This window comes from Morchella importuna, assembly GCF_003444635.1.
Source record: "Morchella importuna strain M04M26 chromosome Unknown Morimp01GS008, whole genome shotgun sequence".
Lineage (NCBI taxonomy): Eukaryota > Fungi > Ascomycota > Pezizomycetes > Pezizales > Morchellaceae > Morchella > Morchella importuna.
In genome coordinates this window covers 35,863-102,688 of record NW_025763405.1, presented here as the reverse complement: position 1 = coordinate 102,688, position 66,826 = coordinate 35,863, and the positions used below count along the sequence as shown (strand labels likewise).

The 66,826-nt window shown below is 47.0% G+C and overlaps 6 protein-coding genes across 6 annotated transcripts; 2 read left to right on the top strand and 4 right to left on the bottom strand.

Moving 5' to 3' along the window:
* Positions 1-10,204: 10,204 nt before the first annotated feature.
* LAJ45_03555 (uncharacterized protein) lies at positions 10,205-10,929 on the bottom strand (the record flags this gene model as incomplete). The annotated part of the gene is made up of 6 exons (XM_046113140.1): positions 10,205-10,272; positions 10,343-10,346; positions 10,396-10,558; positions 10,620-10,663; positions 10,730-10,749; positions 10,854-10,929. The coding sequence occupies 6 exons, from the start codon at positions 10,927-10,929 to the stop codon at positions 10,205-10,207; spliced, it is 375 nt and encodes a 124-aa protein (XP_045973433.1).
* A 10,771-nt stretch (positions 10,930-21,700) lies between these two features.
* LAJ45_03554 (uncharacterized protein) lies at positions 21,701-22,026 on the bottom strand (the record flags this gene model as incomplete). The annotated part of the gene is made up of 2 exons (XM_046113139.1): positions 21,701-21,852; positions 21,909-22,026. The coding sequence occupies 2 exons, from the start codon at positions 22,024-22,026 to the stop codon at positions 21,701-21,703; spliced, it is 270 nt and encodes an 89-aa protein (XP_045973432.1).
* Positions 22,027-22,490: 464 nt separating this feature from the next.
* Positions 22,491-23,319, top strand: LAJ45_03553 (uncharacterized protein; the record flags this gene model as incomplete). The annotated part of the gene is made up of 8 exons (XM_046113138.1): positions 22,491-22,513; positions 22,568-22,686; positions 22,740-22,760; positions 22,875-22,881; positions 22,941-22,952; positions 23,038-23,056; positions 23,119-23,178; positions 23,278-23,319. The coding sequence occupies 8 exons, from the start codon at positions 22,491-22,493 to the stop codon at positions 23,317-23,319; spliced, it is 303 nt and encodes a 100-aa protein (XP_045973431.1).
* Positions 23,320-27,180: 3,861 nt separating this feature from the next.
* On the top strand, positions 27,181-28,236 carry LAJ45_03552 (uncharacterized protein; the record flags this gene model as incomplete). The annotated part of the gene is made up of 2 exons (XM_046113137.1): positions 27,181-28,055; positions 28,119-28,236. 2 exons carry the CDS (start codon positions 27,181-27,183, stop codon positions 28,234-28,236), a joined length of 993 nt encoding a protein of 330 aa, XP_045973430.1.
* Positions 28,237-40,227: 11,991 nt separating this feature from the next.
* Positions 40,228-43,551, bottom strand: LAJ45_03551 (uncharacterized protein; the record flags this gene model as incomplete). Its single annotated transcript, XM_046113136.1, has 4 exons — positions 40,228-41,261; positions 41,427-43,367; positions 43,431-43,473; positions 43,531-43,551. 4 exons carry the CDS (start codon positions 43,549-43,551, stop codon positions 40,228-40,230), a joined length of 3,039 nt encoding a protein of 1,012 aa, XP_045973429.1.
* Positions 43,552-64,770: 21,219 nt separating this feature from the next.
* On the bottom strand, positions 64,771-65,925 carry LAJ45_03550 (uncharacterized protein; the record flags this gene model as incomplete). The annotated part of the gene is made up of 2 exons (XM_046113135.1): positions 65,160-65,189; positions 65,245-65,925. 2 exons carry the CDS (start codon positions 65,923-65,925, stop codon positions 65,160-65,162), a joined length of 711 nt encoding a protein of 236 aa, XP_045973428.1.
* Positions 65,926-66,826: the final 901 nt, after the last annotated feature.

Here is a 66,826-nt window from a genome sequence, read left to right as displayed (position 1 = left end):
CACCAATAAGGATCCCTAGCAAGAGTCTTGCTCAGCAGCAACTATGCATCAAGTAGGCTGATAATTAGTAGTATTGCCTATTCCAGCATGGTGTCGTTAGATACACAAACCTCAACCCTTTACATACAATGTATTCTGGTTCCTTGTCTAGGACGGGCAGAGCTCCATCACACATTGCTAGCTGTATTGGCCGGAGGAGTGAGTGACTAGTTGGGTCTGAAAACGAAGTCAGATAGTGACAGGCATCTATATTCAAGCTACATGGCTTGTATTGTCAGGGCGAAAATATCTATCTTGTATCTTCTCAACCCAGTCTCGTGTTCGACAATGGGCACTTCTTATCAATCCCCTGGCCAGTAGCTCTACTGCGGTATGATTCAACGTATAGACGTTGGAGCCCTGCGAATATGACTTTGTTCACGGCGACAATGGAACCAGTAACATACTGGCAGTTATACTACGGAGAGAAAGGTTTCATGGACACCCCATCTCCCCCTCCCGTCTATATCTTGTATTTGGCAATGGTACGATTCAACATATGCCCGAGCTACTTGGCATGAAACCTCTGGTAGTTCGATAAAGTCTTGTTTGGACTTCTTCTACTCTTTTCTTTTCGATGGGGGGCGATCGCGGGATCTCCAACTACGAAATATTCATGGAGACAAATATGATCAGGACTCAGCGAGCTATAGGTCACGGCGATGAGGAATTTGCAGCGGGTAGAGCTAGCTCACTGCTGAAGTCAAGAGGAGGTCACTGGGTCTTTCGGTTATCGATCATGGGATTTATTAATGAGAATACAACAAGGGAAGATTGTTATCGCAGGTTTCCTAAAGTGAGGAGGTTAGTGCTTTTTATATACCCGATAGCAGTTATGAAACAAGTCACCTACGGGGATGGCTTTCACAAGAACCGACTGAGTATTGCCAGGAATATGTATATGGAAGGCGACAAGCCTCAGAAAAAACAACGACAAATGAAAGTATCTGAGAAAACGTATCATACATTTAAGGTTGAACCCTGTATGAACGGTACGAGATCAATAGTAGGAGGAAATACTTGGAGCGAGGAAAGAAGCAATTGAACTTGGGGAAATCGAGGTGGAGGGGTGACGGACACCTTCTACAAGAAATGAAAGTGGGAAAATGGAAAAAGAAAAATATCGGAGTGAAGGGGCATCATATATGTAGGTAGGAGAGGTGGGTGGAGAGAGAGCTATCAAGGTAAAAATACGAACGCAAAAAAACAAATATTCCGCCCTTATCATGCAAGGTAGTAACGGGCTATATAGAACTACGCACATTAGAAAAGTTTTTGCTGAATCTATTGTGTTAGATTATATTGATTTGATCGAAATACGATGTGGTGATTTTAAAGAAACCAACTCGCCGATAATTGGGTACTCTTCTTTAGTTTCATGAACCAACGTTTTCAGTCGTGCTATGTATACCTCGACATGGAACATTGAGAGTAGGAAACACACTGTATGGAAAGCGATTGGGGACGAGTCGTCTTTAAATAGTAAAATCTTCATCTCTAGCTACGTTAGCTCTCAGTACGCTACACCCCTTCTAGTAAATAATATTGATTCCATAGAGATAGAGTAAGGAGATCTTGGAAAGAACAACTCATCGAAATTGTACCTTCATTTCTGTGTATCAAGATTCGGAGTTTATGGTTGTACTATCTACACTATAACAGGCAACGTCAGAAGAGGAAGACAATTGTACATAGAGGATATGGAGTCGACTCATCTTTTAAAAGCGGGGATCGTATCTCCTGCGTATATCACCTATTGGTTATCTATACCTATCCTGTTGGATGATAATAATTACAACGAAATTAGGTATGGAGATACTGGAAGGATACCTCAACAATAATGGAGCTTTCAGCTCTGTGAAGACGAAGTTTTTATAGGTGACTATAGGAGATAAGAGAAAGCAAAACACATAGCAATGCTGAGCGGCAGTGGTTGCTTGATCTGGAAGGAGTGTAATAGAAAATATTTTTCCAAATTAGTGGAGTGATAAATTTCAGTTCTGATTGGAAGTTTATGCCTGCTGGTGGTAAGTGAGTAAATTTTATACTCAGATAACCAGGGATTGAGGGATTAAATTCTCAGAAACTCAAATATTGATGAAAAAAAGTTTCACCTATGATTGAGAGAAAAACTTAATTGGCCAAATTTCCGAGATTTTTAATCGACAATATTGAAGCATTATGTAACTTGGCATCTTGGCATTTCTTCCCTTGTTTACCAAAATAGATTATATGCATGTTTAACCTACTTGCACAGGATTGAAGATTCTTTTAAACGATATGGGGTACATATATTTTGGCAAACTGTGTCTATGGGTGAAAACACCTTTAAGTAACTAGTCACCACTGATTTTTAAACTGCCCTCATACGTTATGATACCTCTATGATTACACAAACCCAGTGCTATGGCAACGTTGTAGAAGCTCAGACGGCCGATCAAAATAGTATTGATTTCGTTCATTTCTGATCTCATTTCCAACCAATTTGGGTATTGTAACAAAACAAATTCTAGGCTTTATTTTAAACTATCTTCATAGCCTTCTAAGAGGTACACAGCTAGCGTCACAGTAGGGCAGGACACAGCCGAGATTCCAATCAGATAAATACCCCTTACCTGCTGTGGAATCTATGACCGCAATGAAGCACGTGGCGCTCAAGTGGTTCCATTCTCCATTCTCTAGCCACGTATTTATATTTCCTACCTGAAATAAACGTAATGATATCTAATCTGGCCAGTGGTATTAAAGATTGTTAGAGTTTTCCACAATTACAACTACAACGATTTGACTCGATAAACCTCAACAGGCATGAGCATTGAAAGAGTGACCCGAGTTTATTTCTAAGTTTTGTCGGTGGACAGAGGTACTCAACCTCCTAGTACCTAATGTCTCCAAACAGCATTCAGGGTCCTTGCCCAGTAGCTAATTCAGTTGCAACTATTCTTTGTATAACTAACATAAGATAAAGCTAGTATTCATAACCTTGACCAAAAAGTCCAGGAATAAATTGTGCAGGTAATATGGGCCTCATTAGTTCATGATATTATTACAGCAGAAACCAATCTCCCCAAGCTGTTTCTGAGACTAGTTAAACTCACCTGCTCTGCTGGTACTCTCTTCAGGTTTAATACCTAACACAATCCAGTCGAAAAAAATCATTTATCACTAGTTTAAATTTCACATCACTTCTGGTTGACACAGTTCAAGTCTATGGAGTCCACGTGTATTCTTAAAATTGCTCGTTTAGTTAGACTAGTCTATGGACCATGTGTTCTCAGTACATCCATTTGTTCGGTGCTTTAGCTGTCTTTCATGCAGCACTCTGGCGACATGCCGCAGTCTATGCGCACCAGAAAAGAACTATGGTATTTAACGGTGAAGACCTCGAATACCAGCCGCCACTTCGGAAGAGTCATATCGACCACAACTACAGGTTCCATTTCACCATTCTGTTACCTTTTCTTTCTCTCACGTTCTCCTAGCTTCCTGCGAGTCACGTCATAGGACTACTAATTTTTACCTCACCAATTCTCACCACGTAATACTGTATATGGGTTACATGCGTTCTATCCTCACATTCACGACTAAGACCAACAACTCCACTCGTTTTCCTTCGGTTTCGAAAGCTCTAGATCAGACTTTCCTCCACAGACGTAAAGCCCGGTATGCTATAGGAGGACAGACACTACTGAGCTGAAGATTTCATTCTTACACACAACTCGAATAAAGTAAGGAAGGTGACTCTCGGTCTCGTTGATCCTGACGTCAAGTAACGAAGGTCGATTGTTGACGAACTAGCGCCACAGGAAGACAAGACCTGCCAAGGCACAAGCCATATGAAAACATTTCGCACACCAAGAGCTGTATTGAGGCTCTGCCTGATAATCCCCCCTCTCTCATATATTGTCAGCTTTAAAGTCACGATTTCGTTTGTCTCCTTGGATCAAACTTACCATCCATCTGAATGTTACTTTAATCCCAAACCTTAACATTTTTAAGGAAATTAGAATAATGATAGCCTATGAAAAGGGTAGAGAATGTTAGTCTATAATTGAGATGCCTCCTATTTTGCACCTTACTAAACGTGTTTTGCGCTCTCTGTGCTCAGCCTTTGGCGTACCCGATGAGCACGGCAAAACCAGATGAAATTGCCCTCAATGTCGTCTCACCTCTCAACTTAGAACTTGAAAGAGGAGGCATTGGAAAAGATTGAATAAATCTTTGGAGCAGTCACCGCGGGGTATCGCAAGGAGAGACCCGGCCAACTTATACGTTCAATGCACTGTCAATTCTCATACGCATATATGTGTTGAACATTTTGGATACACCACCTGGAAATATCTCGTCCCCCGGTATCTCCGCAAGATGGCTTGATAGATCTTTAGTACAATCTTCTCACCCATTTTTCTATTCGGAGGTGAGAATAAGTACTGTCTGTTAGGTTAATCGCCGACGGAGGTCTTGACGTGGAGATAAATATCCGATATGTAATCTGAAAACACAATTTACCGCCAACCCCTACGGTAAAGTTTTTTCAGTGTGGAGGGGTCATTTCATCCTCGTGGAAGGGATGATAAACGTGCCATTGGGGTAAGGTTATACTTCTTTGCTCTTTTGAGGTAGTTTACCGGAAATATAAAATATACAGGGTGCCTTTTCGCTCCTTCGTCGTGGTTTAGTGGAAATATAGGATGTAAAGGGTGTTCTAAGCTTTTTCCCTACTGGAGGGTAAATAAGATTCAGCCTGCTGCTTTGGGACTTAGTAAATTCTTTTGTCAAAGTCTCCGGAATATGTTGGAGGGGGGGTTATCGAGAGGAAAGGGTGAACTACCCTTTCCCCGCCACTACCCTACATGATATATTGATAGAACAAAGAGCTGGTATCGTCCCCTATGCGTAGGCGGTATAGCTTCTGCTGTGTATCCTCGGTGATGTAGCGTATGTTCAAACCTGGCTCATGCCTTCTGTATTTTTTTTAGATCAACTATCGGTAGGTTAATACCTGATGCCATAGGGCAATTAATCGCCCTAGCACTATTCTTAATCCAATTAGAATTACTATTGTTTCGGATTCCATCCTTAAATGCTGCTAAAAAAGGACTGTGAACAGATATCCTCGTCCCCCGTATAACAGGTAGTTTACTAATTCGAAATTGTAACCTAGGGCAACGGGATAGATTTTATATTTCCTGTGCTTTTTCTTTTCTTCCCTCCTTTGTTTGATTCACGTATTTCCCATGTTTTTTCTTTCACCGCCTACGAAAGACCAAACCTCGGTCCCTTCTCGAAATCTCTCTTGCCATCACTATCGTTGCCCCCGGTTGGCTGGCCCACCCCAGCCGCAAAACAGGGGACTGAAAATATGGTAAGGAAGACCGGTAGACTGTCCCAGAGAGAGCGCTAATTCGAGGGCACAACTATTTCCTAAATACTCTCAGAAACAAACAACGACACCCAAAAAATAGTCATTTTTAGAGCGATTATAGCTATGGGATTCTCTCTCGAGCCCCTCCCCCCATTTTCTCTATTTCTTTATTAATTTTCACGTGCCACCCCTGGCCCTCTTTCTTTTTTCGAATATTTTTCCTCCCATGGCTACATCTCTTCAATGCCGGCCTCATGCGGTTATGGTAGATAGTCACCTGTCAACATATACGCAGTTCAGGGCAGTTTTTTCTTGCTCGACGCAACCCAGGACCATTTACCTGCGGTACACACATTCTTCGACTACGAAAATTCTGAGCTCAAATGCAGCCCAGAGGTGTAGGTTAGATACCATAGAATGTAGACAAAGACATCGAAAACAATGCGGAAAGGAATGAGCTTGCACCTCCAATGAACGGACGAGCAGTAAAGGCGCTGGAAATGTCTGAACCCCTCACGCTGGATGACTCACAAGCACTATTCTCTGATCTAACACCCATATTTCTGCGCACTAATCTGGTTATATGTAGAGCAAATGGCGGGAGTGAATGGCTGGAGGGAGCACAATGAAATCAGCAGGCCACTTCACAAAGTGCCCAACACCTCGCCCAGGTAAAGACAGTTACAGGTTACGCGTACGCCACTCGGTCTTTTACTCCATTTCTCTGATTTTCACCGCCGCGGTCTTTGAATTGGACACTTCCCAATTTTAACATGATCAGCCGATCTGTTGGTTTACTGTCGGACGAAGATCAATTTGGACAACTTGACGAGGCGGCCCATCGAACACCTGTATATGCTGCGGGTCCTGTCCTGGCCACCAGCCAACTGAGAATAGCATCAGCGAAGGTTTGTGAAGGCCTTCGCTTCATGTTGTATTTGCTAGCCAGCACCCGCAAAATTAGTTACGATATCAATCACCACTAAATTCCAGAGGTACAGTTATACTCTAACATCTATAGTCCTCCTCTTTATCTTCTTTTCCCCTCACCTTTGGAACCAACGATATCTTTGCTTAGGCGGATAATCTCCATGTATGTTTCCCTTTCCCCTCTTCTTTGCCTCACATCCAGTAGCTGTCAAAGACACAAGTTGCATGAAGCAGAGGTAATTCGTCCAAGACAGATTTTCACTATGTAAGGCAGAGTTCACGCTGTTGGCTGCTGGTTTTTAATCACAGATTTATCATTCTCGGCAGACAAATGAAGTCATGATTCCTGGAACCAACAAATCGACTCGATTATGAGGATGATGGAGGAGGGGCAAAAGCATAGCAAAGACTAGGGTAAGCATTTTCCTATCGGGACACCAATGCCCATCAACCCTCAACCTACGCGCCAGCCTGCTCCAGGCATCCCAATGCATTGGGTCCACCTGGGTCGAAAATGTGCATGGACCTGGCCCGACCCGCTGAAGCAAAGTGAGGACCCGACCCAAGACCTTTTACCCGGGCTTTACCCGGGTGTGTTATGGAGGACCCAGGTGCACAGAATACTATCATATAGGACGAATGTATAGAATTCGTTGAGAAATGGCGGGTCAAGCTCATATAATATCAATTAAACACCAAACTACAGCCACACATGATGCAAAAAAAACATTCGAACTTGGTGGAAATTACCCGGGTCCAATATTTCATCGGACCCGGCCCAAGCAATTTTCAAATTTCAAGGACCCGGCCCAGTAGACCCGTATCACGACCCGGGACGGCCCAAGTATAGGAGGACACATTGCGAACCTGGCCTGCTCCCCGCCTTCCGCCACTACTTGCACATATCTGCTCTCTACAGCTGAACAGTAAATTGCAACCTGCGTGCGCCACAATACTGACGAGAAACATAGTTACCCCGAGATCGGAACAGGCACGTCACTGCATTGGGGAGATCGGGATTCGAAAACAAATACCGAGGAAAATAGACAGCTCACCACAAGTTCTACTCTTGATCACCGATCCCACGGAAGTTCGGAATAACAGGGTCATATCTAAATGATCTTTTGATTACTCAACCGTTCTCAGGCTCTTGGTATTCCCGGTCTCTCTAACGGAGCTTTGTCACAGCTGCAGGAGGAAAGGGATGGGGATAGATGAAGTGAGTACCGTGGTGTAGGTTTATAGCCTCTACGAAGCTAAATCATATACTTAGTAGAGTAGGTAACGTAACCTATGGTACAAAGTTTCTATACAAATATTTACTCGAAATCTAGTACGTACTCAGGTTAATCAAAGTGGGGGTTATGCTAACCCTAGGGTACAAGATTTGTGCGATAGTGATTAATCAAAACTCGGAACCTGCTCAACTTGATCAAAAAGGGGGTGAGATAAACCTCGTCAGCCTTTTAAACTTAGAGTTCTTTATCAAATTTGACAGCCTTTTAACATAAACCTCAATCCCAAAGCTATTTTTAAATTAAACTAGATACATACTGTTTAAATTATAATAAACTGTACATGGGTTAGCTTAAACAGATCTAAGTTGGTATATTTGGTAATAAACCTCTAAAGGTTTGATCTATATTAAACAAATCGAACTTAAATACTTCGATTCCAAACACCCGAATATTTGGTTTACCATAAACTGTTATCTTTGACAATTTACGTATATCTAAGTTGGCAGCTTGTTTTATGTTAAACGAGTTTATATTAATTAACCTATATAGTACAAACCTACTTGGACACCTAATTGTAGTGATGGGCACGAGCCGGCCCGAGACGAGCCCGGGATAGGGCCCGAGCTGGCTTGGATTGTGAAGACAAAGGCTCGAGGTGTTTACGCCCTAAAGCTAAGCTCGAGCTCAGGCTCGAGCTCTTATGTTTATACCTAAAATAGACCTTACAGTAAGTCGGCATATAGAGTTTGTATGCAGGATGAATAATGGGGATATATTCTCATATAAACTTCCAAGCTCTGGGCTTTTTCAATTATTAATAATGTTTTGCTAGGCTCGAGCCTAGGCTCGAGTTTTTTGGATATCGGCTCGGCTTGCTCGGGCTCCTCACTAAGCGAGCTGGACCTGTTCGAGCCAGCTTGGCTTGTGCCCATCACTAGCCAAAACAAAACCCCCCGCAAAGTCAACTCCCGGGAATTCCGATGAGTGCGAGTGAACATCGGTGACTTCAAAATATCGATGACAAGCCCGATAGTGAGCTTCGCCCAACTTGGTCCGAGCGCAGAAGGAGCAAATAGCTGCCCACCATTCGCAATTAGCGTGCTTGGAGGGGCGGGGGAGCCCGGGAGTAATGTTTTTTATTTTGTTGTGCATACTGTGATGTGTTGCTGGAAGTCCCAGTCTTTGGGAAATACGTCCATGCGCACGGCGTCTGTAGGGTGATGGGCACGAGACGAAAGAATGGCAGGTCTTACCTCAACATACGAAAAAAAATAACAACGACTTTGGCCCGCCAGAACGAGTTAACCGACACAAAAAAACAGAAAAGCCGACTCTCGAGACTTCTTGGCAAAGACGAGTGATCACCTATGACTCAGCTATCGACCAAACGCCAACTAGCGAGACCTTGTCTTCAGATACAAGAATAGTCAGTACCTAGCTAGCTCAATATAGAACGAGACAAGTCAAAACCAAAAACCTCAAAAAGCCAACTCGAGAGTATTTTCGTGACTGCGAGTGATCTCTGGTGAGTCCAGCATAAGTGAAGAGCCTCACACCCAGCTTAAGCCTACGCGATCCTAGTGCAGAGAACTCCAGACTTCTCTTAAGAATTACCGTCCTTGGTAGATCAGACAATGGGGGGCAGTTAATTTACTTGGGTTTTCATAGGTCTCGAGACTTTGTCTGAAGCGTAGCCCCGAGTTGGCGCTGCCGGGCCGTTTCTCTGTGATTGACGGGAAAGACGAAATAGCCTCCAGTATCATGCTTCTTTGTATAATAACCATCGCTAGTGTCTTCGTCAATTGCAAGTCACTTCAAGACGCCCTCACGATCACCATCGTCCGTTCTTTCATACCAATGCAGGAAGCGAGGCCCGATGTTGACTATGAAGGAACCTGACAGGAAACACGGCTTGTCTTAGCAAGTAGGAAAAGCGACGTTGCAAGGCAGAGTTCCGGGGTGATGGTAGAGAGGGTATCTATCGATAAAAAAATATTCAGGCATGAGCCTCGCCCAGTGCAGAGGAACGCTAATCATGTAAGGTCTTGTTGTGCGTTCTTGGCGATGAGGCTGAAGATCCCTGCTTGTATTCCTTGGCAGTGTTGGGTGAGGTGGGAATCATTGTGAATCACTCGTTTGGCTTGGCCGTGCTAGCGCGGGGAATAACAATAAAAATGGCAACCGACCCGACTCCGCGCGAATAGTACTACACAGTGTAGATTTTTTCGCAGAGAAATACTATTTAGAGCACTAATATTTGTAGAGTATAGGCGCTGGAAACGAAGAACAGTGCAGAAGAAATTGTGTTAATTAATCTGCTACTGGAGTCTTTTCTAACATTGCTCTTCGACGAACCCGGTATTATTAAAACCAAGGAAAACTGAAAAACGCACCCACCCATACGAGGAACCGGAAATTGAATCTAGAGAGCACTGTGACTGTAAGTAACGTTTACGAGAAAAAAGCGCACGGGGGGTTGGTTACCAGAAACAGGGATGAAAGAAGATGTTGGGGAATATGTGCTATAGTTGAGAAGTGAAGGACCACGAGCTAGAATGATTGATAGAAACGAGTATCAGGACAGGAATGAACCTGAGCACTCAATAATAATCACCCCGACCGTACCCTAGATTCAGACATTCGCGCCTCCGGTTGAAGCAAACCTCTCGTACATCTTGAGGATCAAAACTGACAGCGGAACTACACAAAGCCCCATATTAGCGACTCCCACCACCCTTTCATAAACTACGTTACCAAGGAGTCGACATACCAAGCTATAATCATCAGCACACGCTCACAAATCTCAGGGAGCCAAATACTTACAAGAGCACCCATCCATAAAATATCCATCCACTCCCACGTCCCAAACCACACGAGACAATAATAGCGCGCGCCATACCATGGGAAACCCTCCTCCCTCAGCGCCTTATATTTTAGCTCTCTCGCGCGCCTAAACATGATCTTCGTAACCTCCATCAGCGCCTTCCTATCTCCCAGTCAGCGCATGATCCAGCCCCCAAGGCGTGGAGTGTGGATGTCGCATTTACTTATTTGCCGGAGTAGGGTCAAGCTGGTAAGCCGCCCCCGCAATCTGCGCATTGAGGACAGCGCAAATCAGCAGCGGATCACCCAAGGATAGGAAACGATGGGGGAATACTGAGAAAGATCGGTTATAGACTGGGGAAGAAGATGGAGATTATGGACACGGAAATGGTGGGGATTAAGAAAGCTATCGAAGTCGGACTGAAAGAGGCGGCAAAGGAAAGAAAGAAAACGATCACGATCAGATGTGACGGTCAGGAAGCGATGAGACGAGTAAAACGCAGACATCAGGCATCCGGAGAAATGATGGCCCATAAGATACGCTATTGGTACGATGCCGGCAAGACACAAAAAATCCGAGTAAGATTTGAATGGGTTAAGGGACACAGCAGGATAAAAGGAAACTCGGAAGCAGATAAAGCAGCCAAAGAGGCTATCAACAAAGGGAGAATCGACAACGAATGGTTCGTTTCGTTTGCATTCCTAGAGAGAGAGTCCCGAGAGGAAACAATAAGAGAATGTAACGGCAATATTATCTGTTAGCTAGGATGATCGATTGGATTGTGGAGGGAAGGTATTGCGCAGTTGTATTAGGATTTGTAATGGGGTTTCTGTTATGTTCTTTGGGTTTCCGTTACGCGAGGTATGAGTCATCAATGGACTAGAGCCTGGATATATAAAGGGGTGTTGTCTCGTGCCTTTTCATGTTTTCCTTCCCTTTCCTTTTCTCTTCACGGAACTTCTTGTACTTATTCCACGAATACTACTTTGTTCTACACCTCGTTATAGGGCTTAACTAGTTAGTCATACTAGGCAAAGCCACTCCATAGTCCACAGTCTCGAATACCTATTACTACGTCCTCCCCTCGGTTGTATTCCTTGGCATCATAGTCCCTACGTCCATAGACCCCCGTTACACCAAGTTCCGTCCTCTATTGCCAACCAATACAACACCATAGTCTACCATGGCGGCACATCTCCCTATTGATTATCAACAGCTAAGCGATGCCCTTCAGACTTTCTTTCAACAACATCCAGAGGTGGATGGCAATGTCGGAATAGAAGCCTATGCACTTCTTCAACGAGCACAACATGGCCTTGCTCAGTATGCAACGGACTTACAGGGGGTGGAGAGGGAGGCTGGAAATGCAAGGGAGATGTTCGAACGAGATCTAGCCGCTGCCAGGTCCCACCGAGTCGCTGTTGAGGTGGTTGCCCCTGATGAAGAACCAATCGGAGAAGATAATGCCCCACCGGTACCTCCAGTTCCACCTGTTCCAGTGGTCACCCAACGGTCGGAAAAACTCCCAGACCCTGAAGTATTTAAGGGAGATCGCGATCGAGAAAGACTACACCTATTCAAGCAACAGATGAAAATCAAGTTATTGGGAAATGCCGACCGCTTTCCCACACTACAGTCCAAATTATCCTATGCATTCAGCCGATTGGAGGGTGTCGCCCCCAATCAGTTCTTACAATACGTTGGGGAAGAAGGCATCGCTTTGCCTTCCATGTTACGGTTTTATGAAATCTTAGATACTGCTTTTGGGGATCCTGATCGAATGCGTACAGCTAGGAGGAACCTTAGGAACATCCGTCAACGAAACAGAACCTTTGCTGATTACTTTGCCGAATTCCAACGGTATGCTGCCGAGTCAGGGATGGATGAAGTCTCTCGGATTGAGGCTTTAATGGAGGGTATTAATGCGGAACTCGATGAATCGATGATACACCATGAAACTCCTACGACAGTAGATGCCTGCGCGACACTTTTGCAACGGTTAGATAATCGACGACGAGCGGCAGAGGCTAAGCGAGGAAATAAAAAGCCTTGGAATGCTACTGCTGCTCCGACCCCTCGCCCCCCACCAGGGAATTCTGCCCCTATTCCTCGCGCTGCCGCCCCAGCTATCAATGCACTTGCCTCTGAGAACCATCCCTCATTCCGCCCGGGAGGTGATGTACCGATGGATCTGTCCGGGGGACGTCGTCGCCCCACCCCCGCCGAAAGAAATGCCCGCTTAGCTGAGGGCCGATGTTTCTATTGCGGAGGAGTCGGACATATGGTTAGGGATTGTCCCCAAGCAAGGACAATTGGAAATCAACCAAGGAGACCGGTAATGAGGGGAGCGGCGTTGAGGGTGGAGGAAATTGACGGAAGCGATAACGAGTCGGCAAAAGATTTGTCCCTGCACTAAGTGGCTTAGCCCAGGGACCATTTAAGGATTTTTCTAGGATGCATATTTCTGGGTTTTGGGTATCTGAGGAGGAAATGGATGGGAACCAATTTGTAGTAACTTGTTCAATTTCACAGAATAAAAATACTTTCGTACCCACCTACGCCCTTATTGATACCGGAGCATCAGGATATGCTTTCATCGATGAATCTTTTGCACGCCACAACAATCTTACCATGACCTCACTCAAAATCCCACGACATGTAGACGTTATAGACGGCAGACCTATCAAGTCAGGGAAGATTACTCATATTGTTGATGTCTCGTTAGACATTCATGGCCATCGAGAGACTGCGTCATGTTTTGTGACAAAGTTGGGACACTATCCGATTGTGATGGGGATACCTTGGATGCAACGCCATGATGTTACGATTCGACCAAAAGAAAATTTGCTTATCTTCGACTCTCAAAGCTGCCGTCAATATTGCTCGCTTAGTGGAACTACAATTACGGTTCATGCTATATCAATCCCCCTACCGGAAACTCATACCGTCACCGTCGCAGCGACCGAGAAACCTACTATCGATATTAACAAACTAATACCGAAGGAGTTCCACCGCTATATCCATATGTTTGAAGAATATGATGCTTTAGCGCTTCCACCACATCGACCGTTCCATGATATGAAGATAGTATTAGAAGAAGGCAAACAACCACCATGGGGACCAATATATGCTTTATCCCAAACGGAGTTGAGGGCACTTTGGGACTATCTTCAAGAGAACCTACCTAAGGGGATTATCCGTCATAGTGAATCACCAGCGGGGGCACCTATCCTATTCGTCAAGAAAGCCGATGGAACTCTTCGTTTATGTGTCGACTATCGGGGCCTCAATGCAATTACGATTAAGAATCGTTATCCATTACCGTTATTGAAGGAAACTTTGGCCAAATTGTCAAGAGCAAAATACTACACCAAGTTAGATTTACGTTGGGGGTACAATCAAATCAGAATAGCGGAAGGAGACGAATGGAAAACGGCATTCCGGACTCGGTACGGACATTTTGAATATACGGTGATGCCCTTTGGATTAGCGAATGCTCCTGCTACGTTCCAACATTGGATCAATGATATCCTACGTCCCTATTTGGATCAATTCGTGACAGCTTATTTGGATGATATCCTTATCTATTCCGAGTCTCTTATAGAACATAAGGATCATATTCGAAAAGTTCTAAAAGTACTTGATGAAAATCATGTTCATCTCAAACCCGAAAAATGCGAATTCATGGTTCAAGAAACAAAATACCTGGGCCTGATCCTCACTCCGAATGGTAATCGAATGGATCCGAAGAAAGTTATTGATGTTTTAGAATGGTCCACACCGATGAATCTCCATGATGTGCAAGTATTTTTGGGATTTGCAAACTTTTATCGACGGTTCATCTTAGGATATTCAAAGATTGTTGCCCCACTTACAGCCCTAACAAAGAAAAATGTTAAATTCGAATGGACGGATGAAAGGGAGGAAGCATTTCAAACCTTAAAGAAGATGTTCACAACAGCACCTATACTAGTTCATTTCGACCTGGATCGAAAGATTGTGGTGGAAACCGATGCATCTGATTATGTCTCAGCAGGAATCCTTTCACAACGCGATGATGAAGGAGTTTTACATCCAGTCGCTTTCTTTTCCAAGAAACATTCCCCTGCGGAATGTAACTATGAAATCTATGATAAAGAACTTCTAGCGATTGTTCGATGCTTCGAAGAATGGCGACATCATCTAGAAGGAGCACAATTCCCCATTGAAGTTTTCAGCGATCATCGAAACCTGGAATATTTCATGACGACAAAATTATTAAATCGTCGACAAGCCCGTTGGTCTGAATTTCTTTCACGTTTTGATTTCATTATACAATTTCGACCGGGAAAACAAGGAGCAAAACCCGATGCATTAACTAGAAGGTCAGGTGACCTACCTAAAGAGGGGGATGAAAGGTTGACGCATCAGAGCCAAGTGGTTCTGAAGCGAAAAAATTTGGATACAAAGCTAAGTTTGTTCGCGGGTTCTTTATCAAATGAATCCGCTGAAGGAATGTCTACTGTGGAGGAGTTATTTTCAAAAGCTTACCAAGTTGATAGTTTCCCAAACGAGATTCTTGTTATGCTCCGGAGCGACGTTCGACATTCAAACAAAATTTCACTTGCCGAATGTATGGAAGACAACAACGGTCGGCTACTTTATCGAGGTGCACTCTACGTACCAAATGACAGTGACCTCCGACTGAGACTACTAAAAGAACATCACGATAAACCATCAGCAGGCCACCCGGGTAGAGCAAAGACATTGGAACTCTTAAATCGGGAGTATTATTGGCCACAAATGCGAAAGTATGTCGATCGATATGTCAGAAATTGTAATGTGTGCGCCCGTAGCAAGGCACCACGCAATGCACCCTATGGAGTACTTCGCCCCATGCCAATACCCGATGGACCATGGACGGATGTCTCGATGGATTTTGTTACCGACCTTCCGGAGAGTGAGGGTTACAATGCGATTCTAGTTGTTGTTGATAGACTAACCAAAATGCGACACCTAATACCAACAACTAAAGAGGTGGATTCGAAGGAAGTAGCAAGACTATATATCGATAATGTTTGGAAATTACATGGACTACCTGATACGGTTGTGTCCGATAGAGGAACGCAATTTGTCGCGGAATTTTGGAAGTCACTTTGCAAACGTCTGGAAATATCTCCACGATTCTCCACCGCATTTCACCCTCAAACCGATGGACAAACTGAAAGGACCAATGCCGTAATGGAACAGTATCTTCGAAGTTATGTTTCTTATCAACAAGATGATTGGACCCGATTATTGGCAATAGCGGAGTTTGCAGCAAACAATCATGTGTCGGAAACAACCAAGGTTTCTCCTTTCTATGCCAATTCGGGAAGGAATCCACGGATGACTTTTGGCCCCTTGGAACATGGCAAAACGACAGCGGAAGATCAGGCCAATAGCATCGCAAAAGAAATGAAGGATATGGTGGAATTTCAGAAAAGCGAAATGTTTCGGTCACAAAGGATACAAGAGGAATCAGCTAATCTCAATCGTTCTCCTGCTCCTCGCTATTGTATAGGAGATAAAGTTTTCTTATCGACACGCAATGTTCTAACAAAGCGACCCTCCAAGAAGTTTGATTGGAAACGGATTGGTCCTTATAGCATCAAACGAATCGTCAATCCCTATGCTTATGAACTAGAACTTCCCCGTTCTATGAAGATCCATCCAGTATTCCATGTTTCATTATTGTCACCCGAAGCAGGCAATCCATTACCAGGACAACAACTATCACCACCACCCCCAGTCGAGATCGAAGGGGAGGAAGAATGGGAAGTCGAAGACATTTTGGATTCTAGGAAACGCAAGGGGAAGTTTGAGTACCTGGTACGGTACACAGGATATGACGATGCCTCGTGGCAGCCGTTATCGGACCTTAAACATTCGCCCGACATCATTCGACAATTCCATGAACGTTATCCACGGAAACCTAAGCCTACCAGGAGATAGGCCTTAGAGGGGGGCGTAATCTGTAACGGCAATATTATCTGTTAGCTAGGATGATCGATTGGATTGTGGAGGGAAGGTATTGCGCAGTTGTATTAGGATTTGTAATGGGGTTTCTGTTATGTTCTTTGGGTTTCCGTTACGCGAGGTATGAGTCATCAATGGACTAGAGCCTGGATATATAAAGGGGTGTTGTCTCGTGCCTTTTCATGTTTTCCTTCCCTTTCCTTTTCTCTTCACGGAACTTCTTGTACTTATTCCACGAATACTACTTTGTTCTACACCTCGTTATAGGGCTTAACTAGTTAGTCATACTAGGCAAAGCCACTCCATAGTCCACAGTCTCGAATACCTATTACTACGTCCTCCCCTCGGTTGTATTCCTTGGCATCATAGTCCCTACGTCCATAGACCCCCGTTACAGAGAATGGGAGGCGGAGTGGGAGCCAAGAGCGAACAAGGAGAAGGCAGTATTCAAACCGTCGCAGTGAAACACCATCAAATTTGATGATACGGACCGGGCGGACAGAGTTATTATCAGCCGGCTCAGGACAGGCCATATAGCCATCAACAGATACCTAAAAAGAATAGGAAAGATCGAAAGTGCCGAATGCGAATGCGGCAAAGAGGAGCAAAGTGTAACCCACATACTCACCGAATGCGATGAAACGGCCGAAACCCGCAAATCCTTTAAAGAACATAATACGGTTGTCAAACTCCTTTGGAAGGCAAGCGGTATTGAAGCAGCTACAAAAATTGGGATACAATTTGCCAAATGGAGACATGAAAGGAACGGACAAGACGAGAATGGAGAAGAGGAGAGAAGGGAACTAGGGTACGGGTGGGGGACGCTGAAAGATGCGGGAAACGAGGAATAGAATGAGAAAAGAGAGTTTGGGGGTGTTTTCCTATGTCAGAAATATGTGAGAGGAGGCGGAGGAGAAGGGATAGTTCAGGGGTATTGCCATCACTGTAAAGTTGCATGCAATTAATGAATTAAACAAAAAAAAAAAAAAAAAAAAGCAGCGGATCACCCGTGATCGGGTCCATGTTGAGCGAGATCAGCACCCCGCCGACGGTATAGTCGAGCGCCGTAAGGGGGATGATAGGCACAACAGGTGGCTCGCCGGGAGCTTTCTGGGTGGTGGGAGGGATGGAGCCACTCTCGTCGGAGACGGGGTTGGCGATGGAAGCGGCTGAAGTAGAGGCAGCGGAACCGTCGGTGTAGGTTGTGGGGTCCCCGGGAGGGTCTGTGAAGATGGGGAGTGAGTTGGTGGCTTGGTGAGGCATTTGCGAGATGGAGATGAGCGAGGATGATGGCGATGATAGAAGCGATGGATTGAGGCGTGTGGCGGTGATGATGACGGAGCTGTGAAGAGAGAGGGAAAAAGGAGAAGACGAGGAGGAAACAGGGCGGTTTAATAGCGAGTGCCAAGGCAAACTTAAGGTTTGAATGGGTGATTTTACCGACCTCAACTCTCCATTGAATGTGATGACGAGGCACGAAGCCTACAAAGGACACCTCACGTACTTTAGCAAGCTATGCGATATTAGAAATAGAGTGTGGTATTTCTAAAGATGATGGTAGTTAGCCAGGTATATGTAGTGTAGCGCGCAAATTTCTTCTCGGCCGCCTACCTTCCAGTGGTAGGTGCATATTGATATTCGGCCGCGGTTTGATCCAGGAGCTGAGGATAACTAAAGGAACACGCTTTGGTTATATATAGTAAATACAGACTGAGAATAAACACGTATGATACAGGAGGTTAAGCTTGTCCCCTTAGCGCGGTACCGATTCCAGATAGTAGAGACAGAGTTTGTGTACAGGTCTCGGGCCGGGGCCTGATACCTGGAAGGTTTGTAAAATAAATCCACCAATTAGGTCGGAACATTCCGTACCTCCAACCCTTACCCTGAGAACTTACTTGGTCTACACCCCCAGCTCCACCACCGACGGTTCCGACAACGCTGGTCTGGATAATTTCTTTCACCGACGCGTCTAGAAGGGTTGTTACTATTTCGGATACTCACCATTTTTAACATACAGCCAACTCGATACCTGAGCATCCAGTTCCGCTACCACGTATTTATGGTAAAAGATATTCCAGTTTTTCGTGAGATGCTGATATAAAGGAGACGAAAAATCTTGAAGTAGCTCGGTGGACATTTCTTCTGCAACTTCTCGCGATCTGTCCTTGTAGGTTCATTTTTATCTCATCCCCCTCCTCTGGCCTTCCAATTCCACGCCTCGTAGGTAACAATTATGCCCTTTTAATCAAGGCTTCGCGTGGAGCCTGCAGTTGTGGCCAGATATCGACTAACAGACTACTTCTCACAGCGGCAGGCTTCTATATGGCCAACGATGGGGGAAAGGACATATTTGCCGAATATCAACACACGCACGCTTCCGGCTATACAAACGGAGCCTTGCTGTTCAACCAGCAAGCTTACCGGAATGTGCAGGACCAAAATCGCAACCCAGCCCCGTATTGGCCTAATAGTTTCTGCCTCGAACTTTGGAGAATGTCAGGCCGGTATATTCAGGGAGGATTGGTGGGAGGATGGGTGAGCCGAGGAATTAAATAACAGAAGAGACTTGAGCTTCAAGAAGATAGAGTGTAGCGAATAACTAATTGTATTGATGATGAGGAGAAGAGGAGAAGAGCCGCTCTTCCCCGCTATAAGTATAATCTAGGCCACCTATCATGATGACAACATGTAGTAGCCCTGAAGCTAGGCTAGCCTCTTGTCATAGTAACAAGTACATAATTTACAATTAAAAGTACGTGCTGCCCCGCATGAAGAGAGATTACTACAGAAGCTATTCAACCTTCAATAAGATGTAGTAGTAAAGAGACTAACTGCGCTGCATCAACACGTGCTGTATGTCCGATGTTATTTCTTCTCAGCTACTAATCTCGCGGATCCACTTTATATATTGGCTCACTGTACTAAATAGATGCGGACCCTACCCGCAGCCCACGACACCCGGCTCTTGCTGTTATAAGTCATCCCCCCCAGTACCAGTCTTGCCAGACTCTGCGGGCCTTGCTTCTATCAGAACTCGATAATATTTATCCCAGAAAAGGACAAAACAGCCAGATCTTCCTTGGCGGCGTGGTGCATGGGGCAGGCATGTTGTCGTAGTGTGATGCTGGATGTCGAACATCTAGGAGGAGAGGGGGCTTCCTTCGACCAGACAGGGGTCCGGGTTGTGGAGCAAAGGCCGCTCCTGTCATGTCTTTCCTTTTATCTGTGAGCCTGTTCTCTTTCTTCTTCTTCTCTTCTTCTTCTCATCCTTATCATCATCACCAAGTACGACTGTGTATCTATCATCAATACAAGTCAACAGGGTACCGGCCTGCCCTCGACCTACTCTCTACTTTTGGCATGGGAGACTCGAGGTCGCCGGGAATCTGAAAATCAAACCTTTAGCAGGCCGTCTTTTGGTTGGTATTCTACGATCATTCTGAGGTGGGAAACAAGCAAAACCTATACTCTGGGGAAAGCACTCCCTGTCGTTTTGGAACTTTAGAGCCTTGTTGAACGATGTTGGGTGCAACAAAAAGCGCGCGGAGCGGCGTGAGACCAATCCCATAACCAAACTTAAGGGTTAGAAAGTTAGAAACAGAATGTCATCGTATCCAGGGATCGGAGATCATATCTTTGCCTTAGTGTCATAACTAATTGCTTGACTAAATTGATATAACAACACGCTAGACACCTATCAATTATCGAATGGTGCACTCGGTATGCCTGCAGATATATAATCTATGTAACGAACATAAAGGTTTTAGAACTGCAATATGAATTCTTGGAGCAGCCCACGACCGCCTGCCCGGCCTGCACTCGACAAATCCGGAGCGCGTAAGCAATCCGAATTTATCACCCTCCCTCTAAAAGGAACCTTCGAAAAAATCAGCCTACTTTCTATGAAATAGAAAAAAGAAAAAAAACAGCGCATGGTACAGGGGCATGGGTTAGGGTTTTTCCTACTGAGTTAGTAGATATGAGTCAGGCTTGGCATTTTATTTGTCGAGACGAGGAGTTGGCCTTCAAAGTGAAATAGTAAAAATTACCGAAAGAGTTTATTTGCTGGATTGATGAGGCTCGTAGCTTTAGAATATAGCTCACAAATAAATATCAAACGCTAATTATACACCCATACTAGAGATCTAGGTTCTCATCCCTTCATACAGAGTACTACCGATTTGATGCGATCCTTGTCGGATCCACCAATAGGATACTGGTTCTACTTCAAGACAATGGATCTAACCGCTGGGTAAAGTCTTGGACCAAATAGAAGAAAGATGGCACTGACACCTTCTAAGCGCAAAAGCGCCGGCAGGAACAAGATTACTACAATCGCGTGGAACCCAATCGAGGAAATGCCCCACCAGCTGCATCGGCTACCCACCTCAGATACAAGCCGCATATATCCATATACATTGTTCCTATTGTACAAGGTTGCCTTCTCCAGATACCCAAGTTTATCCTTGGGAATATTCCAGCGATGACGCGAGTACAGGCATCACCCAATTGCTTTGCACAGCTCGAAGCTCGCGAATGGGAGTGATGATCAGACGCTCTATTGATTGCGGGAGATTATACGTTCCCCTAATTGGCATCAGCAGCTATGTGTAGCGTGGTACAAGTGCCAGGCTGATCAGCCGCTAACAGGAAAGACGACGTCCGTGCCGGATGATTGCATGCGGAAAGGTGCTGCCAACGCTTAATTCAACCTCACGAGAGTTTTAGTAGATTTATCTAAACGAGGAAATTGTTCCATTCAGCGATTACCATAGCTTAACCTACTCACCGGTGATGCCGTCGATGCTCATGAGCTCTTGGTATCACAGCTGTGTGGTAGGTTGAAAAACCCAGGTGCTTTACCCCTCTCTCCCGAAGAACTTCAGCCTTCTGCGTCCCTTTTCGAGGTGCTACTAACTTTGTGTGCAATGTGATAGAAGGTAGACAGACCGACACAAACCTCTAGTGACAATCGATTCGCAGGGTTGATAGGAAGAAGATGACTGTAGCCTGGGGGAGGAAAATGGGACTATCACTAATCAACTACCACCATTCAGTTCCTACTCCCCATCCCATTCACATCATCCGACCACGTTCTCTCATCGTCATAACCCCTATACCACTAATGCGCAGCTGCTTCCACAAAAAAGCGTCGGCGCGTGTCTCCCCAAGCTCCAACGTGTCAAATGAAGGGAGGTGATGACTTCTTGCGGCTGGCCAGCTATATATACACAATTTAACCTCGAAAAAATAAGCAGCAGCTCAAGCCCACAGTACCTCAAGTTTATCTAACGTAGCAATGTGTTAGAATAGACACTCCGTGCGGTCTATTCCTCCCCACCTTATACTTGTGTCTCGGGTGCCTACGCCTAAAGCAGGTGTTCCAGCAATGATGATAGGCGAATATGCAGGCCTAGTTGCACGCGTTTCTGCCGGGGGAGTGAGATTGCGAGGAGCTATTTTTGTGTGAGGAGTCTCTTGTACGTGAAAAGTTGGATATGGATGGGCTCACTATGTAGCCCTGTTGCCTGTCGAGCCCAATCTATTTTAGTGGTGGGCTCGAGACAAGGCAAGACTGAGGTAATCGGAGTTGGGGCCGGATTGCCATTTTGATACACAGGTATTGACATGACGGCCATGGAATAGGTATCTATTTTTTCTAGTGCTCTTGTGGTCTGTACCTGTCGGGATTGTTGCGATATGTACAGGAAAGCCCACGACCACCAGAAGAGCTAAGGATAAAGTGGACAGGGTTAGGGTTATCCGAAGTTGTATAAAGCTCCCAAGAAAAACCAATCTTGTATATACCTATGGTAATCCTCAAAATCGAAGGAAAGTGACTCCCGTCTTTTCTTGAAGACACTCCCTAAAGTGGAACTATTTTAGTAATAAGTGTTTGGTGTTCTTATTCGAGGCCGGACATAGCAACGGACCTTGACAAGCAATTTTATAGTTGTGACCTTTTACAACCTCGGCACTGCTTACCAGAGCGAAAAGCCCCGACTGATCGGTTAAATTAACGGTAAAAGACTACGATGCCACGGCCCACCCCTGTATATATCTCCAATGCCACAGCACAACCCAACGCCGTGAAATGCCACAGCACAACCAAGTGAAGTACAATCTATATTCTCAGTTTCTTGAAGCAATAACTAATCATATGCCTAGTAGTAAGACCTCTACTTTAAGGAACTGCGAACTCAACCCCAAACCTGCGACCTCGAACGTATGCGACCCTGCAATCCTGCGACCCTACGACCTTGAGGTTGGGGGGAAGGGGGGTATTCATGGTAATCTCACGCTATTCATGGGGTGTAGCACAGGTGGCCGAATTGTGCTCTAGGTTCCCACAAGTTTGGCAACGGTAATTGCGGGATGCATCAGGTTGATTGGGGATAGCACCTGCCCGCTGTTCTACCTGTGCTCTTTGCCTTGCCTCCCCTATACGAACTCTGGCTTTCCGTGGTCGACCTCTGAGAATTAAGGTGATTGGAGGGAAAATACCGGGTGCAGTGGGAAGGTGTTCAATGTTGACGGGCTTTAGGTTCTGTTCCAGGTTATAGGTTGCTTGCCATGTCTCGAGAGATAATATATTTGGCAGATAATGTTCTAGTGGCCTGTCGTTGAGTTCCATAATCCAGGCAATTGCATGCCCACAAGGTATCCCGTTCTCTTGAAACTTTCTGCAAGTGCATGTCCTTGTAACTAAGTCTACAAAATAGACATTCCCGTTTGCCTGTTGGATCCGTGCTGTAGTTGGGGTTGAAGGGAATACTATGTTGGTACGGGCCCATGGTCGTTCCAGAGAAAGTTGATGAAGACAGAATTTGGTGAATCTGGCCCGCTGAAGTTCCTTGATAGCTGATTGTGCTCTCTTATAGCGTTCCGTCATCAATTTAGTCCAAATTGAATCTAGAAGATGAATTGTGGATAGTTCTCGATCAATTTTTAAGGTATGATTTGTAGACTCCACAATATTTGAAGTATCATGACCATATCGCTGACCTGGAAAATGTGCTGCTGCTCAGAGTTGTGGATCAATTTCTTGTAAATATGCTTCTGCAGCTGGCTTTGCCGTCTGAATCTCTTGCATTACCAACTCAAAACTGTCGATATCTTTTGCTCTTGCAATTTTCCAAAACAAGCTCTCTAACGCTCGACCAAATTTCGTGGTGAAATTTTCTTTCAAGTGTTGACAACAGTAAGCACGAGTAACTGTTGGTGGTAATACTCTGTCGGCTAACAAAAGACCTTTATCTCTATCACTGATAATTGTTGTAGCTTCGCTATCGATTTCAGGAGTAGAAGTTCGGAGGTGAAGATAGAAATACTCCCAAGAATCATTGCTTTCTGCTTCCACAACCGCCCATGCCAGTAAAAGATTATGTCCATTTGCGTCGATTGTAACAGCAAGCAGTAAGGTTTGCCGGAATCTGCTTTTGAGGAACGTACCATCAACTGCAATAAAATGTCTGCATGATCGGAATGACTCTCGTGATTGTGCAGGACAAATAAAAATCCGCCGGAACCGTCCAGTCTCTTGATTGATTGACACATGTACATGTGCGGTAGGGTTTTCAGCGTGTAGTCGTTCAACATAAGCAGGTATTTGTGCAAATGCTTGACGGTGTTCTTGTATTCCATCTGATAGAACACCTTTTTTGGCACGTAGAGCCACCTGATAGTTGATAACTTCGCCAAATTGTAGACGCATACAATCGATGATTTCCTGTGGTCGGGTCTCCTTGGTAATCACCAAATGATCGGGTAGCACTTCCTGAATCCAATCCTGCCTACTTGCCGCACCTCTTTTCTCCACCATTTGTAGCCCTATACAGTTATGTTCGGTTACTAGAACTGTTACCTTGACGTCGCCTTCCTCAGTCCTGTTAGCTCTGACCCTCCATGGGCATTCCGCTACTCTACAGCAGTAGATACCCCTACTAGAGTCCTTCTTTTGTACCCTAAAAGAGAACTTCTCGCGTACAGACCAATCCATCAATACCTTTTTTAGGTCGTCAAAAGTCAAAAAATGCTGGCCTAATACAGGGGCATTCTGAAGTTCTGGCATGGCGGATCAGTTGGTGATGGTGAAAGTGGGAATGATGGTAGGAGAAATTTTTTTACTCTGTGGCATTTCACGGCGTTGGGTTGTGCTGTGGCATTGGAGATATATACAGGGGTGCGCCGTGGCATCGTAGTCTTTTACCGTTAAATTAAACTTCATCCTACAGCCTTTCGGCTTACCTAATTCTCTTGCTAAAATACCACGACGGTTAATTATCAGGGGCAAAGGTTAATAGTTATCTTTTCCTGCCAGTATTATAGCTAATGAGTTGACTGAATAAAGCACCATTATCTTTGTTTATGGCGAAAACGGTGGATATTGTATTATAATGATCCACAATCACACGTGCTCAAGTCCGCGTATACGCGTGCCCAAGTGACAAAGCCTCAGGATTTCTCCTCTTTCCCATCCTAAATGTGTTGGACCGGACAAGCCCCGATTCCGCTGTGTACGCCGATGGGATAATCTCCCGAGCAGAATTGGCAGCATAGATAGATAACCTTCCCCCCATCCGATTGTGCCATTTCCTTCTAATCGGCCTCCATTATATACACTTAATCTTGTCTCTACTACGAGTGGAAATGCATCAATTATCAGATTTCCCGTACAAAAGCTTGGGAAAAGGTATAGTTCTAGGCTATAAATCATGGGAAGGCGCGGCGTAGCAACCTCCTGGGCCACCACGACTACCCACCCAGCAACCACAATTGATCCTTTGGAGAGCTGAATTTTTGTATAGTTGTTAAATAGTAGATAAATAACAATAATTTGACATTGAATATCTTGTGTACCAACCCGCCGTGAAAAGGTTGTGGAAATCTGGTTGCGCCTGACCCTCACGACTGGCATCGTACTGTACCACTTATAGTTACAGAGGCCCCAGGGTGTCAAGAAATAGAAGGAGAACTGCATATATCGGCTGAGGATGCTATCTTGAATACCCCCACAACCCGTGCTGCATCGACCCAGGACCTCGAGCAGCGGAGAGGATCGATCAGTGTAGCCCTACTCTCCTATATATTACTACAGCTAGACAGGGCTGGTGTATGCCATAATCTCGTGGAGTATACGGTTTTGTCAACCCCCAGCTGCTGTAGTCAATGCCTGTCGACAGATGATCAGTGGATGGCCTTGGAGGTTTCATTGGTAAATCAACTTAAAGGAAGGTATTTGGAGTTACGGTATCTCTTCTGGAAACTGAGTCATTATTTCCCCATTGAATAATGGACCTGTATCTAATACTATCGTGATCGTCAGCTGGAGGTTGTAAACGTGGACAGCTGTCAAGTCCAAGAAACCAGCCTGCAAAGCATGGCATCGAAAGCCCCGATCCCCACGGCCAACTTAAGAGTGCTTCGGCAACCGCCTGAACAAGATCTCACCATACGTCTGGTGAACGAGTAAGAAGCCTGATGTGAGCAGTGATCCTTAAAAGGAGTGCAAAATTCAAACGAGAAAGAGAGATACAGAGGGGTTATTGCAAGTCGACCATTGTGTTACAGGAACTACGGAACACTGTTCTAGAGGCTCCGGATAGTGAGGAATACGAGTGATGGGTTGTGATGCGAGGACGGTCGGGTAATGGAAGGACAAGCATAGGAAGGTATCGGGTAGTGTGGGGGCACGCGGTGCTACCACACTAGTACTATACTATTATGACGGCACGCTTACTATTGGGTGTCTCACCCGAAATAGAATAGGAAGCGGGGCTTACGGCTGTAGGCTGTTCTACTTAGGGAAGTAGGTCTAGGATAATAGTATGGTACAGCCCGATGACTGGCAATTGCAAGGTTCATGGTTACGTGTCGGAATTGGAATGGAGGACGGAACTATGCGGGGGCGCTTTTCTATCTGGGTTATCTTCGGGAGCATTATCTTATTCTATTATTGTTGTATCAGTTAGTATTAGAAAGCGGGCCTTGGCATAGGTTTCAACATGTATAAATAGGGCTCGATTCTGCGAAGACTTGAGGGTATCATCAAACCATCAAGTCAAGGGAATCCGGTTTACAATATCATCAGTTTAAACGCTACAGAATTATCGCTTAGCACTGGCTATTTCCCCAAACACATTGACACTAGACAGGAATCATATCCTTCTGCACTCCTTGCCCGGTAACTACAATGACGGAGATATTCAACACGGAGAAGACGGGGACTGAATAAGTAAGGCCATATTTTCACTGGCGCTCAAAATGAGAGTTTTCTATTTGCATAGGGAGCGGATGAAAGAAGAAATCTCGGTTTCTTAGCTAAAACATTAGTCTTCAGCCAACTTAGCGAATCAGATCACAAATTATCACTAGCCTCCATCTTATTCGTGTATTTAATTCCAATGTCAAACCTTTTTTTGCCCATTACTGTAGTGCGTCGTATGTGCCCAACCCTTACGAATAGTTTCATGGGCCAACCCCCGCCCACCAATGACCGGAGCCGTACCTCCGCCGAGAGCAGCGTGTTTGAGAATGGGTGCTCACCTAGGAGGAGCGATTTCGCCCGATATTCAATACACACAGCCGCCCCTGCACACTAGAGTCCAGAGGGCATGCTACAACAAGTGCAATACCTATTCTCCCTACCACTACTCACCCTTTTTATAAGCCGCTGAACCACAGTTTACTCTTTTCCTCCCAGACTTGGAAACTGTCAACCATAAATCATCATTTTCACAACATCATCCTTCACAGAGATAAACTCTATCTCTACTTCCTCAAAGATGTCTGACAATCAAACAACATCACCTGCACCCGATGCAAACCTTCCTCATGGAGCGAACAACCTTGGTACCGAAGGGCAGTTAGAAGTCTACCACGATGCTCGGGAGAATATTCTCACTGCTCCTCCTACCCCATCATCCAGCAGTATGACCACTCCCCTGGGAACTGGTCAGGGCAATATGGTTCAGACTGATCTCCTATCCCCCCAGTTCAACGTTCCTGTTCCCGAAGCCAATACCACTCAACAAGACAACCAAGTTCTCACGGAAAATGACCAAAATTTGGAAGAGAATAACCCCACTATTTCACGTGCTCCACCACCCAGCGGCACTTCCACCCCCATCAGGAATGCTCAGCGTGGCATGCTTCAGATTGATCTCTTCTTCTCCCGTCTGAATGCTCCAGTTCCCGAAGACATCACCGACGATGAAGATAACGATGAAGATTACGATGAAGACGACGATGAAGACAGCGAGGACGAGTGGGAAGTTGATACCATCCCAGTGGCACCTCCCTACTGCGAAAGTGGCTCTGATGCCGACGACTCCGATGATGACTGCGATGATGACAATACATGCAACATCTGCTACCATCGTAAATCCACCGTATCATTCCCCACTTGCACACACAAAATGTGCCCGAGCTGCACCAAACAATACTGGTGGGCCCTCCTGCTTGACAAAAATCACTGGCCTATGGAGATTCCTTGCCCATTCTGCAGAAGAATGATCAGCGCGGTTGTTGAAAGCGACAAGACGAATGTTCAGCTTGTCAGGTGGATTATCAATTCGAGCACTAGTGCTCTAAAGAGGTTGAGGAACGCTAATAACCACTTCGCCCATCCAATTCTTATGGGGGTTTGGATTTACGGATAGTAAGTACTTCCCGAATTCAGATATATGGCAATGAGATAATCCTAATTTTCCTCGCTATATAGTCGTCTCGAAACCGCTCGTTCCCGCAATTGGACATGCTGTTTCCTCGCCTTCGGTTTTCTCCTTGGCATTCTCTGGGCATACAACATAAACTTGAATAACGCACGGGAATCGCTCTGAATAAGAATCCAAATACTCTTCAGCCATCCATTCAGCTTCGATGTTTTTTTCTGTAATATCACCTTCTGGTCATTGGTAGGCCCAAGTCACTATCCAAACTTCTAGTCCTGACTTACTAACTATAATGCAGGATAGTTCGATGGGAGTTATAGACTAAAGGTCACGAGAATGGATGGATTGTCTGCGGTTTGGGGGGATTGTGTGAGAGATCAGGATGGCTTGTGGAAAGAAGATTTGATCCTATGAGTTAGATTTAAGATCTAGAGAGATTAGTATGGCTTGTAGAAATAACATCTGTTTCTCTCATGAAAGTTTACTATCTCTTTGTATCTAAAAGGTCGATATTCATAACATTCATGATATTATTCCACTAAAATGCCATTGAATTATATTTATCGTGAATATCGTCATGTGCCTCCATATTCCATAGAACATCACCAGTACATGCTCTCGTATTTTAAAATTCTCATTATATCTCAACCAACAATTGTAGGAATGAGTGCTCAAGTGTGGGGTGTGGAAGCCAAACCAACATTGACATCTTCCATGTGAAACGAGGCTATACATATCACTATCCCAACACCTTGCAGAAATGGCGACATAGAAAACATTAATGAATCGGAGCCGAATGTAATTCCTTATTTAGAAAAAGAATTAGAACCACGGAGCAATTAGATCGAGGTCTAAAGAGGTCTTGTCAGCTAAACTATGTACATATCCTACATGTTATTGATATGCATCGAAAGATACGAGTGATTGAATATGACCGCATATAAAGAGGAACCATCCACATAATAATAATGATAGCTGACCATCCTTAGGACTTGGGAAAGCTACGTTCAAATTATCGCCTAACGAATCAATAAGTGCAGGATCAAACTCTAAGATCTAGAGCAACCACGAATTCAACACTAACATTTTCTTATGAGAGACTAGCGAGATGGGTACACAGCTTCATGAGTGACAGAAGAGTCAACCTAAGGTTTGACGGAGAAATGGGACAAGAGCATATGGTGGAGACATGAATACCGCAAGGAAGCCCTGCATCACCAATTCTCTTCAACCTTTATATCGCCCCCCTCAAAGAAGTCAACAAGCTGGTTGAACAGGAATTCGAAGGAAAAGCAATCACACCCACCTTCATCGATGATTTCAGAATTGCGGTAGCCGGGAAAAATTGGGGACAAGCAATATCAAGGGCAGAAAGAATGATAGAAGTTGCCTATAAATGTGCAGAAGACAACCATGTCAGATTCGAGGAGGATAAAATGGAGTGGATCAGGCTGGGAAAAGATAACGAAGAAGAAGAGGAAATAGAAATGACAGGAGGAGAGGGGAAAAGCGAGAAACAGGAACTAAAATGGCTAGGCATCTGGATAGATAACAAACTGACGTTTAAAAACCATGTAAGGGAAAAGACGGCTAGGGCATTCAGAGCTGCACAGAGTGTGATAAGCTTAGGGAAAGGGATAAGAGGAATGGGGGTCGGAAATACGAGAAAGTTTTATATTGCATGTTCCAGGCAAATTGCGGAATACGGCGGAAAAGTGTGGTGGAAGGGACAATAGGGACTGGCAGCGAAAATCGACAAAGTCAATATACAAGCAATGAGAAGAATCGGAGGACACTTTAAATAAGCCCCTACAGCGGCAATAGAGGTGGAAAATGATATGATACCCACAGAACACAGATTCAACCATAAAGAACGAATGCAGGCAATAAAAGGACTAAAGCGCGCACCAAACCACCCTGCCTACAAGGTGGTCAAAAATGCGATCAGCGAGCTCATCGAAGAAGAAGACACATGGTGTGCAGGGAGAAGAAGGGGGCAAGAGAGAAGATGGGGAATGAAAGGAGCAGTTAAAAATCTGGCAAAAATAGTAGGAAAAGACTGGAAGAAAATTGAAAACTGGAAAAGCTACTATGAAAAGGAAAGAACATGGGAAAGAAAGGCGAGGGAAGAGATTGAGATAGACATCAGACCATATGATGAAAAGGGAATGGAAAAAAAAGAGGCAGGAGGAAAGAAGAGAACAGGAAGGAGAGATCGTCATGTATAGCGATGGAAGCAAGACAAAAGAAGGCGTAGCAGCGGGAATATGCAGTATATAAAACGATGGAGGAGTATTGAAGAAGATCGGCTACAGACTGGGGAAAAAGATGGAAATCATGGACGTGGAAATGGTGGGGATCAAGAAAGCCATCGAAGTCAGACTGAAAGAGGCAGCAAAGGAAAGAAAAAAGACGATTACGATCAGATGCGACAGCCAGGAGGTGATGAGACGAGTAAAACGCAGACATCAGGCATCTGGAGAAATGATTGCCCACAAGATACGCTACTGGTATGATTCGGGAAAGACACAAAAGATCGGAATAAGATTAGAATGGGTCAAAGGACACAGCAAGATAAAAGGAAATTTGGAAGCAGACAAAGCAGCCAAAGAGGCCATTAATAAAGGAAGAGTCGATAACGAATGGTTTATTTCTTTTGTATTCTTAGAGAGAGAATCCTCAGAGGAAACAATAAGAGAATGGGAGGCGGAGTGCGAACCAAGAGCGAACAAGAAAAAGGCGGTATTCAAACCATCGCAGCGAAATACCATTAAATTCGACGATACGGACCGGACAGACAGAGTCATCATCAGGCGCCTCAGGACAGGCCACATAGCCATCAACAGATACCTAAAAAGAATAGGAAAGATCGAAAGCGCCGAATGCCAATGCGGTAAAGGGGATCAAAGTGTGACCCACATACTCACCGAATGCGATGCAATGGCCGAAACCCGCAAAACCTTTAAAGAGCATAATATGTTTGTCATACTCCTTTGGAAGGCAAGCGGTTTTGAACCAGGTATAAAAATTTGGAAGCAATTTGACAAATGGAGAAGTGAGAGGAACGGACAAAATGAGAATGGAGAAGAGGAGAGAAGGGAACTAGGGTACAGGTGGTGGATGCTGAAAGACGTGGGAAACGAGGAATAGAATAAGAAAAGAGCTCGGGGGCGGTTATTTCCTATGTCAGAAATATGTGAGAGGAGGCGGAGGAGAAGGGATAGTTCAGGGGTATTGTCATAACTGTAAAGTTGCATGCAATCAATGAATTAAACAAAAAAAAAAAAAAAAAAACTAACATTTTCTTACAAAAAGCGAGTGATATATCATGACTAGTCCAACTACAAACCCTCCATCAGTTAGTCAGAAAAGCCTTCTATGCTCGGTGGAAGAGAATGGCCAAATTAGCTCAAAATCCAGGAAATAACTGAAGCATAGCCCAGTCTATTCTCTAATCCTGGTGCTTTCGCGCCTAAAACACACTACCTGATAACTAGATTGAATTCAAACGGAAATTGAAACAAACTGATGAAAGATACTCCCGAAGCTTGGTAGGTAGAAAAGAGAAAAAAGGGAAAGAACATACACCAAAAACAGCTCCGAGGTCATTGATGCAACCCGAATATCATGTAAACTTATTGATCACTCTCTTGGGCCATTGTGATATAGATACTTAATCCTAGACCCAAGCTTAGTTTCACGCATCGAGTACTTGTGTGGTTTCTGATATCCATAACACAAGTTAGCTCGAGCCTATGAGCAAGCGTATGCTCACCACTGTCATATATCAAGGCAATGATCGACCGAAAATAACCCTTTCAGCGCCGCAAGACTTCCGGAACGTACTCCATGAGGTGGTAGATTTGAGAGCCTTCTCTTTGTGTAGCTCGTTGCTATATTCCTCAGGTCCTAAGACCGCTAGCCTAAAAATCTCAGCGCTATCGATATCAGAGAGGAATCCTATTAGGGGGCTTCGCCCAGAATCGGGATCAGTGAGGAGAGATACCACCGGATTTAGAGCTATAAAAGGCTAACGCGCTAGCCTTTCGCCTATATATGCAGTTGGACTTCTCAAACACTTCGTTAGGGTAACCTTGGGCTTCTCCCAGACCAGTTAATTACTAGCTCCCGTGGGGTGATGGCGCGCCTGGTTGACGACCCTTAACATACAGAGTAATACTAAAAGTGGGCTAAATATTATAAATATCGTATTGCTCCACTTAAGCGGAAGTTTACATAATACTTTGGATCGAATTAACCCACCCATCTGGTCATTTCAAGAACACCCTCTAACTTTCGCCCATACTCACTCTACAACGCAGTTTTGATATGTTCAATTGTGTGACTATCAGCTAGTGAGACAAATGGACGCGCGGTGATAGAGCAAATGTGGAACTACATGCACACAGAACTAGGAGGATGAGGACGGAAATGGAACAACCGGCCTAGCTGGTGGTGAGATATCAATTATCTAATTTTATTCACATGTTGGAGATCTTATCGCGCTGTCTGTTAGTTAAGCTTGAGGTAACTCTACAAACGACCGTTTCTATACATATATTCCATACTCAAAAGATGTTTACGTGTAATTGATGACCGACAGTAATTATCCCTTAAACCGTCAGGCCGAATTACAATGGGAGACACTTAAACCCTTTTCGGAAACACGATATGTAGGATCAACGCCTAGAGACTTGAAGTTGTAGTCTTCATCATGCGTGGTAGGTTGCAAGATCCAGCGCTACTTATATCATGATTACCATAAAGGGTTTAAGTGTCTCGTTGCAATTCAGCCTGGCAGTTTAAGGGATAGTTTACCTGCTCAGAAACCCTAACCCTGAGTGAGATATCTTTTGGACAGATTTTGAGCCACGTTATCGTATTACCGAACCAAACCACGGTTTTATAGTCTGATAATTATACTTATTGAAATAGCTGCAAGTAGCTAGACTCCAGACGTTTAATAAACCATCCTTGCTTAATTTGGGGTGATCTCCGCCTTCAAGGTGACAGCTACATGTAGCTAATAAAACAGAAAGCCACTCAGCTAGTGAGCATGTTCAGCAAAAAGAGTATTAATGCGTAGCACTACTATAGCTAGTACTCTGATCATCAGTGGAATACACCTTCTTACTTTCCGTAGGGCAACGCATACAGGTTCGTTCCAGTGACTAATTATACTCACATGATAAACCTGTAGCTAGTTGGTAGGCGGTCATCAGGGCGGCCGGCCGGATATACTAAATCGGCAAGATTATCCTGATCATCAATTCTACTCATAGGGTTGTTAGATATCTGGAGTTTGTTGGTATGCCTGTAACTTTCTCTTTCCCGGTACAAGTACATGTATTTATTGAGGATATATAGGGCGACCCTGTGTTACCTGTATCGCTAATAGATACTTAGTTCGTAATCAATTTTAATGGAAAGAGAGCGAGCTGATAGGTAAAGCGAAAGTCGGCAAGTGAGCATGAGCACCGTATGGTTCCACCATACCCCCGAATGCTTGGCAGGTAGAAGCCTCCGGTCCTTCCTTCTATTCGACATCCAGGATGACATCCGGTATCAAGATATTCCACTGTGGTCATACCAATGCATTATGTCGTTTTTGAAATATATCCCGCGGCTTGTAGCTAGTTTACTCCCGGCTGTTTGTCTACAACAAGTACTTGCAACCCAGCACTCATGAAACGACTTAAGCTTGAGTACATGCAGGTAGTAGTGACTACGTTGATAACCTTCAAGCCGCCTACATAACACCGAGACGTCCAGAAACCAGCCAGTAATGCCTGCTACTCGTGAGGGCTTCAGAGCGCCTTGCTGATATGAAGGTGTATACGTACGTACTGAGCTCAGACAAGGGAATAGGTACGGCCTGCCTATAACCCCACAAACCCCCCTAGCCTCTCCTCCCCCCCCCCCCAAGCTTCCTTATATATCTAGCAGTATCACCTTAATTAACGTGGGGGCGGGGAGAGTTTGTACCAGACGTTTACCACCAAATATATATTAGTCAATTCATAGCTACCAATCAAGATGTAGACAAGTACAAGCGATACACTAAGACCCGCAGTGCATGAATTATCCAATTTAATGGTGGACATGAGCTAGATTCCATAATCTCACTATGCTCATTACAGGCGGAGCCGCTGCTATAAGCCAATAGTAAGTCTCAGCAAAGTAACCATGCATGGTTCAATGAATAAATATGGCCGGCTCTACCACGCCAGGAAATGCATCGGAAATGTATCTCAAAATGTATGACAAAATGTATCCTCTGTACTAACCGACTCGGGTTTGTATATGGTGCGTGTGGTTATGCATCGGCGAACGCATCCAAAATTAATCGGCATATGCATCATAAACGCATCGGCATATGCATCATAAACGCATCGGCATATGCATCCCAGTGCCATTTGAAGATTTTCCGATGGCCTTCCGACGCAAATGTATCTGTAAAGGGATCAGTAAATGCGTACACAGATGTTCTAGGATTAAAAAAACCATTATGTAAGGGAATTGAACGTGGTTTCTTCCGCTGAGAAATCGAACATCTTACCAGCTAAACCATCAATTTGTACAGTAATGACATGACACTAGCTTTTACCAAGCGAGTCCCTGGCTATTTTAAAGGAAGAATTCAACTAAGTTTGAAATCGGGAGGGATGCTAAATACTGCGTAGCAATTTCCCGATGACTTGCTGCATCGAAGACTTCCTGCATGACTTTCCCGACGACTTTCCTGACAAATTTCGCGATGACTCTCCCTGCTAGTAAATGGACATTAGCTCGAGGTGCGGCAGTTATACTAGTAGGAAAAGGCGTCGGGAAACTGATGCAGCAAGTCGTCGGGCAAATGGTGTAGAGAGTGGTAAAGCCGTCATAAAATGAATCATGCACTGCCAGTGGCAGGCCACTCAGCAGAGGCCTTGACAGTAAATGTATCAATGGATGCATTTCCTAACTTTGTTTTTGTATGGGCAATGCATCTAGAATGCATCAAATGATGCATTTCCTGGCGTGGTAGAGCCTGGGGATGACTATATCTACAACTTTACCAATGAATTTCACTACAGTAGTGCCACAACTGGGAAAGTAATCAATAAATTAATCACCAAATTTATCGATAATGAATCGGTAAAAGTATCATGTACACTGTTTAACAGAGCCCTTGACAGGTAATGCATCAAGGGATGCACCACCACGCTCGGTTTTGTATGGGCAATGCATCGATAATGCCTCAAATCATGCATTTCCTGGCCTGGTAGAGCGGGCTCTAAGCACAGTCCGGCGCTCTAGTCCCTGTGGTACAAAACAGTGTGATTTAACTTAAACGGCCATCTCCAATTTAGAATAAACTGTGTACTCGCCATAGGTAAGCTTCTAACCATTCAACTTCGTAGCATATACTCTTAAAAATTGTTTAAAGAAAACTCCTCAGAGTTTAAGTAGAACTGTATCAAGCTTACTTTAAGCAATTTTTAAACAGAGTGCAGTTTAACCTGCCGAGGTTTAACTAATTCAGCAAGCACAAAATCTACAGTAAAAAATAAAATAGCGATTGCGTCCAGTACATTGGACCTGGCTCGTAGCTCCTACTAGCATTATTCATACCATACCCGAGCCTTCCCCTCGCTGGAAGCCTGAGCATCCTTACGGCATACTTACTATGCGGAAGTTCGATGATGCTAGGAGTCGAACTGCTGACCTTGTCTCTCCAAAGGCCACCTCGATACCACTACACTAGCATGAAATGTACAGAGTAATCCACACTTTACCTACCTAGCTGCCACATTTACCACCTACCCTGCCTCCGCGCCTGACTCACTAAGTACCCGCCTACTTACCTGTCCACCTCCGCACCTGACTCCTTACCTACCTGCCTACATGCCAACTAGGAGCTTATTTGACGTCGATTTGGTGCAATTACCTGACACCAAAACAACACCAAATCAGCACCAATTCTGTAGATAATCGACCCAAATCAGCACCAAATCGATGCATGAATTGATGCCCAAATCGTCGATTAGGAGCCTGTACTGGTGTCAGTATAGGGGTGAAGGCGCAGAGATAGGCAGACACCCACCCAGGCATCGATACAGGTAGGAGGTAGGTGTCGAGGTAAGTAGGCTGGTACTATAGTGGTATAAGTAAATGTATTTAGGTTGGATAGGATTAATACATGTAAAAGATAGGTTTACCGTAAACTATACTCATGGTGGTTTGATTTTAGAGATGCCAACTCAGGCATGTTTAAGTTAAATCAGCAGCCCAGATCCAGGTTGATGTTAAATAAATCTGGAAATGGTAAACACCTCCAAGTTTAAAAAAGGTCTGAGGTTTATCGTGCCCCCTTTTTGATTAATTTGAGCAATTGACGGGTTTGGATTAAACGCTAGCACACAAACTTTGTACCATAGTGAGGTCAGCTATATACACCTCCTTATACCCGCCATTCAAAAAAGTGATCGCCCGACAACGGGGGCCTCATGCATCGCGCGCGCCCCCCCGAACTCATGCGATTCCCCCCAATTCCCCACCAAAGTATTTGATATCGATCCCCACCAGACCCAGTAGTATCCATGCCTATATTCAATAGCTTGTAGGTAGTTAATTATTCTTATCCCTCTAAGATCTGTAGTGATAACAGTATGACTGTAGCGAGCTTTATGGCATCTAAACCCGCCTCAATGTCTATCATTATGCGAGGACATCCAATAGACCCAGGTAAGGTTGGCGGTGTACTTGCTCTTTACAAGCAAGGCCTTTCCTATAAAGAAATTGAAAAAAATACTGAAGTTAGACGAGATACTGTGGTAGATCTTGTTCATAGGGCGAAGGCAAGAGGAAATGTGGGGGAGAATGTAAGGCTGAAAAAACTGCTTGACAAAGAAAATGTCAACCCGAAAACAAAAGCAGGACGTTCAGAGGCTGTTTCGGCGAGAGAGAAGAGATATTTTATTCATACAGCAGAAAAACCTGAGGACCGTCATTCTACTTTAGCCACCATTGTTGAGGAGGCAGGTCTCAGCATTTCAATAGAGACCGTGACAGCCCGTAAATATCGCAATAAATCCGGTCTGCACTGGCGGAAACCTCGGCGGAAACCTCCTCTTATCCGAGTTCAGAAACGGAACAGATTGAAATGGTGTAGAGAACATAAAGAGACCGTTTGGTCCACTTGGATATTTACAAATGAAATGAGTATTGTACCAGGGCAGATACGGGGTCGGAAGGGTGTTTGGCGACGGCCTGGAGAGGAATACCAACGCGATAAAGGAACTGTAGATCGCAAAAAACAATCAGGCGGGTCTATTATGTTCTGGTGAGCAATCTGTTCCGGTATCAAAGGGCCGGGGTATGTGTGGATTCCGGAAACTGCAAAAGAGAAAAAAATTGCTACACAACTATTCAAATTGAGAACGATAAACTGGAAGTGGCAGCACAAACAGCCCAAAAGACAGCTCCTCCTCCTCTCAAAAAAACGAGGTCGACCACCTAAAAGGTTGACTAAAGAAAAAAATCCCGAAAAAGAGAGTCAAAGGCATTGATTGGTACAGGTACTGGAACCTTGTACTAAAGCCATATCTCTACCCTTTTTTCCACAAGGTAAACAACAGAAAGGTGAAGCTGTTATCATGGAGAATGGTGCCGGGCCTCATAGTCATTATTTGTTAAAAGGGGAGAGAGATAAAGCAGGCATTGTACAAGAGGGTTGGCCATCATCATCACCTGACTTGAACCCAATTGAGATTATTTGGGACTATATGAAGGTTAGTATCTCTACCCGCAGGCCTAGGATCACTAAGATCAGTGGCACTACACTCAGAACTGTACTTATTGAAGAATGGGAGGCTATACCCCAAGGGAAAATCAATGCGTTGATAGGTAGTATGCCTTCTCGCATTGTAGCATGTATTAAAAATAAGGGAGGAAACAACTACAATTTTAATTTTTACGGATAGCCTATACCGATCTCCTGTATTTTTTCTATCACCGTGTACTCTTATATCTTTCATTCGACATCTGGTTGTGGGGCTATTCGGGTTTTTGTATTTCTGCGTGGGGGTTGGTTGAGTTGCGGGCGAATACATTTTTGAATGGCGATTATATCTATAATTGATGGCTTAGTACTTAGTTCTTGGCTATAGGGTTGCCTTTTATTTTGCACGCTGTGCGTACACTCTGGCCATGGCCCACTTTGCCAAACCCAATTACATAGGTATTAACTACTAGCCAAGACAAGGATTATCCGGTATAGGAGTCTAGAGTAGGGCTTACGAGAGCGGTAATTGGGTGAAATCACTACTGCAGTGACTTAGTGCTGCAGCAATCTACATAAAGAGATCACCGAAACCACAATTAATCTACATGTATGTAGGTCTAGACAGCTAGACTGGCGCGCTATGCCTTGATCTGAACAAGCTTAGCTAGCCGAAGCTCGACTAGTCCAGAAGGGTAGTGAGTGCGAGATGAGGCTAAATCCCGAAACCTTAATCTAATTCTGTACTCACTACAGTATCAGAAATGGGGGTAAATATGATACCGCATTAGTACGGTATTGTGAGAATGTGCCGCTTTAGCTCCGTATTTTAACGAAGTATGCGGTAGTGTTACGGCAGTGGTACGGCATTGCCAAAGATTGTGCTAGTCGTTTAATCCATTTTTCTATCACTGTACATAGAGGTACATACACGTAGCCATGCTCTGATCTAGTACCCAAACCTACAAATTAAAGATATGGTTTTATTGTCAGCCCCGAATGTTATACCAGAAACCTGCTAGCTGGTTTTGAAGTCTTTGGGTGGTAGACATATCAGCGCCCATATTGCAGTCTGAAGAATACTCCACCTGTAGGAACAAGCATCCCAAAAGCGTTTCAATTACTTAGTGGAATACATCATTCGTGAAAAGAGTAATGAGCAAGCTAGCTAGCTATGAATTAAACAAAAAAAAAGCTAGCTAGCCAAGCCGCATGTAGAATCGAGTGATATGTTGTGATTCACTTCTGTGGGTGGATGTAGGGCTGTGTATACTGCTTCAGTCTTGGTTGGGTATGCGGGGACAAAGTAGGGCTAGGTGGTCTACGCTTTTGTCGCCGTGGCTGAGTGTAAATCGGCTTTGCAGTAGAGGAATGCGTTATATACAGCGAGCTAACCGTGATAGAGAACAGTGATGCATATATACAAGACGAAAGAAAAATCCTCAAGGACACCCGGGACGATTGGAGCGGAGAGTATATATATAGCAGCAAGAAGGAAAGCCAAATTAACCAGCCAACGGCCGGGGGGAAGAAACAGAAAATGGTTTCATCTCGAAATTACCGAGTGATCCTCTATGATTGTGGATGTCAGCATCAACGTACACCTGGCCTTGCTGTCTTTCCCGCGTGCGGGGTTGTTGTCGTGTGGAGGAAAGATTCGTCGTGTAAAGCGCGCGGGGGGGTAGGCATTGTCGTGTTATATATATGAAAAATCAACTAGGTCATGATGACCCAACCCTTATCGGGTATGGCTTCAAGTATTGTCGAGTGCGAGAGCTCGCGGGAAAAGACGGAACAAATTCAGGTATCGTCCTGTTCCGCATTATTTGCGCTGTGCCCACCACTAGTTTATGGTGAGTGGTAGGCCGCGCGCGGGGGTTTGTCGTACTGGTGAAGTATTCCTTTCGATCGCTGGCCGGGAGAGGGGGGATCGAAGGGGGGTGAATTCCATGGGATTTGGATTGCTGTAACAGTGCGCGAGACCGGACAGTCTACGACGCAACGGGGGAATTGGGTGAGGGGGTAACTGGATTGGGGTTTTTTTGGGGGGGAGGTTTCGCGCTTTTGGCACTGGCCCTGAATATTTAGTTTTCTGTGAAAGGCGCACTGTTCATGCAGTAGAGTATGGAGTGGAGAGACATGATGTTGTCATCAACAAGACGGAAACGACTTTATTCAAACACGACGCTTTAACAGATAGATACGTATACAGAAGCAGGACCATGACAACCACTTTATCCCATGCCAACGCTCTTTAAACACAAAAGAAAAGTCCAATGCAAAAGAAGAATTAACGTCATAACAAATACCAATACCAACCCAATCTATAATATATGCACCCGCCCCATGCAAGACAAAACAAAAGAGCATTACCCCCTCCCGTCCACCTCCACACCTCACGACCTCTCCCTCTTCAACAACTCCAATACCCTCCCCTCCACCGGCGCCTCCACAAATCCCACCACCATCCCCCCCACCATCTCATCCCCCTCCCTCTCCCACCCCTCAACCCCCTCCGCGCCTCTACACTCCAACCCCACCACCGTCCTCCCCCTCCCCTTCGCCCACCTACTCGCGGCCAACGCGCCCTCCTTGCTCCCCTCCAACATATTCACCACCACCCGTCCCGTACTCACCTGATTCAGCAGCTGCCGCAACTCCTTCACCCTCACCCTCCTCCCCACCCAGAACGCGAGCGCCACCCCCCACATACCCCCCCACAGCACCACCAGCACCCCAACAGGGACAGCATACCGCACATCATACCACAACACCCGATCATACACCGTCACCACCCCGACCCCGCGTCCCCCCGCCGCAACACTCGTCACAAGATTCGCAAACACATCCGTCCACACCAGCCCCGGCAGCTGCGCCACGCTCCCTGCGTCCGCGGTGACGCGCTCCCACTGGCGATACAGCGCATAGTTCGTCTTCCCGCTATAGTCCGGCGTCAGCGCGCTCGTCTCATACATCAGTCCCGCCGCATACTGGTACGCGCCCGTCCCCGCGAGGGAATCCGCAATCCCGGCGCCGCCCTGGCCGGCGGGAAGATACAGGGCGTGGGCGCGGCGCGCGATGATGCCGTCGGCGTGCTCGTCGGAGGGGTGCAGGGGGCCCCAGAGGGGGCTGATCTGTGCGGCGGTGAGGGCGGGGTGGGATTCGAGGCCCCAGAGGGGCGCGGAGGTGGGGAGGGTGGTGTTGTGGATTGTGAGGGAGGCGAGGTCACGGGTGGTGCCGTTGGAGGTGAAGGTGGTGGTGCGGAGGGTGGCTTGAATGGCGGTGGCGCAGGTGTAGAGGGGGTAGCGGTAGGTGCCGGCTAGTGTGGAGGACTCGGTGTCTGTGCGGCGCGGGGCGCCGATGATGAGGCCGCAGGTGACGAGGGGGGCGCCGGAGGGCGTGGTGGGCGTGAGGCCGGCGCAGTGGGTGTCTGGGGGGGGGGGGGGGGGTGTTAGTGGGGAAATATTATAGGAGGGGAAGTATTATAGGAGGGGGAAATATTATAGGAGGGGGAGGTATCATAGGAGGAGAAACGGTATATCGTAATGATACGAGGGAGGGAAAGAAACCAAACAAAAGGAAAAGGCAAACCAACCAATACTCGTCCCATTCTGCACCCCATCCACAATCTTCGCCCCCAGCGGCACCCGATGCACCACAAACTGGCTATCCCCCAGGCTATCACTCACCTCCTGCAGCCTCGAGATCCACACACTCTCCCCCTCAATCTCAAACGTCGTATTCTCCGCCGCCGCCGCCACCGCCCCACCACTCGCCCCCACCGCGCCCGCCACATCCCGATTGAAATAATACGCGCCCCTCCACGCCCTCCCCGCCAGGTCTGGCACCCCCGCCACGTCCACCAACACATCCGGCTCACCCACACCCACCAATCCCCTAAACCCACCCGTATCAACCAGCACGCTCGCCGCACCGCCATCATCATCCGTCGTCACCTGCAAGCTCACATTATTCGCCACACACACCGTCTCCGGCGCAACCCACAACAACAACTCCCCCCAGCTCGCGCCATACTTCTTCTTCTCCCGATCCGGCACCGCATGCTTCCGAAACCCCACACCGCCATCCTTCGTATCCACAACCAGCCCATCAATCAGCTTGAACCCGCGACTCAGAATCAGCGTCTCCAAGAACCGGAACTGCCCAATCGTGTACTTTAGCCCGTTGGCCAGCTGGTGCTGCGGCAGGTTCAGGATGATGTAGTTGCGGAACTGGATATCAAAGACGCTGGCCACGCTCGCGCCGTAGTACGACGCCTTCGTGAAGAGCGCTGTCAGCGGCGCGGGGACGGAGGAGCCGATGCGGTACTTTTTGGAGGACGCGCGCTTGCGCAGCCGGCGCCGGGAGGGCGGCGGCGTGGGTGCTTTGGCCTCGGGAGTGGGGTCGGAGCGCCGGTGAAGCGCGAGGTAGGCGGATGATGCGGAGGCGGCAGAGGCTGCGGCGCCGGCGGCGGTGGGGGTGTCTACTGGCTGCTGGACCTGCGCGGGCGCAGTGTTGGTGTCGGAGCGGGCGGTGACGCTGCCGGGGAGCTGCACGGGGCTGTCGACGTTCGTGGGGATGACGTTGGTGTTGTCCTTTGAGCTTGAGGTAGCCGGTGGAGTGTCTGAGGGCGTGCTGCGGGTGTTGGACGGTGGGGTCACCACTGGAGGAGTTGCGCTCCCGGTGTCGGTGGGCGTGGAGCCTGTGTTTGTCGGCGGTGTTGCGGAGCCAGTGTCTTTTGGCGGTGTGGAGCCAGTGTCTTTCGGCGGCGTGGAGCCGGTTTGTGTGGGACGATTACTGGTGCCGGTGTCTTTCGACGGCGTCGTAGTGCCCGTGTCAGTCCCCGTCTTTGTCGGCGTCGCCGTCTCACTACCCGTCCCCGTCCCCGTCTCCGTACCACTCCTCGTCCCCGACGCCGTCTCTGAGCTCTTCGTCCCCGTCCTCGTCACCGCCGTCCCACTGGCACTATCACTCACGGCCCCACTCGTCGCCGTCGTGCTCGTACTCTCCGTCCAGGCGCCCCAACTACTCGTCGCACTCCCCGTCGGCGTCTCCACCCACACCGCGCTCTCCTCCACCACCGTACTCACCGGCTTCCACGGCGCCACCTCAAACCGTCCCTCCTCCTCCTCGACCGTCTGGCCCTCCTGCCCGGGACACGCCTCCTCGCCAACCCCGCACACGCGCGTCAGCGCGTAGAACTTGCGCTCGGCCGTGCCGAGGAAGAAGGAGCCGTTGTCGAGCGCGAGCTCGAAGCGCAGGCTGGCGACGTCGCGGCCCTTGACGTCTTCGCGGATGCCGAGGGGGGTGAGGACCCCCGAGAGGGCTGTGAGGCCGAGAGAGAGCAGGGCGAGGTAGGAGAGGAAGAGGACGGGGCGCGCAATGTGGGTTGTGGAGGCGCTGTCGGAGAAGAGGAGGGTGTGGAGGTTGGAGTTGTGGAGGAGGGTTGTGATGACGGACCAGGTGTTGGCCGTGGAGGCGTTTTGGATTAGGCCGGCGAGGACGATGCCGATGAAGAGGGGGAGGGTCCATTGGACTATACATGGTTGGGTTAGTGGGCGGTTGTGGAGAGAGGGGGGGGGGGGGGGGGGGGAGGTACTGATGAGGATCCCGGCGGCGATGATGGATGAGACCATTCCGGGCTGTGATGGGTGTTAGCTTTCGATCATGCCGTCTCTTCGGACTGGGGGGAGACGTACGGTGAGGTCGTACCCGAACATGCTGGGCAGCTTCTTCTACCTGTCGCGCCGAATGCGGCAGTTCGTCGTGGTGTAGCGGTCGTATCGTATCCGTATCAATATATCGTTCGTTGTTTGTGTAGAATCTATCAGATCTAGCTGGGATGCGAAAATAATTAAAGTTAAGGTTAAACGTTGCGTCGCGAGTGATATCCCATGCAACTGAAAGAAACACTCTTCAATCTCCAGGTCGACAAGAGCAAGAACAAGGAGAACAGCAGACAGCACCGGCAGACAGGGTTATCTAAATATTCCTCCCCCCTTCCCCTTCCCCTCCTCTCCTCTCTCCTCCCTCCTCGGACTCACCACCCGCCTGCCAGCCAACGGATGAAAAAAGTGCAGTTTTCCATTTTTGGAAGCACATCACCTTGTCTGTGCGTGCCATGCGCGCGGGACTGACTGATTGGGTGCGGTGCGGCTGACGGGCGGTTTGAGGTTTTTCCTCCTGTGGCTGTCTGTGTCAGTTGCGGGGGGGCCACAACGCGGGATTCACCACGCACGGGGTGGTGATTGGTTGGTTGGCTGCAGGTTGGTAATGTGGTGCGAGGGAGGAAGGTTTGTGGCGTAACTAGAGCATTCGAGGTGAGAAGATTCAGTAAAGTGGATGCTGCAAAACAAACTCCTCCTAGCCACCTCTGCAAACGTCTGCTGCTTGCTGCCGGCTGCGCCCATATCCAAAAAATACGAGCTGGAGCCTGGAGGGGTCGGTGGGGAGAATCAAAGAGCTAGAGTATGTACTTAACTACATGTGGTTTTCATGATTACATATTCTCTTCCCTGAGAAGCAAAGCACCGAGCACAGCAGCTAAGGAACACACCCATATCCATATAGCCGGCCAGTCCGGTGTGACCAATTCAGGAATTAAGGAACAACGCAAAACGTCAAAGAACGTTCCGGAATCCTTTTCCCCCGAGACGCGATCCGTAAAAATGCGCGTCCGTCCGCGGCCGCGGACACTGGCAGGGAGTCGCCCTTCGGATATCGAAAAGGTTTGTGGTGTTACAGACATGGGAAGGGACCCTAACCCTGTGCTGCGCCAATCTTGGCTCAGCCAGCCACGACCAACCGAAGTCTCGCCAATTACTCCTCCAATTGCAGCCAACAGAACAGCTACAGGTATTAATTCTGCGATGTCTCGGGAAAAAAACTTGGTATGGAGGTACGGTTATTTGTTTTGACTGCTGCCAGATGGGATGGGGTGGGAGAAGGAGAGTAGGTGACACAAGCGCGGGTGGATCGCGATCGTGAGATTTTTTAAATTTTTTGCTGGGTGCACAGCACGGCGCGGCCTGGGCCTTGGGGGGGATTGGCGCAGGGATAGGTTCTTGGTAGGGGAGAGGTGAGGTAAAGGAGAGGAGAGGTGGGATTGGGATGTTGGATTTGGTTAGTGGTAGCGAGAGTGTTAGAGTCAGGATTTTGCGTACTTACATGTATTTGTTAGACGTCGTAAGATCGCGCCAGCAATTATGTACCCTACATATGTTCACAAGTATTGAGAATGTTCGCTACCGACATGTAGAGTAGGTAGAGTACATAGGGAACCCTCGAACCGGCGGAGCTGGAGCGCGAAGAACGATGTTCTAGAAACGTGACACTAGACAACCGAAACATCTACTGAGCGTTAATTAACCTCAGATCTCCGCACAACAAGAGCGCTACACACTTCCGACATCTAGAAGTAAAGTAGTGTACATAGCGCGTGTTGTATCGACTCCCTGCCTGTGCGTTCCGGAAAGGGTGGGCCTGAGATGGCTTGGCAGTTCTAGAAAAGCAGGGATGTCTATTTTTAGATGCTATTATTCCGGCCGGGCGCGCGAGATGTGGATCGAGGAATTAATCATGTCCGTGTCCGTCAAGAGAGAATTAGTACAGCTGTGTGAGAGTAAGAGTAACACCACGCGACGCGCATGGAAGAAACTATTTTCCTCTCATCCGCGGCCGGATATGGATATGGATATTAGTAACGTGCTGATCTGCACTGACTCACTTTCGGTGGGCATGTTTCAACTTTCAACTGCTACAGAGACCACCGTGTAATATTGTAAGTGACAGATACATTCAACAGAAGACAGATCTATCAAGAGCATTAACGCATATTCGACAGCCGTCCTTTACAACCCTAGTGCCATTCGATTGTCCTCCCCCGAGCCCTCGGTCATGGGTTCTGCTATAATATACATGTACACCCCCTTTATCCAAGCACTCATCGCGGTAAAAATTCAACTCATTCTGGCTCCAAGAGTACGTACCTAGCTAGCTAGACTACTTTGTGGCGGACTCGATCGAGGGCCTTGTTCGTGTTGATACTCCCTCTGAATGTAGAATAATGTTTAGCTTTCGGCATCCATGCGTGTAGAGTATACCCTCTCCGCTTGGCATCAATCTTCCTGCATCGTAGGCCTATGTAGGTGATAGCTTGGCCATACATAGTTTCAGAGCATCCTTCTGTACCACCTCAATGTACGAATCACGAGCGTTCCAGGGAAGCATACATCGATATCTGGACGTGTCCTCACGCTAGAACACAAAAGCTGTCCACACTCCATATATACTGAGAGGTGTCACCACCATCTGTACAGCTGCCCGGAATATCATCTTTACCTTAACACGACTAAGTATATAAATATATCATGCCGAATGCATGCTCCAAACGACACTGGGAGATTTCCGGGGTTTATTTCATATACTGTCAGCTGGTATCTTATATATAGCCCAGGTACTCTAGCTCTTGTAGAGATTCAACTGTATATAACTCTCTCCCACACCCCCCCCCAATACAACGTGGGCCGCTCGTAGCTAAAACGGTGTCTTCCCTGTTCCAACGGACGCCATATCGGGGTAATCTGCCCAGCCGGAGAATCTCCTGGGGTCATCGGTCTGACCGGGAAGGAGAACTATACGTGCTGAGAACTTAGCCCAGATATATAGGCTACAATATGCACAGACTTCGGCGTGTCCATACATACAGCACGCCAATACTAGGGAAGATTTCGAGTCTTTCTGTACCCTACACTGGGGCGATCCAAACTAGTCACTGGCAGCTGAAGAGTAAAGGTGTTTATCCAATAATTCCAGCTGTATATATATAGCTGAGCATACATCATAGGTGTTGTCCTCCGGAAATGCCGGGTATAGCAAAGAATAATTAGAAAGAGATCACACACTTTGTATGTGCTTTTTAAGCAAGCAAGCGCGCATTATCCACATACCAATTCCAAGGCCCAACAGCTACGTATCTACATAGCTGCTCCGAGATATGTAGCGCTCAAGTTGTTCTGCCTACTGCGCACATATATTTCCTCACAAGAAAACCTGCGTACTGACACCAATCGTCCCGGGCCGGCAACAGATGTATCTATTCAGGAGGATATATATATATACAAATTAAGCTGGACCAAAACGAAAGACAAGCATCGGATGAACGACTCCCCGCACGCGAAACATGGCGCTCTAATGATACCGAGCTACCGCGGGAAGTAACCTAAATTATAAAGTGCATAAGAAGGATTAGTGAAGGTAACACATGTGTACATAGTACGTAGGTGGGTGTGTGGGGAATAAACCACGCTGAGACTATCCTTCAAGCATAGGCGGAAGGGCTCTCTATACCCTTTGCCGCTGATAGACTCTTCCCTCCAAATGTGGGCCCTGTATCGTTGGCCCACTCCACTCCCCCACGTGAATGTTGGCGGCGAGATACGACTAGCTATCCCGGTCTTTATATCACAGCGGTGCATCGTGGGACGCTCCTCCACCATAGCATTGGTAGGAAAACTCAGCGCTCCTACTAGTCATAGGCCAGTAGGTATTCCGGTGTCAATCTTCTCCGCTAGATTTTAGGCCCCCGTAAGCTGGTGGTAATGGAACCCAAGTTGTCTGGCTAGGTTGAGTGCGTGTAAGTCTTGTAGGGAACTAACTAAATGCCTGCGCACACCTCTGAGGTTGTAGCACTGCACCTACTACGGCGTACTGCACAATTAATGGTGTCTTACTCGGTGGGGTGGGGGGGGGGGGGGCACCTAAGTGTCTTGACTCCCGACTGCTCCAGGTTCCATATTCTTACCAGTCGAAGCACATATATATATGCTTACATGAAAAGATGATCAGTATGCAGGAGATATCGACGTAACACAAGATGATACTTGACCGTACTCATCTAGCCTCCACCGCTCCGCGGCCTCACAACTGGAGTACTTACGCCATTTCTTGCGCGGATATGAAGCGATCACTCTCGTGGGCATGTAGACGGAGAATCTTATGATTAGCTGTAAAAGGCCTAAGAAATTGATCTGATTTCGCGTAAGTTTGGAAGAACATCGTAGAATATCGTATGCCGGTGCCCCCCGTCTTAAAGATAACCAAAAGCGACAAAAGGTCAATCGCTCATGACTTTACCACCAAAAAAACATAAAAGAAATCGGTACAATGAAAGTGTAGTAGTAGTGATGAAGTTTACGTTCATTGTACAGATTTTTGATATCTATCCTAGTTGTGAACTTATTAGAGCTTGAAATCGACACTTTCGTATGTAAAAAGCGCCAAGACTGAGCAAAGTGGAACAGTATTATACCATTTATACCCCCCCCCCCCCAAAAAAAAAAAGCGAATTGCGGCAGGAATGCTAGAAATAGGCCCTCTCATTGGCCTGGGAGTGACCCCGTAGCCACGATTGTTCCACTTCCAAATACCGCTGTGTCACCTTTAAGAGTGTTCGCACCATACCTTGCTCTTGGGCTATATATACGGGACGCCTACATATACGGGGCAGGGTATCTAGCATCTACTACGCACAAATACACTTAGGATTGGTGGTAAGTTTGACTACTGTGAAATCATAACCCCCGGGAAATGATGCACATTCGGTTTTCTTAACCACGGCAGAATTGGTCTTCACACAAGTCCAACTTGAAGTTCATAATGAAAGAATAAATAGAAAGACTCTATCATCGATACTTTTTTTTGGTTTTTCACTACTGATTTTGGCGCGGTACCTATAAATAATTGCTATTTTACACTCAAATAATGCCAAATTTATTCTTACGCAGTACAGAAACGTCCTATACCCGAAATGCGAAGTTAGGGAGCGTGTTGTGTTATGCCAAAATATAGTTATTTGGGTTGATTGGGAGTTGTTAGGCCAAAATGTCAACATATATGGCGCGAGAAGGCCTAGAGGGCGGGTGTGTCAACTTCAGAGGAATTTCGTTTGTATGGGAATCTGACGAAATGTCAGGGTTAGCCTAGGCGCTAGTACCATTATGGCCAATTTCTATAAGTTTGATTGGCCGATTCTTTAAAAAAACGCCGAAGTTTACACACCTACCCCCCATAGCTTCTCAAGCTATATATTGAATACAATTCAACAACTATATATATATATATGCGATACTTCTCCACTCATGAAACCAGGATTTATTGTAACACTACTGGATGTACAGACCACCAAAACTATCGTTTCATTCAAAATTTGGCCTAGATAGAGACCTGCCCATTTTCGGAAACGACGTGAGTCGTTTCTGCGTGGCGGCATGTTCCGATGTGGCGCCCTGCTAGTTAGCAATATCTACGGCATCAGGAAGTCACAGGTGTTTCTTTCTTTTTCGTTTTTGTTTTTTTGTTTTTGTTGCTTTTTCCTGAATTCTCATGCTCAGGACGTGCCCTGTCTTTCCCCGTGCACTGAAATATAAAACGCCGTTGGACCTGATCCATCCATTAAGAAAGAGCTTGACGCTCCTTTGGTTAGTTTAGGGGAAAGGCAAATATTTACTATGTATGCAGCACATCCCAATGAATGAGTTTCCTTGCTTCCAGATGAAGCTTATCCCAAAATAGTAGCACTAGTAGCTATAGTAACAACCATCTCAATGCTTTTCCTAAAATACCCCGCAATCAGCCTTACACATACACTATGTACAGCGGTGGGTAATAAGTCATCAGACGGAACGCCACCAAAATACGCATTTGCAGGCAAAATTGTGGCTAGGTCGTCCGATGACTTATTACCCACCGCTGTACCTGAAGCAAATAGAACACAGCCATTTTCAAAAGACGGAAAAACACGCTCTATCATCCAGATCAACATCGGTGTTTAATTAAAGCATACCAATCAAACACCCACCACCGCCGGATTGCCAGGGCATTAATGGGCCTCTATGAAACCACATCCAGCTTCTAGGCAGTCAACCCTCTGGGTTGCTGACGTTAATGGGCCTCTATGAAACCACATCCAGCTTCTAGGCAGTCAACCCTCTGGGTTGCTGACGTTAATGGGCCTCTATGAAACCACATCCAGCTTCTAGGCAGTCAACCCTCTGGGTTGCTGACGTCTCAGGCTAACTCTATTCTTGAGTCGGGGTGTCCGCCGTAGAGTGCCTTGAGCCCTGCCATTAATGATATTTCAGAATGTCGTATCGAGCATCCAATCAGATGTTGAGCCTAAATCAAAATCTTGTGCGCTCGTACTTTCCTGGGTGGTACTAGAGTATGCATGCTGAGATTTGTGAAACTGACGAGAGTCGCTTGGCGTTATCACAAGTGGCTTGCATGGACAAATGCAAGTCGTATGACTCTGCTTGAGGGCAAGCTATAAGTGCACTTTGTGTGGGGCATATTCTACGCTCAAACGTGGAGAACGAGGACCTCACATAAAGTACACGCATGTCTGGAGAAAGGCCATTGGTCGATCTGGAAAACCTCATCGCAGGAGCAGTAAAATCTGTGAAATATGCTGCAGCACTCGGCCTGTCATTTTAAACTCATTTGGTCCGCGGAGACGTAGCAGACGAGATTTTAATTAACTGCCCTTTGCATACATCTGGCAACACAATGAGACACGTCGCATGAAGCTCCAAGCCGGACTCCCATTAGCAAAAGAATTTTTTTCCGTATTCTGACTCTGCTTTTTTGTTGCTCACAAATGCTATCCAGCGGTAAAGGAATATGGGGTGAATAGGATCACCAGTGCGAACGTATGCATAGAACTCAATTCTCTATTCTCTCAACTTTGATCCAAGAATCTATTCCCTTTCCACTAGTACGAGATGTAGTAACTAAGACAACCCAGACTAGTCTATTTTAGCCTTCCGGTCGAAATCCCGTGGAGAGGGGCAAACACATTCATCATAAGATATCACTCGTATTCTGGACTCAGGATATAATTTCCAAACCAAGGGGGGATATACACCGTTGCCGCCCAGTACTATAGGTTGCTTGATATCTATGTTTGGTATTTCTTGAAGTGTTTATATGTCAAATATACTGTCGTTAAACCGACCTACATTGGCTCTTGGTATTCGGATTATTCGACAGCAATAGCTTAGTCGATCTACAGGCCTCTAAGCTAATCCATATTCTTAACTGCTTGCAATCACATATCTGTTGCAACGTGTCTTAACACAATCTGATAATGCCTCACACAATTTTCCCGTGCCTCCCCTTCGGCAACTAATCAGATACGATAGTTAGGCTCTTTTTTGAATTCTCGACGTGTTGATTCTCGGCTTTAAAGCTCGAGCGAAAGAACAATAAATACAAGTAGTGAGGAAAAAAGGAGACAAAACAAGACAAAACAAGAAGAGGTCTAATCTCGAGTCCTTTCGAAACATACGAGTGATCGACTGTGACCTAGAATCAGTATCAAACCACAACAGCGCGCGGAAACGGGGGGTGGCTTCTTCCTGTAGTACTCATTTATTATGAATAACCTCTCTGTTCATAGTGAAAGTTCGGTATTCTTAGGTGAGGTTTATAGCTAGTAATGAACACAACACAAGTAATACAAAGGCAAGACGGTGCCTGAACGTGCTCCGCGCTCCCTCCCGAACTACACAAGGAATTAATTCTCGGAGCCGATAATTCTTGAGCCATGGTTGGGTCATGAGCTTGAGCTTCTGTATGTAATACTTCCCATACACGACAACCCCACCCCCCCTTTTTTTTTTCCTGCTCTCCTACGATGGACCTTTCTCCCCCCAATAATAATCCTCGACCAAGAGTGGGAAAGACAGCTAGCAAGACCAGCCTAGGTGTTGATGCCGAGATCTACGGTCACAGATAATCATTCGTACATCTCGAGATTAGAGCTCCTCTTGTTTTTGGCTGGTTCCCTTATTCTAGCTATGACTTTGCTTGTAATGCGCTCATATTCCCTCGAGACTAGATCTTCCTTTCGCCCCGCGCGCACCACCGCTCTCCACTCGATTGCCGTACGCAACATGTCCCTCCACCGCAAAACCGACTCACACCCAGTGATGGCAGCGCAAACGACCCACCCCTACCTCAGCCAACCACCCCCCCAAACACACCCAGCCCAATCCCGAATCTAGCACAAGTACTGAAACCACCGCCAACTAGTATATACAGCCCCACATCTATCCACAGCGATGCATTACAACGCATCACTCGATTCTTTGTCTCGGCTTGTGATCATTACGCCCCTACCGCCGGAACGTACTGGACATGACAGCGGAGTTAGTACTACAGAGTCAGATTAAGGTTTTGGCATTTAGCCACGTCATGTCCTATCCGCCTAGACTAGCCGAGGTTCAGCTAGCTGGGCCAGTTCAGATCATAGCATGCATGGTAGTCTGTCTAGAAATTAGGTTAAGCTTTCGGCGCTTAGTTTTGTCCGGTCATATATATCCGCCTGGGATAGCGATGTTCGTCTAGTCTAGCTCTGAGTATGATCGGAGCATGGAAAGTACGGCTAGAATTAGATTAGGCTTTCTCGTCCTGTCCTATTGGTCTCGACTAGTCTAGCCTAATACTATCCGGCTAGCTTAGTCTAGACTCTAGACTACATGTACAGATAGATGACCTACTTGCTATACCTGCATCAGCTGTGCGTATCAAATCTGTTATATAGGGTGTGGTTTAAATGTCTTGGCCTTTGGAACGAGAAATAAGGTAAGGTGTTCTAATTATAAGGTTACACCACCGCTAGAATAGAACTTGCATGTAAACTCCGAACTCCAGTTCTAAATCTCTAGATCTAAATCTACCACTTTGTATCCTAGCAATAACCTAGTCAAGAGCTCATCGCTTGAGACCTCATATGTTGGCCGGCCACTCATCCCAACCCGTACCCAGTTGCCTCTCTAGTACTTAGAAAACTTATCAATACCGCCTTATCCTGACGTCTACCAGGACCTTTATGACGGTTTCTACCACCATTTCCAAACCGAGCACCCCTATCACGATCGGCTCCGCTCCTACTACAAGTTCTACTATTGCTCTCGCTAGTGCTCTAAGTCGTCGGATGAGCGTAGTTGAATAGTCCAGCACACAACCTCGTATTGATGGTAGTTTACCATTTCGGCATTGTACCCTAGGGATTGGGAACAGGACACTATGCGTCAAACTGCGAATCATCCCAGTAAACGGGCTTTGTTTTGCTTTTACCGTATATCCGTAATATCTTGGTGGTATACTAAGGTCGTAGAAACTAGATATAGGCCTTCTCTAATACACTCTGGACGGCCACGACTGGTGAATAACAGCCAGGGACTTCCCTGGTAAGGAACGTAACTCACTGGGTCGGGCGGAGTAGCTCCATTTTTACTTTGTAATATTGTGGGTTGACAAAAGTCCTCATGATTTTAGATATATACGTACAAGGCCGATAGAGTGGAATCCATCCCGTGGATATTTTTGAGGGTTTGTAGGCGTTCAAATGCAATCTGTAGACGGGGGTCTACAAACATTACTCATCTTTAGTCTCCTTGCGACCACCATACTTCAAACAACCAAAATAATACCACAACATCCTCTAAAGCTGCTGAAAAAACTAGCAGTTCACTATTGGCCATTGACGAATTCCAGTATCAAGCGGCTATAACTACAACCACAAAAGATATAGAATAGATATATGGTATGTTGAGAGAGCTGAAGACATCACATACCTACATATATATGAGGTATAGGTTCTAACCACAAGCTTCGTGACCTGGTTGCTATGAGAGCTTTTGTTAACCCACAACACACCCGGCGCGCGCAGAAAAGCGCCCCGATCATTTCCAGCCATTTCCTGTCTCGAACTCATGTATTCTCTCCGAAACCGCTCTCGATTCGCCCCTGAGGAAAACTAGTTGAAGAGATACATCAGAGGTCACTGAAAACCTCGACAGGACATCTCGTAACCACCCCAGCTCCCCCAGGTAACACTAAACTAACTATACACATCCTAGCGCCCAACGCCAAGCATTATTTATGCATGAAAGTAGGCTAAAGTAGCTACACCATCCAATAAGGGCGTATGGTTTAGGGGTATAATTTCTCATTTGCAGTGCCTCTTCTGAGGCAGTGAAAATTGAGACGGTCCTGGGTTCGATTCCCAGTGCGTCCATCAGTTTTTGCTTCTCGACTTCTAGACTGAGTGAGGGCCAATTTTTATTCCCTTCTTGTGTTTGGCTATGTATTCCGCTGTGGCCGAGTGGGGAGGCGTATATCGAATCTGATAATGTGTTGCCCTACTACACTTCTGTATCTACCCCCCATCAAACGGTTAGCCCGGATTAGGATGGTAAAACTAACCATTACGGTATATCCATATGGTTATACTGTGTGGCCGATTCTTGCATTGAGTTTGTGAAGATCACGAGCTTGCGATAGGTTACCCAAAGAGAGAACGGATATTGATCGAGAGCTCGCTTCAGCGCTTGAGAGAGCATTTTTCCTATACAGTTAGTATTTACCACTCTATTTTGGACCGACATTATACGAAGGGAAATATGAGGCTCTGCTGCTTGTACTGGAAAGGAAAAGATATATGGTAAGAATACTCACATAAATGTACAGCGGTGGGTAATAAGTCATCGGACGACCTGGCCACAATTTTGCCTGCAAACGCGTATTTTGGTGGCGTTCCGTCTGATGACTTATTACCCACCGCTGTACACACACACACAACGAAATGTATAAAAGCTGATACCTCCGGTGTACAGTCTGGACATATTAGATCAACATCATGGGCTTACAGGAGAAAGTTGGTGTCCCTTAATACCCCTCTGCTATAAAGGCCTATAGCTAGAGCGCTCCGTAAGGTACATATACATAAATGTAATTACATGGATATGCTCATATATATATAATAAAGTGTAGCCGAGTGTCAGGCATTATCGCCACCCGAATCCACCAGTTCAGGTCAGGCAAAAGCTACCTCTGAGCCCAGAAATCATGGATGATCAGCCAACTCCCCTCCATATGCAAGCAATGCAGATCAGCGGAGGAATCACCAGAACATGTCATCCTCCACTACCCAAAATACAATACCAACAGACAAGGTCCCCTTCAAACCATCTCCTCACTAGACAAAATCTGGACCGACCAAAGCCTCACCCTAGCGCTAGACGCTTTCATAACCACCATAAGAGTAGGATACCCTAAAGAGATTACCCCCTCATCACTCGCAACAGGATGGACAGCCATGTCAACTCTCACACCGCTCACTACCACAACCTCCACAAACCCTGCACACTCTTCAGCGGGCCCCATACTCGCAATCTATACCTCCTAAAAAAGGACCCACTGAGGGCAATCGGGCATCGCCCATAGCCAGCAGGAACTGGGGGCACCCCCCCCCCCCCAACTCCACCGACACCACCTCACCGCTACTCAGATTGTACGCTTCATTTCCTTTGTACATTTTTACTTTGACTTTTGGTTTTGCTTTCTTTGAGGGGGGAATTGGTTCTCTTTTTGATCAGGGTTAGGTTTCTTTACGCCGTAGTTTATACTGCATGCAACCATTCTGTACCTAGAATCAGAAATGAAATGACTTCACACACACACACACACACACACACACGAGTGCCAGGCATTAATGGTTGGAGCGCATATATATGTAAGTGCTGAGACTGGCAAAGTATGTCTTCATAATCAATTTATCTACTATCAACTATGGTACAAAACAGGACGTTTCAATAAGAAACACTGTGACTTCTTAGGGTAGGTTGTATTGTAGCAACCACCTAATTTCGTACGTCCGGTATAAGCTCCAGCACATGAGTGTACGAAGTCCGTTGGATGTCAGGCCAGACTCTGTACGAAGCTTGTGGATTATGATTATCTCAGGTTTTGGCTTTTTTGCTACAAATATTGCTCGATATCCCATTCATCCCCGGTCACCTGGACAAAGTGCGCCAGCTTTGTGTTTTGTCAGTCAACTCGCTGTGTAGAAATAAATATTTCTCTACCCATCGTTACCTTCTGAATCTACCAAGGCTCTACGGAGTGAGCTGAACTGCATGTATGTCTCATGGATTGGTTAGTGCGAGTGGGGCCCCCGTGCGACTTGCATAAAACCAATTAATTATACATGTCCCACACAAAAGACGGGGGACATGCGGAATCCGCTTACTGCGGTACAGTCGCAACTCGATATGCCGGATCCCAATACGCCGGATCCCTTGCTATCCCGTACGAAATCCTCTGGTGTTTTGGTTTTTTTTACTGCAAAATCAATTTTCTATCCCGGATTTTTTGCTATCCCGTATGAAATCCTTCGAATCTTGTCAATCCGGCATATCGAGTTGCGACTGTACATCCGTGGGAATATATCATCTCCATTACCGGCGCCCAATTCACCTCCCCTTAAACTTTCATTATCCTTTTCCATGCATGACCTTTCTCCCAAATCGAAGGAGGGCAATCCCAAGCACTGTGGTTGAGACTATGCTTCTTACCGACAAGCTTTTTTCAGTGAACAGGGGACCCCTGGCGGGATGCTGGAAATCTCATACTTCACCTTGGGGGTTAGGCTTTAAGACAACCAGGAGTTTTTGTCCTCCCCCCCGCCCCTTTAAATCTGTTGCTTTGACCTCTTTGTTCTTGCGTGTCAAAAGATTTTTGGGGACTCACTCCCCAATCAGTAAATAGGTACGTAATGGAGATCCGAGGCCGATAGCTCGGTCTCAATTTAGTCTTAGCTATGAGCGAAGTCAGTTCGCTCTGAAGGTGTCTTGCACAATTGTAAATCCTTGAGCATCGGGAGCTAAGATAAGGGTAGGCACTCAACTTTACCGATATCAGCCCGAGCGCCACCTTTCCGAAAGCTGCAAGTAGGGGCTCAATTTGGTGTAGCTTCTTGCCAGCCGCGAATCAGAGGTCGTTACCATAAAAGGTCATTTTCAGGTTCTTCTAGCCTACCCCGAGTATGAACCTTTGAAACCTCCTCGCATACATAGAGTACACCGCTCATGTCCTAGGTGCCGATCCTGAAAAACCTTTACAATCCGCACCCCCGAATGTATTAGGTCACTCGCAAGCGAGATAAGATGTAATTGTACTTCTCACAGAACACCTACCTCCGTGGTGTTCTAGACACTTGTGTCAGAACTCCCCCAGCAATTAACCCCAACCATATGAAGACACCCTAGCCTTATATGATGTTCTGAACACGACTACTATTGCACACCGCTCAAAAACAAGAAAAGGTCAGGTTTTTGTATGGTACGTATGCAAGATTGGTGCTTTCCAGAAACGCTACGAAACTACGAGCAGCGCTCGTGGATAACCTGCCATGCCAAAAGTCCCTGACGCCAAACCTGTATATCACACCTCCTACATATAAGATAGAAAGAAATTTGAATGAACAATCTTGATTTATAGAAAATCAGTAGGACTACACTCTGAGGCTAAATAAAATAAGGCAATTAGCAATATGAATATCCTCTAGCATAAAGCGCCGACATTTTTAGAAATACGGGCGCTTTCGATAACTATTTTAAAAAATAATATTACAGCTGTTCGCATAATATTCGGCCCAGGCAAACGTCGTAATACATAATGTGAATGTTCGGTCCATTATCTCTCTAGGTAATTCCCATAACTTCATTAGGGAATCCGGCCGAAAGTTGAAATTCAGTAGTATATATCTCGAGTTTCCTAGTGAAGTAGTCATGCTTAACTTTGCAAGAATCGTTCTATGTGTTCGTCCAGCTGGGCCTAATATTATGACAACAGCTGTAATGCCTAGGGTGATATATTCGTTCGAGAAGAAATAAATTCATTGAATAAATGATATGTACAGCGCCATGCCATAAGTCATGGGAAGGCGCGAGGTTGAAACGCCTGAACACAAAATCTTTCACCACCGATGGCGCCCAGAGACCATGTACCCCGCCAGACAGCTAGGAGGGAATGACCAGCCTCCCTGCTGTGGCAAAAAACCGGAGACTTACAACTCCGGTTGGAGGAGAATAGGGTAGATGTTCTGGAGGACTGGCTTGCCTATTCCATCCCATTGAACATGTTTGGATACACCTTAAGAAGCTTTACCATCAACACTACCCCCATTTGGCATATGGTACTAGATCACCTTAAGTATTAAAGCCCCTCGTGGAGGAAGGTCTAATTCATTGCTGGGAACTGTTACCTGATGATTTATTTGGTAGCTAGTTGAGAGCATGCCTAGGAGAATAGAGCTGTTATAAAGGCAAGGGGTTGGTACACAAGATATTAAATGTCAAATTATTTTTATTTAGCTACTATTTAACAACTATACAAAAGATCAGCTCTCCAAAGGTTGCTGGGTGGGTAGTCGTGGTGGCCCGGGAGGTTGCAAGGCCGCGCCTTGATTTATGGCCTAGAACTATACATACAATTGAAAGTTAATTGGTTTTTCGTCTTGAGTAGATCTAACAGGGTGGGTTATGATGGCACTCTGTTCCATGCCTTAGCATGTCAAAATAGATTCAGACCCCCCAAATGATACTCGGAGCCACTTCCTTATTCACTAATTGGTCACGTGGATCGACGGATTGCGTAGTGACTAAAGCACGAGTGCTAATCCATGACTGATTGCCAAGTGACATGGTTTCCCTTATGTAATGCAATCCAACCACCGCAGAGCCTCCACATCTAGATTGCAGAGTCCAACATCTAGTTATAGTCGCAAGATCCACCTACATAAAATATATAACAACACCTCCACTGAGCTTGGAAATGTTTGAATTATACGGAGGCGGTGGTTTCGCCAAGTAACGTTGTTTCGTAGAAAGTGGATAGGTGCCTAATATCCGTATTCTCATAATGATTTGTATATAAAACCAGCAACCCTCAGATAGCGTATCACACACGCCTGAGAAGTAGATACTTAAATTTTAAATCTTTTTAGCATCTTTTTAAGATTGCTTCTAACGCCCACGCGGGAGTCAGAAGTGGGTTGGGTGGTTACCATTACTTTTCGTAGTGAGACATATTGAAATTGGCCGAAACCTTCGTACAAAAAACCCAAGACGCGCCAGTTCAAACAGAAATAATGACAGGATCCCCGAGATATCACGAACCTTATTACGACGAGCGACAGATCATGCACTACACTCCAAATGAAACTAAACCTATCGATCCCCCATTCCTCAAACTATTCCAAATTCGCGAAACCTACTAATACGCAAATGCTAGATACGATACAGCCAGCCAAACTCGATCTACTCCTACTCGGTTTTGGTCTCCGGCACGTACCGAGACGTAGGGGGGTTCCCCCGCATATACCCCGAGGATCGAGCACACACATGTCTCAGTACTCGCGTCTGGATAAAGAACCGGAACATGCAAATGCCTAGTTTGTATGGCAGCTCAGCGCCACTCCATACAAATAATCCCTGCTTTCTCACTTGCATGTTCTGGTTCTTTTTCCCTGACGCGAGTACCAACAGGCCTTGAGTACCAGGCTCGGGGGCCGGCAGGTCTTGCTCTTGCGCCATTTCATAAGTATTTAATTATAAGTACTTGACAGAATCTACGCATAACTGTCGGCATCAGTGGACTATTACCATCGCTATTAATCTCAGTAAATTGTAACAGTGCGCGAACCCACACAAGGGAGTGCATCTAAGTAGACTACACAAAAACGGTAATTGATTGAGGGGTGTGGAATAATAGCGAGTGGTAGTTATTGGCCATACAGACCCTTTGCCGCATTCGGCTTCAAGCCGGCAGTTTGGATATGACAAGCATAATATGCCTAGAGCTGTCAATTCCCATTCCAGCTAGGCGGCATAACTTGCGCTTATCGCTCCTTGCTTCCTGTTGTCCAGCCATAATCATTGACTGTGAAGGGTTTACGGTGGGGAGAGGGTGCTAATTCAGCTCGGTACGAGAATGCCAGGCAGGCAATAGGGTACAGGGAAGGTTACACGTGTGTATATATGATTGTGACTAATTATTAGGGGGGAGATAGAATGTGGGTACAGAAGTGAAATGATTGATATCATGCGCCTGTTCCCCTCGGCTATAAAGGTTTACCTCACACACACTATAAGCGGGCCAATCCATACATGTCTGCATACATACCCACACACCCGCACCTCCTTCAAAACCACCGCGCGTAAGCGCTAGTGTGGCGTGATTTCCCGAAACACCGACATCGTCACTCTTGCATTTGACATTTAAGTTGATTTAACAGGTTTTTCGTATACCAGGGTAAGAACCAAAAAATGCAAGTGACGGAAACAGTAATGATTGGTATGAGAGATCACCGCCACCCCATACAAATAATCCTTGCCCTGAGCAACTGGTTCTTTTCGTCATGAAACAAGCGTTGAAGCTACATAACGCACAATGAATCAGGGTGGGAATGATCTACATTAGGCCGATATCCCTGGGCTCAACTCTCTTTTTTTTTTTTTTAAATCATAGTTTCATTTATTTCTGGGTACAAGAATATCGCATGGAGCCTAAGCTATGGCGTGAACAACACCCCTCCCCTACCAAACCGCCGAAGAAAACAAGACAAAGGGAAAAGCGGAGCAAAACAAATATGAACGTGTGTACATGAAGCAGACGCAATGGAGAGACCCTGACATTCCTCCTACCGGCCAGCAAACAAAGAAATTCGGACGTCCCCCTCAGGGGCAGTATACTTTCGTACCAGCTACGCGTGTTATGACAGGACATAGGAGAAGAGAGAATAAGGAGAACGACGAGAGGACACTATTCGGTGTTGAGGTTGTTGTGCGTACAATTGGCTTTTGGGCCTGTTGTGGGTGGGGGTGGCCTAGGCCGAGCTTGATGAAAGGGAGGTGAGCTCGGAGTCTGAGGATAGGTCATAAGGTGGAGATTTTGGAGGGCACATTTGTGGGGGGAACCCGGTTTTGGTTGCCCTTATGTAGGAGGAGAGAGCTGCGAGTGAGGCGGGGGGAGACCAAAGGTCGTCGAGGGTTTTAGCAAAGGGTATGTGGGTTGCCCTCTGGGGACTGCGCGTGGGGCAGCGTAGTATGGCGTGTTCGAGGTCTTCGTCTTCGAGTAAACATCTGGGGCATGTAGGGGGGAGGTCCTGGGACATCCATGTTGGGTGGGCCGCTAGGTAGCTTTTATGAGCCCGCATTTGGCATATGCGTCCTGCGATAAAGCGGTCGAGCTTGAGGTGGGGGTGTGGACGAGTGCTGATTGGGAATTTGTAGTAGTCTGGTAGGGGGTTATTCTTCCAGATTTGCATGGTGTCTCTTTTGATAGAGAGTGCCAGGCCTGGGTGGATGGTGTTGGGGTTCTGGGCGAAAGTTGGTGAGTTGGTGAGCAGTGCGTGGCAGAGGTCGTCTATGGGGAGGCGGGCTACCCCTTTCCTGGTCGAATTCCAATTGACGGGGGGGTTTGGGCGGCCTCTTAGTAGGTGTCGGTGAGATGTCTCTCTGTAGGTGGAGAGTGTGTGGAAGGAGTGTGGGGTGCGTGCGGTGACTGGGTTGTATGCGGGGGATGCGGCTTGGATTCTCGCGGCGTATCTGATGCGTAGGGAGGGGATGTATAGGGCGAGTGTAAGGAACCGTGTGCGAAGGCTTGGCAATGGGGTCGAAGGACACTAGGGGGCTCCTGGGAAGGAGGAAGTGGGCTCGCACGATGGCGAGGGTGGAGTCAGCGGTGTGCCCGAGGGCAGGGACAATGGTCCGTACTAGGATGGCGGAGACAGCGGTCGGCGAGGGGGCCGAGGGGAACAGCGGGGTAAGCGAGCAGAGGGCCACGAGGGCGACGACGAGGAACATAACGGCGGATGCGAAGAGCATGATGGGCGGTAGACGTAACGTGGACGGAGAGTAAAGAAGTGTATTGAAGCGAAGTAAATCCCCCAAAGTAATAACTCAAAGTAAAATACAAGATGTTGCGTAAGGAAAGAAGTAGACAGTGAGGGGGCAAGCACCCCTATATATAAGAAACAAGAAACAACCCGATTACTAATCCTTCGCAGAAACTTCCGGCACTTTCCGATGACTCATGCTTCCTCCGTGTTGCGGTAGTGGTTCGTAACAGCGAGTGGTGGGAAGGATGTTTCGGCTTGTAAAATTGAGAGGGGGGTTGATCTGAAGCAGTTGGTGACCCATCTGAGGACTGAGTGCCAGGTGGTCTCGAGTCTCTTGAGTGCTCGTGCTGTTGGGACGAGGACGGAGGCTCCGTATGTGAGCATGGGGAGGATTGCCATGACTGCTAGTCGTCGGCAATTGAGGGGGGTGAGGCTTTTGCCTGCTGAGGCGAATCCTCTTATGATGGCGAAGGAGGTTTGTGCTGAGGCACACCTTTTAGAGAAGTGGTTGAAGGTGTTGAGGTTGTCGGTGAGCTGAAGGCCCAGCCAGCGGATTTCTCTTTTGGGGTTGAGGGGGGTCCGGTTGAGTGTAATGGGGAGCGTAGAGGGTGCACTCCTATCAGCGCTGGTGCGCCAGTGGATGAGGTCTGTTTTGGGGAGGGAGAAGTGGATGTTGCGTGGGGTGCCTGCGTCTGTTGCCTTGTGGAAGGCATTTTCTAGCAGTGCGATGTTCTGCTGGTGGGATGAGGAGGCGACTGTGAAAGCGAAGTCGTCGACGTATGAGATGGTGATGCCGGGAGTTGGGTCCGTGTGAAGTGGTGCTACATATATGCAGAATAGGAGAGGAGAGATGGGGGAGCCTTGCGGCACTCCGACGGCTACTGGAAGGGAGGCGCGTGGGCCGCCTGGGAATAGGAGGGTGCATTTGCGGTCCGATAGAAATGAGAGGACCCATTGGACCATATATGGGGGGGTGTTTTTGCTGCGGAGGGTGTCTGCTAGGACTGAGGGGATGACGTGATCAAAGCCCCCTTTGACATCCAGGAAGAGGGAGGAGACCTTCAGTCCTCCGCGTTGGAGGAGCCTGACTTCGTGAAGGAGAGTTGTTGCGGCGTCATCTGTGGACAGTCCTTTGATTGAGCCGCATTGATGAGGGTGTATTAGGCGTGATGAGGAGGCGAAAGCGTGGAGGCGATACGTCACTATCCGTTCGAGGATTTTTGAAACCGTCTTAAGGAGGACTATGATCCGGTAGGCGGCAGGGGAGTTGTAGTCTGGCTTGTTGGGCTTAGGGAGAATGACACCGAGGGCGCTCTTAAGCGCTATCGGGTGGTATCCGCTTCTGAGGAGGGGGGTGAGAAGTTGGGGGATGAGGGATGGGTTCCCTTGGTGGATTCGTTTCCAGGCTACGGGAGGAAAAGTATCCAGGCCTGGTGCTGAGTTGTTTGAGGAAGCGGCTAGTGCTTTGGCTACTTCGTCTGCTGTTACTTCTGGGGTATCAGGGAAGAAGCCCGGTTGGGGAGCTGGGGTGGGGTTTGGTTGGGGGGGGAAGAAGTGTGATATGAGAGCTTGGTTAACCTCGGCTGGGGAGGAGGCATTTGGGAATTTGGGGAGCTTAGTCTCCTTGTTCCGGGTCGCGGTTTTCCTGAGGGCCCATACCTGTTGTGAGTCGGCTTGGGCTATAAAGTCGTTCCAGTATCTTTTTTGGCTTCCTGGATGGCGGAGAAGTATGCGTTGCGGGCGGCTTTATATTCGAAAGGGGGTGATAGTCCTTTCCTGTATGCTCTGGTGACGGAGTTGAAGATCCGTCTGAGTGTTGAGAGGTATGGGGACCACCATGCCTTCGACCATGAAGACGGCCTTTTGGACGGGGTGGCAGCGAGAACTGGTTCGGTGATGGCGGCTAAGGCGCTTCTACACCAATGGTCGATAGGATATGAGATCGGGGGAAGGGAGATTTTCCGGAGTGATTCCTGGATTGCGGGCCAGGGGGTCTTTTTCCAGTCGGGGGCGTGTGTGGGGAGGGAGGTCATGCTGGGGGAGAGAGTGAACTGTAGTTTGATTGGTGTGTGGTCGGAGCCAGCGTTGGGAAGTCTGTTGGACCATGAGTGGAAGAGGTTGAGGGCAGGGGGGTTTGCGAAGGCTAGGTCAATGACCCCGTGTCTTTGGAGAGAGTTGGGAGAGATTCGGGTGATCCTGCCGGGGATGTTGAGTAGGGAGTAGCCGTTAGCTGCGGCTGTGGAGAAGTAGGGGGAGGAGGGTGACTCCTCTCTTCTGTTTATCGTGCGGTGAGGGTCGGTGCGGATGTTGTGTATATTAAGGTCACCGCAGATGATGGAGGGGTTTCTGGTGTTGCGGAATATCGTCTCCGGGAGGATTGATCTTCTGCTGGGTGAGATGTGTCGGTTATAGGCGTTCACTATTTCTAGTTGTGCAGGGAGGAGGGGGGTATCGGGGTTTCTCCAGTATATGGCTATGCCGAAGACGTCGCCTCTATCGAAGTTGATGGGAAAGTAGGAGGTGTGCTGTAGGAAGTCGAGGTGTAAGTAGAAGGCGACTGATACGGATTCGTCTTCTGCTGATGGGGGGCAAACGCATTCGTATCCTGGTGCGTTAAGGGGGTGGTTGAGGAGGGTGAAGGGTTCTTGTATTGCGACAATTTGGGCGGGGCGTTGTTTAGAGAAGGAAGAAAAGAGTGAAAGAAAGACTGCGTTGCTTCTTGCGCAATTCAGTTGGATTATTGTAAAGAGATTGCTGGAGGGATCTCCGCTGGATATGTCTGAACGATGGGTGATTGAGGGGGGGGGGGAGGAGGGGAGGGAGGAGGATCGTGCTGGCATTACTGCGACATGGTTAAGTCCTCTTCCGCAGGCTCTTCTTGTTGAGGTGCGGGTACTGATGTGGACTGGGGGGTGGCGGGTTGGGGGTGGGTGGCTGGTGGGGGGCTGTCTGGGGAGGTTTGGGGGGTGGGAGCGGAGCCCTGGGGGGCGGGCGATGTGCGGGTACGCCTGGCGGGGCACTCTCTGTGGGAGGTGATGTGGTTGCCAGAGCAGTTAATGCATTTGGCTTTCCAGGTGGCGCAGCAATCAATGACTGGTTTGAGGTGGCCGTTGTTGGGGCAGGTTTGGTTGGGGCAGCGGTGGTCTTTGCGGAGGTGGTTGCCTGCGCAGAGTGGGCATGTTGGTGAGGATGATTAGCATCCTTCTGTGGCGTGTCCTAGGCGGGCACACTTGCGGCAGAGGGTGTTGGGGGATGCTGGCCAAAGTTTATTGCATCGGCGGGAGCGTCCGAATAGGCGGATTTGGTCTCCGATCTTGTCAGTGTCGTTGGCAGGTACGGAGATGACGATTGAGGTGGTGGTCTTCCCGACTCTATTTTCGGGCCTGGGGAGGTATCGGGCTCTGGAGACAGATGCTCCAGTGGTGAGGGCAACGGCTTCGGCGAGGTGGGGAGTGAAGAGGGATTCTGGGACGTCAAGGGCGAAGATGTGAACGTTGTGGATGGCATAGTCGACGTTGGTTGGTGCGAGTTGGAAATCGTTGAGCGGGTTATCGGTAGCGCTGCAGGCGAGGTTCAGGACTGCTAGGAGACCGGGGAAGTAGGGAGCGATGTCTTTGGCGGGGGTGGAGGGGGAGGCGGTGCAGGTAATTGTGCCGTTACGGTTGACCTGGACTTGTAGAGCGGTGTGTGGGTGGGTGAGGCCTGCGTTGGCTAGGACTCTTCCGAGGTCGGAGGGGAGTCTCGCTTCGAGTTGTTGGTGGTTCGGGAAGGGGGCGGGGTTAGATCTGGTTGCGAAGAACCGGCGTTGGGCGGTGGGGAGGTTTGTTGCTGGTTGAGGAGCTGTGGGCTTGCGGGGGCCTGCATTCCGAGTGGCGGGGGAGGGGGCGGCGGGACGGGAGTTGTTCTGGTGTTGTTTGAGTTTCTCGGCATAGGTAAGGAGGCGTCTATTGCCGTTTTGGTCGATGGTTTCGATGGGGTCGTTGAGGTAGGGCTCTGCTTCTTCGGTTACAGAACCCTGGGGGGGAGGAATGGCAGGGGCGGGGCGTGAGAGCTGGCGGGGTTGGTGGGTGGGTTGCCGTTGAGGGGGAGGACGGGTCTGGGGGGCGGGGGCTGGGGAGTGCTGAGGGGTGCAGTTGTTGATGCGTGAGTTGAGGAGGGTAACGTCGGCGGTGTGTCTCGCGGATAGGGTGTGGACCTCTGTAGTGAGTTTCTCGATTTGGGTTGAGAGGCCAAGGAGGAGGGAGATGATGGCTTTGGCCGGGTTCAAACCGGGGTCTTGGGTGTGGAAGGTGGAGGCGATGTGTTGTAGGAGGTCGTCAGTGGCAGGGGACTTGTCCTCTAGGCCCATTTTGCTGAGGAGTTTATGCTTGTCCACTAGGTGGAGCAGGGGGGCGGCGAAGGCTGCCTTTGCTTGGAGGTATTCTGGGAGGGGGTGGCCTGCCAGATGGGGGGGGGGGGGGTTGGTGCTCATGGCTGCAGGGGGTATTCTGGGCTGTGAGGCCTAATGGTTCTGGGCTCAACTCTCTAGAGTACCCTATTCTACATCAACGCCTCCAAGTAGGTATCATCTCGGCTAGATAGTCGTACACCCGTGTCTAAGTAATTCCCGGAGCCCCCCCAAATAGCAACGGGGTCAAAGTAGTGTTTCTTCACAAAGAATTTTGGCATATCCTTAATCTACACACTCTCTCTAGTTATCCTACTCAATCTTGTATAAAAGTTTACTCTGATTGTGGTAAATTCAGTCGCGAGAGTCCCGTTGCCATGGTGGGGGACTCCGGGAACTATCTAGACACGGGTGTATGTTACCCCAGCAACCTCATAGCCGAGACCTCTCGGGGTTGAAGTGCAGATGTGATATAATATCCGCTCCACCGCAGATTCAGTACGATATAAGGAACATGCATATCCAAAATTTTCTGTTCGATACAGCAGATTATTCGGTATAGCAGGCAAGTTCTATGCGAAATTTAGATTCGGATCACCGAAACCCGTTCGTTATAGCAAACCGACTTTTTTTGGCTTTGGTGATATCGGGGTGGTTTTAGATCCGACCGACTAAACGCGTGCGAGTAGCCAGTGGTTTGCGCCCACGTTAACTTTTTTTTCGCACGCTACATTAGCTTAGCAGAGATCATTGTTAAGAGTACGGTTATCTGTCCGCCACTGTACATGTAGGCACGTAGCAGCTGGACTCGTCGGTATAAATCTCGACTTACAGCGAGAGGCAGAACAGGGGCCTAAAACGG